This window comes from Diabrotica virgifera, chromosome 4 (genome assembly GCF_917563875.1).
Source record: "Diabrotica virgifera virgifera chromosome 4, PGI_DIABVI_V3a".
Classification (NCBI taxonomy): domain Eukaryota; kingdom Metazoa; phylum Arthropoda; class Insecta; order Coleoptera; family Chrysomelidae; genus Diabrotica; species Diabrotica virgifera.
Window position 1 is genome coordinate 108,993,666 of NC_065446.1, and position 72,089 is coordinate 109,065,754.

Here is a 72,089-nt window from a genome sequence, read left to right on the forward strand (position 1 = left end):
AATTCAAAAAGTGACAAAATCAAGATTGAAATACCTTCTTCAGCGTCCTGAAGAGATTTTTGTCATTATTTTATTACAAAGCTGTTATTTTTAGTTATTAACAATTAGCGTTATAGTCCAACTGTATCGTCGCCCACGTTAGCGGAACTATTCCGATTAGATTTCTTTGCACAAACTTACTCAAAAATAGGTTCTTATAACATATCCACAGAGTGCCGGCCGGTGATCGAGAAATTGTTTAAACAAATTTTAGACCACGGCACCGGCCGGCACCCTGTGGATATGTTATAAGGACCTCTTTTTGAGTAAGTTTGTGCAAAAAAAATCTAATCGAAATAGTTCCGCTAACGGGAGTGACGATACAGTTGGACTATAGCGCTAATTGTTAATAACTAAAAGTAACAGCTTTGTAATAAAATAATGCCAAAAATCTCTTCAAGACTTTGAAGAGGATATTTGAATCTTGATTTTGTCACTTTTTGAATTTCATAATAATAATTTTTAATCGAGTTATGAAGCCTTGAAAATGGCTATTTTCGCATTTTTCGAATTTTTAATCGCGTATAACTCGACAACAGTCAATTTTAGAGAAAAATGACAGGAGACCTTTTTTGCTCGTAATGACCAAATTATCTAAAACAAATTGTTGGAAATAAAAAAATTATTTTTGTGAATTTGTTTTAAAAAAATTGTTTAAAACATTTTTCGACCACGGCACCGCCCGGAACCATGTGGATATGTTATAAGGACCTCTTTTTGAGTAAGTTTGTGCAAAAAAATCTAATCGAAATAGTTCCGCTAACGGGGGCGACGATACAGTTTGACTATACCGCTAATTTTTAATAACTAAAAATAACAGCTTTGTAATAAAATAATGACAAAATTCTCTTCAGAACGCTGAAGAAGGTATTTGGATCTTGATTTTGTCACTTTTTGAATTTCATAATAATCATTTTTAATCGAGTTATTAAGCCTTGAAAATGGCCATTTTCCCATTTTTCAAATTTTTAATCGCGTATAACTCGACAACAGTCAATTTTAGAGAAAAATGACGGGAGACCTTTTTTGCTCAGAATGATCCAAATTTTTTAATGTTGTTCTGAAGCTATTTCCTTGTGGCATTTTTATGATTAATTATTTATATGGGAAATAAGCCACAATTAAAATGAAAAAAATAATTTTATTAACGTTTCGACGCCCAAATCGGGTGCCGTTGTCAAAATACAAAATATTACTAAAATAAACTAAAGTGTTGTTGCTAAGCAAAAAAATTCTTCTAATAATTTATTTAATCTCACTCATTTATATTGGCAATTCAGACATATATTATACATTTTAAAGTAGAAGACTTTAAAATGATATTGTCAATATTTATGAGTTGCGTTCCTGGGACGACTTACTGAAAGATAGTTCATTCGATTACATGAAATTAACCCCAACTCAAGAATATCCGTCATAAAAAATTATAGCATGTGATATGTCTTTAAAAAGACAACCAAATGCAACGACAGTAAAATTCTCGCGTTAGAGACTTCATAGTAAATCACAAGGGAAAACCAGGAAAAACCCTGTGATACTATCCCGACATCGTAAGTATTTGGTCTTACATTAATTCACTCTCAAAAAATAATACCAAATTCTGACTTGTAACATGTTTAAATTATAAATAATATTAATAATATTAGATATATAAGTAATACTAAAATATAAAATATGTACTAGCTCGATATTATTGACTTACTAATCTTGGTATTTTCTTTCTATTGACTTCCTCTTTCAGTATGGGTAACCACATCCTACTGCATTCTACCGAGGAATTTGCGACACAATTGGTTTCATTTAGCATAATTAGAGCCGCTTCTTTGATTTTTCTCTTTTTACTATCTGATTCTTTCAGGACTATACTTGAATCTCTCCACTGAACTCTATGTTCATTATCCCATGCGTGTTGACATATTTGAGATCTCTCAAATTCTCTATTTTTAATATAAGATTGATGTTCACTTATTCTAATGTCTAATGGTCTTGATGTCTCACTTAAATAAAATTGTTCGCATTCACAAGGTATTTTATAAATGCAATTCTTTGTTCTTTCTTGATCATTGTTAGGTTTAGTTTTAGATAGAATAGATCTCAATGTGTTTGTTGTTTTGAATGTTGTTGAAATGTTGAATTTATTTCCTATTGTTTTAAGTTTCTCGGATAGTCCTTTTATATATGGTATTGATATTTTCCTCGTATTATTTCTGGTGAATGTTGTAGGATCCCGTTCTAAGTTGTTCTGTTCCATTCGATCCAGTCTTGACAATTCCTTATTTATAAACGATAAAGGATAATCATTTTTTAATAAAACAGATGTTAACAATTGTTTTTCTGCTAAAAAGGAATTTTTGTTAGAACAAGTAATTTTGGCTCTATCATATAAGGATTTAATGATTCCCTTTTTAACGTTGATGTTGTGATTTGACTTGTAATTGAGATATCTGTTGGTGTGTGTTGGTTTTCTATACACTTGAGTCTCATATCCAATATCCTTCTTTGAGATCAAAACATCGAGGAAAGGTAGGCTGTTAATGTATTCCTTTTCCATTGTAAATTTTATTGTCTCTTCTTGATCGTTTATAATATTCAGGAACGTATCCAACAATTCTGATCTATGAGGCCATATTGAAAACACATCATCTACATATCTCCACCATACTGTGGGTTTTAAATTTTGTTTAGAAATAATATTAGTTTCGAAATCCTCCATAAATATATTAGCCAATAATGGAGATAAAGAAGAGCCCATTGCTAGACCAAAATTTTGTTTATAGAATTCATTGTTTAGTTGAAAATAGGTATTATGGGTACATAATGTCAATAACTCCATTATAGCTGATACATTTAGTCTTGTCCTAGTTGCCAATGTATTATCATTCTCTAATTTCGTTTTGATTATGTTTAAAGTTTTATCTAATGGTACATTTGTAAATAAACTGTTTATGTCAAAACTTACTAAAATATTATTTGGATTAAATTCAATAGTTGACAATTTGTTTAAAAAATGTTTTGTATTTTTTATAAAAGTGTCATCATTATTAGCAAATGGTTTTAGAATGTTTAATAAGAATTTTGATAGTTCACTACAAGGAGAATTGATGGTACTACAAATGGGTCTAAGTGGTATGTTCGCTTTATGAATTTTCGGCACTCCATAAAAATGTGGTGTCTTACTGTAGTGAGGTGTCATTAATTTTCTTTGATAGTATGTTAGATCATTTTTAAATTTGAATAAAGTTCTATATATTTTGTTTTCCAGTGTCTTCGTTGGATCCTTCGTTAATTTGCTATAAGGTCCATTTGTAATTAGATCTGTAATTTTGTCCTCATATTGTATTTTATTCATTATTACAGTTGCATTGCCTTTATCCGCTGGTAGGATTGTTATGGAGTCATCATTTCTTAAAGTTTTTTAAAGCTTTCATTTCCTCTTTGCTGATGTTCTGTTCAATTTGATTAGACTTTTCCAATTCAAGTTTACATAGTACCCTATATTGTTCTTTTTCATGAGTTGGTAGACACTGGGATATTTTCTCCACTGAGCTGATTATGTCTAATTTTGGAATAGATGGATGAGTAACAGCATAGTTTAAACCTTTTGACAATACCAAATTTTCCGTTGCATTTAAATGTCTATTTGATAGATTGACAACTGTCGCTAATATGTCATTATTTCTATTTAGGTTATCAAAAGTATGTAAACTATTTTGTTCTAAAAGATTATTAAATTTATTTAAATGTATATTTCTTTGTTTCTGATATGAATTTTCATAAATTATGTGTAAACTAAAAATAATTCGATCAAAATCAGAATTTGATATCATTCCGAAAAGTAAATCTTCAATACTTACGATGTCTTGTTCGATAAAAAATAAATTTGACCTGTGAAATTGCAACCTTTCCCGGATCATCGACAAACTGGCTCTATGTAGAATATTTTGGAGTCTTCTGCTTGAGTATGCTGGCCGTAACCTCAAGCCCTTTGGTATTATGTTGTTATTTCTACATCTTCTTAAAAATTTGATTGAATTTTGACAATGTGCCAGTTTCTCGTAGAAAGTTTCCAATTTCCTAAAATTTTGACACACGATAGGCCCATACCGGTTTCTTAATGTTGTTCTGAAGCTATTTCCTTGTGGCATTTTTATGATTAATTATTTATATGGGAAATAAGCCACAATTAAAATGAAAAAAATAATTTTATTAACGTTTCGACGCCCAAATCGGGTGCCGTTGTCAAAATACAAAATATTACTAAAATAAACTAAAGTGTTGTTGCTAAGCAAAAAAATTCTTCTAATAATTTATTTAATCTCACTCATTTATATTGGCAATTCAGACATATATTATACATTTTAAAGTAGAAGACTTTAAAATGATATTGTCAATATTTATGAGTTGCGTTCCTGGGACGACTTACTGAAAGATAGTTCATTCGATTACATGAAATTAACCCCAACTCAAGAATATCCGTCATAAAAAATTATAGCATGTGATATGTCTTTAAAAAGACAACCAAATGCAACGACAGTAAAATTCTCGCGTTAGAGACTTCATAGTAAATCACAAGGGAAAACCAGGAAAAACCCTGTGATACTATCCCGACATCGTAAGTATTTGGTCTTACATTAATTCACTCTCAAAAAATAATACCAAATTCTGACTTGTAACATGTTTAAATTATAAATAATATTAATAATATTAGATATATAAGTAATACTAAAATATAAAATATGTACTAGCTCGATATTATTGACTTACTAATCTTGGTATTTTCTTTCTATTGACTTCCTCTTTCAGTATGGGTAACCACATCCTACTGCATTCTACCGAGGAATTTGCGACACAATTGGTTTCATTTAGCATAATTAGAGCCGCTTCTTTGATTTTTCTCTTTTTACTATCTGATTTAGTATATATTTAGCTAGTACATATTTTATATTTTAGTATTACTTATATATCTAATATTATTAATATTATTTATAATTTAAACATGTTACAAGTCAGAATTTGGTATTATTTTTTGAGAGTGAATTAATGTAAGACCAAATACTTACGATGTCGGGATAGTATCACAGGGTTTTTCCTGGTTTTCCCTTGTGATTTACTATGAAGTCTCTAACGCGAGAATTTTACTGTCGTTGCATTTGGTTGTCTTTTTAAAGACATATCACATGCTATAATTTTTTATGACGGATATTCTTGAGTTGGGGTTAATTTCATGTAATCGAATGAACTATCTTTCAGTAAGTCGTCCCAGGAACGCAACTCATAAATATTGACAATATCATTTTAAAGTCTTCTACTTTAAAATGTATAATATATGTCTGAATTGCCAATATAAATGAGTGAGATTAAATAAATTATTAGAAGAATTTTTTTGCTTAGCAACAACACTTTAGTTTATTTTAGTAATATTTTGTATTTTGACAACGGCACCCGATTTGGGCGTCGAAACGTTAATAAAATTATTTTTTTCATTTTAATTGTGGCTTATTTCCCATATAAATAATTAATCATGATCCAAATTATCTAAAAAAAAATTGTTGGAAATAAAAAATTATTTTTGTGCATTTGTTTAAAAAAATTGTTTAAAAAATTTTTCGACCACGGCACCGCCCGGCACCCTGTGGATATGTTATAAGGACCTCTTTTTGAGTAAGTTTGTGCAAAAAAATCTAATCGAAATAGTTCCGCTAATGGTGGCGACGATACAGTTTGACTATACCGCTAATTTTTAATAACTAAAAATAACAGCTTTGTAATAAAATAATGACAAAAATCTCTTCAGACCGCTGAAGAAGGTATTTGGATCTTGATTTTGTCACTTTTTGAATTTCATAATAATCATTTTTAATCGAGTTATTAAGCCTTGAAAATGGCCATTTTCGCATTTTTCAAATTTTTAATCGCGTATAACTCGACAACAGTCAATTTTATAGAAAAATGACGAGAGATCTTTTTGCTCAGAATGATCCAAATTATCTAAAAAAAAATTGTTGGAAATAAAAAAATTATTTTTGTGCATTTGTTTTAAAAAAAATGTTTAAAAAATTTTTCGACCACGGCACCGCCCGGCACCCTGTGGATATGTTATAAGGACCTCTTTTTGAGTAAGTTTGTGCAAAAAAATCGAATCGGAATAATTGCGCTAGCGGGGGCGACGATACTGCCCGGTCTATACGTCGTTTTCCAAATTTAGGACCCAATTTATCTTTAACTTAGTTTCGGTTTGTGGTTCTTTAACTTCTTGAACTGGAATAGAACTGTAGTTACATGTTTTTTCATCTTCTTCAGTTACGGAAGCTATGTTTCCCTCAGTTATTTCTATTTCATGTGCATTTTCATTGGTTGCAGCTTCACTAGCTATGGATTTCCGTGTGCAACTGAGTTTAAATAAGTTTTGAATCTGTTTTAGATATTGCTAAGGTAGGTACTAGTACACTTTAGAAGACCAAAACTAATCATTTTTTTTAAGAATTTTTTTCTCGGAACCTTTGTTAAAATTGAACATAAAACTGTTTACATATTAATATCTAACTCTTAGAGAGTACAAAAAATATATCTTTTTTTCATTTATACACGTATACTAATATTGTAGAGGGCGCAAAAGTCGAGGCCTCGAAAAATGATGTCGGACAGTTAATCTCAGGATTGGGATAACTGAAACAAAAAAATCGTACTGTAGTTCCTTCTACCAAAGGGCATCGCGATTTATGCTCACAACATAGACTTTCTATGTGAACAAAAAAGTATGCATTGTAATGTAGTTTTATATGTCCATCACTTTTATTGAATTGCGCGATATTTGAATTTTCAAACATAATATGATTTATAGTTTTATTTAATTCTAATTATTATTTTTTCAAAAAACTAAGTTTTCAATCTAATAGCACATAAAACAACATCAAAAAATGTCATTCTACATCCTACCAGACTGAAAACAATGGGAACCTTCTCTGGTAACACCTCCGAGGCTTCTACAATTTGCAAGCCATAACTGATGCTAAGACTAAGGAAGATGAGGGAATTTTAAAATTTATAATTCACGTCCCATCTGCTCAGCGCGGTAAAGTTCCAACGAGAATGGTTCCCTTCGTACTCCAATAGGAGTAAACATAAATCAAAAATGAATAACCATTTTCAATTTCGTTGCAACACGAAACTACAGCCGCATCATCATTCCAGTTCAATCAAAGAGGGCTGCAAGCACCTCTACCGGTTTCGAAAGTTATTAGTCTCTCATCAGGAGGCACATATGCTGCTCTCTCTGACCCAACTAGGACAAACCCCGGCGTGCAGTCACGGATTGCAACGAACGAAATGGCATGGATGCCCTAGCGGCAACTGCTATCAAAAAACTAAGTTTTCAATCTAATAGCACATAAAACAACATCAAAAAATGTCATTCTACATCCTACCAGACTGAAAACAATGGGAACCTTCTCTGGTAACACCTCCGAGGCTTCTACAATTTGCAAACGATAACGGATGCTGAGACTATTCATTTTTGATTTTTTTTTATTTTTTTTTTTTTTTCGTTTATGGAACTCCGAGGCCCCCTTTGGGGCCGAGGTCCCCTAGACAACTGCCTACTTTGTCTAATGGTTAATCCGGCACTGCACACTCGAAGGCTTCTAATTTGTTCATCATATTAACCTTCATGATTCTGGTTTCAGACCCATGTAGTAATGCAGGATACACATAACACATAAACTTTAGTTGTAAGTTTAGCTGATAATTGCTCAGTATAGATCTAGGTAAGTTTCATAAATGCTCCTCTTGCAATTTCTATATGAGTTTTAATTTCTTCATCTGGAATTAGTGTCTCGTTTATTCAACAACCTAAATATTTAAAATGGTTAACTTTTGTTATCGGTTCATTGTTGACAACTAGTTGCATAGGGCCGACGTCTTGTTTACTAACCACAGTTAAGTTAGGTGAACGTTATTACACATTTGCTGCTGGTTGGATGGGCTCTTAAGCCCGATTGTCAAAAAATACCACTTCGAAGTTATGATCGTTTATAGTACCGGAAAACGGGGCTACTTGATAAAACTTTTTTGAAACTTTGTTCTGCCACCAAATAAGTTAAAGGATTTTTGAAAGTAAAAATTATTGTAATGGTCGAAATGGTCTATAGATAATTTTTTCTCATTAAAAAAGTGTCTTGGCTTCTCCATTTTTGCAAAAAAAAAGATATTTATTTTTAATTTTCAAGTAGCCCCTCGATGGGGTTACTTTAAAGTAAGCCTTTGAAAACGTGGTATTTCAAATAGCCCCTTTGTAGGTGCTACTTGAAATAGCAAAATGAAATAAAAATCTATTGTGCCTGAGATTCATTAAAATCGATAAAAAAACACGGTTTTTAGAAATTGTCATAATTGACGACAGCTTCGGGAATCACATGTTCTACTTAATACTCTTGACAAATTGTCAAAATATGTATTAATCGTTTTATGGTCGACTTTAACTCGACTTTGTTTAATTTAATCGACTGCGACATTCTCTTCGACAGCTGTTCTTTGTGCCGATTTAGGAACTGCTCTATCCAATCTGCACCAGGTCGATTATTTTTAAAAGTTTTTACTTGCGCACCTTTTCTATTTAAATAGTTTTCAACCAAAATCTATATGTCGGAGGGCTCAAAGGGGAAATCCTATTCTGAAGCCTTACCAATAGCTTTAACAAGGACTTTTTCATCTGCATCTGATAACGCAGTAGGATGACCAGGATTTTGGGGAAGCAAATTGTTAATTTTTCTATATAAAGTTATGGTATATTGTATTCTTGGCTTAGTTGTATTCAATTTCCTTTTTCATACCTTCGCACGACATTGTTCAAGTCCTCTTGACTATAATTACGACAGGATCTACTTCCGACTTTTCTTTTATAGATTCTTACCATTTTCAAATAGCCCCTAAAATGACGTTAATCATAAAGTCGCCGCCACTGGTGTCAAAATTTAAATTAGGTCTAAGGAAAGGTCAGATTCGGGATTAATGCAAGTTAGGCAAACGAAATCTTACCAACACACCGATAGAAATAGCAATTTTGCAAATGGAAGTATTCAGGTCACAAAAAAATGCTTCTTTTTGTGATATTTTTCTTTTCATATAGGTACGCAACACCGGTAAACACAAAGCAACCATAAACAACAATGATAAGTCGTGGGCAGGCATGCCTTTTCAAGTGGCACTGGATAAGATTAAATCGGGCGAATCGTTCAGTGACAGCACTTACTTAAAAAGGTGATTGAGTTTATTTTCAAATTACCCCGCTATTTTCAAGTAGCCCCGTTTTACGGTAACATTTTGCCTTATTCGCCGTCGTTCTTGTTTTTATTTACTTTTAGACCCATTTAATACAGCTTCTCCAAACCTCCTGCTGATACTGCATCTTTGCGATCTGTGAAATCGATCTTTGCTCCCTGAGCATTATATTCCACATTGCAAATAATCGAAATTGAAATTTGCGTAATTTACCTTTTATTCCGTGCGTTTAATTGGCAAGCATACATATTTAAATAAAAACAAAAGAAAAACAAGTTTCCATTCACAAAAAAATACCATTATACTGTTTCCTGGTACTCAAGTAAATTTGGGAAACCCTGTATAAATTTATCTTATTCCGTCCAGTATCGTTAAAAAGAACCGAACAACCGAACGTGTTTTGATCGTATTTATTTGAATATCATCTCGCAAACAAGTTCAACAAATCCGTTGGCCTGATCTCAAGTCCAGTTTGCTTTTGCAGTGTCAACTTGGGCCGTTTTGCTAGGGATACCAACAGTTTCTCTGTGAATACACTGTGTTAATTGCTAAGATAAAAATGGTAAGTGCCAGGCTTTCTTATTATGATTTTCGTTTAAAATTTTAAGGTTTATGAAGAAATGTTAGAAGTAAAACAATAAAAAGATATCATTAAAACCTTTGCATATTTTTGTACAGATAATTCCACATAATGTGGTTTTTATCTATAAATTTTCAGAACATGACCTTGCAATGTTATAAATCATTCAAAAAATCTATTAGTGCAGTCAGTGAAGGTGGATATGAGCTATTACCTCCGATTTCGTTGAACCTCCATCGATTTCCATGAAAATTGGTGAGTGGTTACAGGATATCTCAAGAAACAAAGGTGACATGGTGCCAACTTGCGCTTTTATCCGGTGGATGCCACCCCTTCTCGGTGGTGAAACTTATTTTATTAAAAATGACCCCATAATTCGATAGAGGGACAAATTCGCTTTTTGAGGTATTAAAGATCAAAGATTTTAATTTTTCGTGAGGAAAATGCATGTTTTTAACCGATTTTTCATAGATAACTCAAAAACTATAATTTTTTACAAGAAAGTTATTATCACCAAAATTGAAGCCAATAAAAAATGAAGTAAACTCCTTAAAAACCATTACTAGAAAAACTTTTTAATGTTAACTAAAAGTGAGTTATAAGGTAATTGAATGTATATTTTTTTCGGTGAATACCCAAATCTAAGTACCTATTCCAGATTAAATAACGGGAAAATAATGCATTTTATTTTATAACATACACTTATTATTGTTCTGAAGCTATTTTCTTGTGGCATTTTTGCAATTAACTACATAGTTTTGATGGGCGAAACGTTAATAAAATCATTTTTTTATTAAAATTGTGGCTTATTTCCCATTAAAACTAGTTAATTATAAACTTATTAAACCTTTGTCAAAGGACTTAAAGTATACATGAAATGAGCCCCCAAACAAGTTGATAGCATGAAAATTTCTGATCCAAACATTTTTCAAAATCTACCTTTTAGAAATTTTTCCAAAAAATGTTATTGAAGTTATACTTTTTTAGGCGCGATTTCATTGAGGGTGAAATTTTATTAATCTGCGCGCATGCGCACATCTACAGTATGGTATTAGTCGTTATACGGGCTCTGATTGGGTGTTGAAATGATCTGTCAATAATTGTTCAATATGGAGGTTATCGGTAAACAAAAATATTGTATATATTAGTTTTTATTGTTGTGAGGACAGAAATAAAATCAAATTTATAATTATAGTGACTTTTTAAATAGTTTTGAAAAGCCGCAGGTACATAATTCTAAATGTTTCAGTTGTATTCCAATAAAAAATTATCTTCATACCTATCTATTTGGAAAATGTAAAAAAAATAAAGTTACCTATTAGTAGGCAATGCTTTAATTTACATAATCTGATTACGAACAAACTTTCTACAAATCTTCATCTAATATATCGTTTTCTTACTCTATATTTTGTTGTATTTTAATTCGACAAAAATCTAACTAATAATTTGATTAAATTCGTATAAATAAACAAAATGTCAAAAAGTTTATGATGTAAACGTTTAGTTTGTGTATATTCCCACATGACGTATACGCGAAGGTGGTGCAGTAGGAAATCGCTTCGACTTTCGCACGGCGCGATAGACGTAAAGTGGGTTCAAGCCCCAAGCAAGTTGTTATTTTTTTATTTTTTTATAGATTTTATGATTATAAGTATATTATTATATAATTTTTTTCAGAAAATACGTATTTAATTAAAATTTTTGGCAACAATAATTATTGTTCAGAAATCATTTGTGGCATTTTTGAATGTGTTTGTGTGTGTTTTATTCTTTTATTTTTTTAATTTTTGGTATTGTTTTAATAAAAAATTTTGGAAAGTAGTAGAGAAACTGTTTAAAGTATATTGATTTCGTTGAAATCATATAATAGAAGTATAACTTCTTACGTGCGTACAAAGTACACACATTCTTTTTTTGTTTTTGTTAAATAACTCCGTTAATTTTTACGGTATTAGGTTCAAGAAAAAACCATTTGAAAGATAATTCTAAGAGCTATTAAACCATGTTAAATTTAATCTTTTAAAACCCTTACTTTTTTAAAAAATAAAAGGATAAATGGCCCTGGTTACATGGTTCTCGCAGTAAAATGTATCTGAGTTTTAAACGTTTCTATCTCGGTTATTTTTTACCCTAGAGAAATAGTAAAACAGGTAGAATCTTTTTAGATAAAAAACTAAAATTTGGTTTTTTATCATTTTTTACGTATATTGAATATTTTTGGATTTATTATTATCAAAAGAAAATCAAAATTACGATAATTTTAAAAATTCTGAATTTTTAAATTATATATATATATATATATATATATATATATATATATATATATATATATATATATATATATATATATATATATATATATATATTTAAATATGCATTCTAAACCAGTCAAAATTGTTGAAATCATTACTTATGCTAATCATCATCATGGCATCTACACTCCTAGCGGGTGATTGCCGCCCTCTTTGGGTTCTTCCGATTCGTTTGTCGCGGTGAATCAATCCGCAGTAACATTTTGGTTTTACAATTGGTTGTGTGACTTGGCATCTTCTACAATTTTCCTCCACGTTCCTGTTTTTGCTTCTGGTTACCCATTCTCTGACTCCCATCTTCTTAAGGTCCTCCACTATCTGGTTCTCCCATCTAGCTTTGGGTCTTCCTCGTGGTCTGCCTGATACAGGTCTTCATTTGGAAATTTTCTTGATAACGGCCTCTGGATTCCTCATTTCTATATGTCCCATCCATCTGAGTCTCTGTGCCTTGATAAATCTGACGATGTCTTCTCCTTTCAGAAGTTCTCTTACTTCGTGGTTCATGAGTTTTCTAAATTCATTATTACCTAAGTTTAGTGGTCCTGCTATCCTTCGAATTATTTTCCTTTCTAGGATCCTCAATCTTTCTTCCTCTTGCTGTGTCAGACACATTACTTCAGCACCATATGTGATTACTGGTCTAATTGCTGCTTCGTAAATTTTCAGTTTTGTATTCTGAGGAAGCTTCTTATCTTTGAGGAAGTTACTGTATTTCCAGTAGGTTCTGTTTCCTGCCTGGATTCTTCCATTAATTTCTATACTTCTATCATTAGTTCCATTAACTGAGACTCCAAGATATTTAAGATGTTCTACCTTTTCAAATTCATATTCACCAATATTTAAGCTTATCATATTAACTGGGTTTTTTTCTTGAGCATATTAGGTATTTTGTTTTGTTTTGATTTATTTCTAAACCCCTTTTGGATGCCTCTTTGCATAACTTCGTATATTCTTCCTTTAAACTGTTTAGGTTTCTGCTAATTAATGCTCTGTCGTCAGCATACGCCACAGGTTGCGACGTCGACGTTATAATCGTACCTTTTATTTCTGTAGCTCTTATTGTTCATTCTATAGCGACATTAAATAGTGAAGTTGATAGAGAGTGGCCTTGTCAATTATTGCTGCAGTCGGTCCTTTCATTGTCGTTTTCGTAAGCTTTATAAGTTTCATTGGTATATCTAGGTTTTTCATGTCTTCTACTAGGTCGGGTCTTTTATAAATTGTATCTTTTTTTTGTCAAAAATATGCATTCTAAACCAGTCAAAATTGTTGAAATCATTACTTATGCTAATACAAAGAAAATATTGTAAGGATTACTATAAATATTAATTTTTGTGGAAATGGCGTAGGAAATGGCCTATGTTTTATTTTTCACTTTATCCTAAAAAATTCGAAAGGATTATTTTATTTTCAGCATAACTTGCTTAATTTTGATGCTATTGACTTCTTCTTGATCTCATTTGATAGGTATTCCGCAGTATTGTTTTAGTAGGTATATTTTATAAAATGCATCGTTTTCCCGTTATTTAAGCTTGAATACTTAGATTTGGGTACTCGTCGAACAAAATATACATTCAATTACCCATAACTCACTTTGATTTAACATTAGTTTAGTTCTTTAAGTAAGGAGTGTATTCAGTATTTATTATCTTCAATTTTGGTAATAATATCTTTTTTGTAAAAGCTTATAGTTTTTGAGTTATACGTGGAAAACAGCTTTAAAACATGCATTTTTTGTACGAAAAAATAAAATGTTTGATCTTTAATAACTCAAAAAGTATTGATTTATATTAATAACTTTATATAAAAAATTTTGCTTAAATTTATTTCTCTATCAATTTGTGGTGTTTTTTAACAAAATAATTTCTCGGGGGTGGATGCCACCCCCAGGGTAAAAGCGCAAGGTGGCATCATATCACCTTTGTTCCTTGAGGTATCCTCTAACTACTCACTAATTTTCATGAAAATCGATGGAGGTTCAACCAAATCGGAGGTGCAAACCTTCAGTGACTGCACTATATTAGAAATTGATGCGTGTTTATTATACTGATTTATTTATTCTTACTTCGTTCCTGTTTATGTTAGTATATTTTATTTGTTATTTATTACAGTCAGAAATGTAACATTAAACACACCTACAAAAGAACAAATATAAAAAACTACGAATTCTTCTTATGGTTTCTTTTTATATCGAAGTTTGCCTAATATCTCAGCTATTACACAAACACGCATTTTTTGCGAAAAAGAGTTTTAAGTTTAATAGATATCCAATAGTAAATGGGGTGTGCTAATCACACACTTTGCTTTTTAGTTTCTTGTCTAGCTCTGGCTTCAGTCTGTTCAATATGATCTTATTATCGATTATTATACTCTCGTTCCATTTCTTTGAAAGCTCCTCGTCGGCCTACCTACAGTCCCTGCTCAATTTATTAGACTCATCCTAGAAATATCACTTTTTAATTTCAAGTACCTTAAAAGTATCTTCAAAGTGATACGGAACTGCTGAATGCGTTAAGTTAAATAACCCCTAGAGGGAAACGAATTTTAAAGAATTTGGCTGTAAAACGCAGAAGAGTTACCCATAGGGATATTAGGAATAAAGTGGAAGAAGCTGAGTGTTCAGTACAGTAACGGAGGCAACTGTACGCTGAAATTTGTAAAACATGAAATTCAAATGTCATAGACCTAATAAGGAACCAAAACTATCACCACAAATTCTCAAGAAACGTTTAGTTTGGGCCAATTTGCATAAAGACTGCAAATACTGTTTTCAAAAGAAACAGAACTAAATAGGTACTGAAATGAAGATACGAAAACTACAATACCTTGACAGGAACAAAACACCAACTTCTCCAGAATATGTAAGGAAAGGTTTTAGGAACCCCCTCTGTGGCTCAGTGGTAAGAGCGCCCAACCTTTGGATCGAAAGTTCCGAATGGTAGTGAGTTCGAATCCCACCAAGGTCAGGAATTTTTTCATTTATTATAAATGAAAATAGTTTCTGTCCTTGTGGGATCGGTATTCACCGAGGGACCGCAGATATTCGGATACAATTAGCGTCTCTTTGCAAAGACAATGACGTCGACTTTGCAAAGTAACAAGACACTTACTCAACACACACACACACTTCACATTACACCTGAGTTAGTGATAAGTTATACAATTACGTGGCTAAAGGTTCTAGTTCTAAACCAAGGACAGAATCAGAGAAAAAAAATTAGCGTTGGAAGGCGACCAATGTCATGGCTTCACAATCTCAGGGAGTGGTTAATTGCTCATCTAACCAGCATTTTTAGAGCAGCTGTAAACAGCAGAGAAAGCAGACATTATCTTCGCTAACCGGGGACCAACAACGAATGAAGACGGAGTAAATTTTTAAGAAGAAGAAGTAAATGTCCATGACAATGTCTAGTTCTATTATTTTTCTTTTATATTATATTGTTTATATTTTTTTACAAACATTTGTAAACTTAATTTCTTTATTTTTTTTTTGAAGTGATGTATTATTTGTATAAAATCGCTCCTAATAATATTTTGCGGTATATTCGATAATGTCCAAATGTGATAACCTTTTTAGGGTCACTTGACATTTAATATAAAATAACACAAAATAAAACAATTCAAGGAAAATGTGTTATACGTATACTCGTATATTTAATGAAATCACAGTTATACAGGGTGTTTCATTAATAATTTTCCATGTAGTAACTGGAGAAACCTTAGCACAAAATACAAAGATTTAACCTAAAACACTTAAATAAAATGTGGTTCCTTACTGAGTTACAGGGTGTTTTATCTAAAAATTTAAAAACTATTTTTGCCCAGCATTTTAAAACTATTCGACATATCCTTTTCATACTTGGCAGAATGTGCGACTACTATACACCCACCCTACTCAATTATGATAAACAAACGTTTCTAGCTACTACCAGAGGCGTAAGGCAGGGAATAGTGAATGCTTGACCCTTCTCAAATTCTACGTCACTGGTGGAATTACTATTTTAGTGCCATTTTTAGATTCTCAAATACTTTCTTCGTAAATAATATACTCCTCATTGGTGACGATAAAGTCATTAGTTTTCGAGATATTTGAAGTTAAATATGAAACGGCACAATTATTTTGATTAATTTGTGATATGATTCATATGATTAAAATTTAAAAATTATTTGTACACAGTACTTTAAAACTATTTGGCGTATCCTTATCATACTTGGCAGAAAGTGTAGGTACTGGCTTATTCTTCATGTGCCATCTCCTCTAAGAAGGTTGTCAACCATCACGGCAATTTGCATTTTCGATACCGCTGCTCTAAAGAGATCAGCAGAAGTGCAATTGAACCAAGCTCTCAAATTGTTTAACCAGGAAATGTGTCTTCTTCCGCGACTCCTTCTACCCTGTATTCTTCCTACCTGTAGGTACTGTACACCCTACTAAATTAAGAAAAATAAACGTTTCTAACTACTACCAGAGGCGTACGAGAGGGAATATTGGCTGGTTGGCCCTTCCCAAATTCTACGCCATTGACGAAATTGCTATTTTAGTGTAATTTTTTTATTTTTCAATACTTTTTATGTAAATAATAATAATAATATACTCTTCAGTCGTAATGCTAAATTGATTAGTTTTCGAGATATTTGAAATTAAAAATGAAGCGACACAATTATTTTGATTAATTTGTGATATGATTCATATGATTAAAATTTAAAAATTATTTGTACACAGTACTTTAAAACTATTTGGCGTATCCTTATCATACTTGGCAGAAAGTGTAGGTACTGGCTTCTTCATGTGCCATCTCCTCTAAGAAGGTTGTCAACCATCACGGCAATTTGCACTTTCGATACCGCTGCTCTAAAGAGATCAGCAGAAGTGCAATTGAACCAAGCTCTCAAATTGTTTAACCAGGAAATGTGTCTTCTTCCGCGACTCCTTCTACCCTGTATTCTTCCTACCTGTAGGTACTGTACACCCTACTAAATTAAGAAAAATAAACGTTTCTAACTACTACCAGAGGCGTACGAGAGGGAATATTGGCTGGTTGGCCCTTCCCAAATTCTACGCCATTGACGAAATTGCTATTTTAGTGTAATATTTTTATTTTTCAATACTTTTTATGTAAATAATAATAATAATATACTCTTCAGTCGTAATGCTAAATTGATTAGTTTTCGAGATATTTGAAATTAAAAATGAAGCGACACAATACATTAATCAAAATAACCGTGTCGTTGCATATTTTTAACTTCAAAGATCTCGAAAACTAATGACTTTATCGTTACGAATGAAGAGTATATTATTTTCATAGAAAGTATTTGAGAATCCAACAATTGAACTAAAATAGCGATTCCACCAGTGGCGTAGAATTTGGAAAGGGTCAACTATTCACTTTCCCCCGTCGTACGCCTCTGCTAATAGACAGAAACGTTTGTTTAACATAATTTAGTAGTTTATATAGTACCTATACTTCCTGCCAAGCATGAAAAGGATACGTCGAATAGTTTTAAAATGCTGAGCAAAAATAGTTTTTAAATTTTTAGATAAAACACCTTGTAACTCAGTAAGGAACCACATTTTATATAAGTGTTTTAGGTTAAATCTTCCTATTTTGTGCTAAGGTTTCTCCAGTTACTATATGGACAATTATTAATGAAACACCCTGTATTAGTTTTTGTTATAAATCCATTGAAATTAAGGTATGTTCATTGTTCCGATTCTTTTTGGTACTTTTTTTTGACAATGCTGATTTCAAGAAACTCTCGAGCCTAATATTTTCTTTCTTTTCTTAACCTTTCTTTCCTTCTTCCTTTCTTAAGGCCTTATCTTTCTTAATTGCTTCTTATGGTAAATTTTATGGTTTTGAACTTCTGGGGATTATGTTAAGCCCTACATTTGAAGTCTTTTATGTAAAACAAACTCTAACAAGAAGTAAAACCACTTCTATGTAATAGGTATAATCACTAAAATTTTAAAAATACCAATGGATTGAATAAAATTTGTTCATTCAGAACGTTTTCGGACCTATCAGTTCATCATCAGGGAATTCATATATACTTGCTGACTAGCCCCAGAACCAAACAATGGTTGTAATTATAATTCAATCTACATTACAGTATTGTAAAATTGAAAAGGCTAAACGCCGATGTTAAAAGATAACCTCTGGGAACATCGTGAAACTCTAAACGAGAACCCTAACCAACCATCTTGGGCCAATGAGGTCTGCCAAGACTTGGCAGAACCATGTTCACAGAGGTTATCTTTTAACATCGGCGTTCAGCCTTTTTAATTTTACAATACTATAATGTAGATTGAATTATAATTACAACCATTGTTTGGTTCTGGGCTAGTTAGCAAGTATATATGAATTCACTGATGATGGACTGATAGGTCCGAAAACGTTCTGAATGAACATATTTTATTCAATCCATTGGGATTTTAAAAGTTTAGTAATTATACCTATTACATAGAAGTGGTTTTACTTCATGTTAGAGTTTGTTTAACTATATGGTATACAGCCAACCCAGGGATCCAGGGAACTACCCTTAGTTAGTCTTTTATGTAAGTACGGTCGATCTGCTCTGTGATTGTGCCATGGGCTAAGATAACTAGTTAAAACATAGCCCTGCAAATGATTTCCTCCCTTGCTGAATTTAGCTATCAGCCCATATCTTCAGCAAGCAGTCTATCTATCTACAGTTCGTTTCGATTTCTTTCAACCAAATCATCATTTTGATTGCTATGTAGGAGATTTTATCGAATGCTTCCAACTACTACTACTATCGGTTTACAGCGTTCTCTGACGCCTTCCGACTCCTAACCGTCATTCTCTTCTGTTTAACCATAAACCTCGAGGGATTTCTCTTTCCTCTAGCCCTCTAGTTCTTTTTCAATTCCCCTTCTCCAGCTTCTTCTCGTCCATCTTTTTTTCCTTCTCCCTTGTGGTGCCCACGCCAATGTTTCCTCTATAAAGAAAATACATCAAGTATGACTTCTTAATTTTCCAGAACTAACTCCATCGTATGTGCATTTTGATACAGCTGATGTATCAAACTTTCAACTAATACATCATTCCTCACTTTCCGATAAAGCAGTTTGTCAAAAGTTTTTATTACTTTATTGTTCAGCTAATGGAAATTGCTAATTATCTGATATTTTTTCTATGTACTAAAAATGTTATACGATGAAAGCCATATAAATATCTTTATACCTCTCACGTATACCATCGCATTCCTAACTCCAAACTAGGTTTCATTAGGTCTCTTTCGCAATGATTTCTTATTCTTCCATGAATAATACGAAGACAAATTTTCAGTGTGTGGCTCATCAGACCAATTGACCTTTATTCATCGTATTTTTTTGACCGCTGCTTCTTCGAAATTTTATAAAAAGGGAGACTTCAGCCATTCCTCAGGTATTTCACCAGTGGTACACATGTCATTAAAAAGTTTGACAACTAGAGAACTCATGTACTCTTCTTGTATCATTTTTTAGTGCAGCTGGAATGTTGTCTGGTCCAGTCTAGTTCCTTAGAAGAATTTATTTTGATAGCGGTGGTCTGCTAAGTGGGTTTGTTCCATCATACTCTTGTACGGCATGTGCCATTTCGCTTACCAGGCTATCTAGTCCAGGGTAATAAGGTTTTTTCCATGACACTTGAACAGCCAGCAGGGTACTGAAGCGTTTTTTCGACAGGTAATACCTATAAGAGCAAATTGTAACTATTTCATGCGTAGGATCTGGCGGCCATTTTTATTTATAAACAATTAAGTGTCAAAAAATGGCATTTTTCACTTTTTTTTCAAATCAATGGAAAACAGGGAAACTTATGCATTTTTTAGTACAAATATCTTCGAGATTATAGAAAAAGCTTTAAAATGACGTATTACAAAGTATGATATACTCATTTATTGTTAATATAATTGCGAAAAAAGGTCGGAATTGCAAAAATTATTTTCGCAGTAACTATTGTAAAAATTAGTGTACAGCTTTGAAATTTTTGTCAAATAAGGGTTTTTTGGTGCTTAATATGTGATAAAAATTTCAAAGCGATTCATTCAATTGTTTAAATGTTATTCAAATTGTTTATCTCAGAAACAATTTTTTTTGCAATAACATAAGTCAGAAGAAAATGACGTTAGAACCATTCTACAGGTGTCAAATGAAAGAGCATGAGCTATATTTTCAACGTGGTTTAAAAAAAGTGAATAAAAATGCATTTATTAGAAATAAATAATTAAGCAAAAGTATCGTAAATCTTTCCTTATAAACTTCATATTTACTTGGTAGTTGTGCACTTAAAAGAGGGTAAAAAAGTTAATTTTTTTGGAAAAAGTTATTCAAAAAGTTTATAAAGAAAAATTGACGATACTTTTGCATAATTATTTATTGCTAATAAATGCATTTCTTATTCACTTTTTTAGACCACGTTGAAAATGTAGCTCATTCTCTTTCATTTGACATCTGTGGAATGGTTCTAAGGTCATTTTTTTCTGACTTATGTTATTGCAAAAAAAAATGCTTTCTGGGATAAACAATTTGAATAAATTTTAAACAATTGAATGAATCACTTTGAAATTTTTATCACATATTAAGCACCAAATAACCCTCATTTGACAAAAATTTAAAAGCTGTACACTAATTTTTACAACAGTTATTGAGAAAATATTTTTTTTGCAATTCTGACCTTTTTCGCAATTATATTAACAATAAATGAGTATATCAAACTTTGTAATACCTCATTTTAAAGCTTTTTCCATAATCTCGAAGATATTTGTACTAATAAAATCATAAGTTTCACTGTTTTCCGTTGATTTGAAAAAAAAAAGGGAAAAATGCCATTTTTTGACAGTTAATTGTTTATAAATAAAAATGGCCGCCAGATCCTACGCAGGAAATAGTTATAATTTGTTACTATAGGTATTACCTGTCGAAAAAACGCTTCAGTACCCTGGCTGCTGAAGTGTCACGAACAGGGTATATTTTTGTCTTATTACCCTGGCCTAATCGTGCAACTTATTGTTGTCCCGCTGTGTATTATCACATTGTTTCTTGTATGGCTAGCTTGTAAGGAATCTGCTTATCCATTTCAATAGGGATTTGATCTAAAACTACCTATTATTAGTTACGATACATAGATACTATTCTAAATACTATTAGGTATAACAGTACAAACTATATTATTATTACCAATTTTTATTTGTATTAATTTTGATTTTAGGTGTATTTAATTTCAGTCTTTTATTTTTTAGGTATTTAAAGAACAAATTCAAATTTCTCTGATTTTTTCTCTAAGTATATGCACACTGTGTCAGATAGCATTTCCGGAACTACCTACGCAAAGACTGGATAGCGACCAAACAAAGGTAAATTATATTGTTTAGTAGATGTATATTACCAGTGGTAGGAGAAAATAAGGTAGTATATTCTTAATCTCTTACTCTTCTTCTTTTGGTGCCTATTCGTTTCGAATATTGGCGATCATTCTGGCTATAATTATTTTATTAACTAATGCTTTAAATAGATTAGTTGTTGCGGAGAACCATTGTCTCAGGCTATTGAACCATGATATTCTTCTTCTTCCAATTGCTCGCTTTCCGAATACTTTGCCTTGAAGTAGTACCTTCAGTAATCTGTATTTAGACCAGTTTCTCATTATGTGTCCGAGATATTCTAAATTTCTTCTTTTAATGGTATACATCACCTCTCTTTCTTTTCCCATTCTTCGTAATACGGTCTCGTTGGTAGTCCATTCTTTCACGGTTTTTGCTCTAAATTTTAAAGAACCGCTTGGATTGATATGAAATTTGGCATATTGATAGCTAACATGTCAAAGAAAAAAAGTGATATTGTGCCGATGTGTGCTTTTGCCCTAGGGGTGACTTTCACCCCCTATTGGGGGTGAAAAAATATATGTCCAAAATAAGTCCGGAAATGGGTAAACTGACTAATTTAAAGTAACTTTTGTTCTATAGAGCTTTTTCGCCAAGTCAACACTTTTCGAGTTATTTGCGAGTGAATATGTTCATTTTTCAACAAAATAACCACATTTTTAGACGGTTTTTCGCAAATAACTCAAAAACTAAGTATTTTGTCAAAAAACGCTTTAGCAAAAATATAGCCTATAAAAATGTAAAAAAAAAATGGTATACGCGTTAGGTCTCTGGATCTCGTAGAACCAGAGGTATAGCCAATGAAACATAAATTCATATTCACCAAATTTCAAATAGAATATTTCGACGTGAAATATCCAAAAAATTAAGAACTTTTTGGGGAAAACTCATTATAACTTTTTTAAAGTGTTTAAAAAAATATTTTATTTCTCTTTTTACAAAAAGTTCGTAGCATTAAATTTAAGCAAGTTACGCTCAAAATAAAGTTGGTCCCTTTTGTTTTTGCAAAAAAAATCGGGAAGACCACCCCCTAATTAGCAACTTAAATGAAATTAATCGTTATGTTGTGTTTATATGATCTGTAAGTTTCATCGATTCAAAGTGCTTATTTTTGAAAAAAATTGGTTTCAAAGTAAAATTTTTAAAAATTTAAATTTTGAAAAATATGCTTTTTTTTCAAAATAATTTAAAAATTGTTAGAGATACCAAAAATCTCGAAACACAAAAAAAGTCAGATTTGCTTTTCTGAATATCATATATTTTTTTGTTTTTCTCTAAGACAACAATTGATTAAGATTTGGTGTTCCTAAATTTGCATACATTCGTGATCAGTGACTCGTTCAACCCCTTTTAACTACAGCCCTTTTAAAAATAAGGACTTTGAACCGATGAAACTTACAGATCATATAAACAATATATACACGAGTCAAGAAACTTGTGAAGTCGTAACGATTATGTTCATTTAAGATGCTAAATAGGAGTTGAATTTCTCGATTTTTTTACCAAAACCAAAAGGGACTAACTTTATTTTGAGCGTAACTTGTTTAATTTGGATGCTAGAATTTTTTTTATGAAACAAAAATGAAGCTTTTTTTAAACACTTTAAATAAGTTGAAATGAGTTTTCCCCGAAATGTGCTTAATTTTTGGTTATTTCACGTTAAAGTATTTCATTTGGAATTTAACGAATATGAACCTATTTTTCATTAGCTATAACGCTGCTTCTACTATGTGTAGAGACGTGTTGTATACACCATTTTTTAAAATTTTTTACAGGCTATATTTTTGATAAGACTGTTTTTTCGACAAAATACTTACTGTTTGAGTTATTTGCGAAAAACCGTCTAAAAGCGTGGTTATTTTGTTGAAAAAATGAACATATTCACTGCCAAATAACTCGAAAAGTATTGACTTAGTGAAAAAACTCTATAGAACAAAAGTAACTTAAAATTAGCCAGTTTATCCATTTCCTGACTTTCTTTGGACAAATATTTTTTCACCCCCAAGAGGGGGTGAAAACCACCCCCAGGGCAAAAGCACATATCAGCACAATATCACTTTTTTTCTTTGACTTGTTAGCTATGTGTATGCCAAATTTTATGTCAATCCAAGCGGTTCTTTAAAATTTAGAGGTTTTGCAATATTTTACCGTTAAAGAACGGACTATGGTTATCTTGTCCGTCCATGATATCCTTGGGATTTGCCTGTATAGTCACATCTCGAAAGCTTCAAGTTTTTTCTCCATCGCTTCAGTGAGTGCCCAGTATTCAATTCTGTAGTATAATATTGAGAAGATATAACATCGTAGGAGCCTTACTTTTATCTCCAGATTAAGGTTGTGGCTTTTAAAGAGTTTGGCCATGTTATTAAATGCACTCTTAACCTTCTCTATTATACATTGTGGTGGTATATTAAACAGAAGAAATTATTCTAACAATAATCATCTTAAAATATACCTTCATAGTAAATCGCATGTAGTAAAGAGAGAGAAAAACGTACTAAATATACTGAAATATTTTAATAAATTTATTTACTTTTAGGGAAGGGTACCCCTTTATGCACCAAATAGATGTCCAGAAAATCAACTATATTATCCTGGATACCAACAACATGACTGGATCTGTGATTGTGGCCCAAGTAAGTAGAATTGCTATTCTGTTTGCCGTTTACCACTTCTTAATCGCCATTTTTTCTTGACATAGGTATACATATTTTTTTTTTTTTTTCAGAGAGATTTCTCTTTTCCAGTGCTGTTTTTATTGGTCCGTTCCACTGTAATCTAGAACGTCCTCTTTTTCTCCTTCTATTTTCTTTCCATTTCCAAGTTTCGTAGCTATATTCTTGTCTCGTCCATCCTTTGCATATGTTCATGCCAGAGTAGGTAACTTTCGTTTTTCTATTTTGTCATTTACTGTCTCCTTCACATTCATTAGTTGTCTAATTCGGTCATTTCTCACATTGTCCATTAGTGTTAATCTGCAGCTTCTTCTGCAAAACATTTTTTTATTTGTCACCCACATCTCTAAGCCATACAGTCAACTGCTTTCCAGTGCCGGATTTACCACTAGGCCGAGTAGGCCGTGGCCTAGGGCCGCAAGCAAAGGGGGCCGCAGCGTTTTGTAAAAAGTAGCAAAACGTTGACAAGAGTAGAAAAACATTGCAAAAGACTGCACAGACTTGAATGTGACTAGCAACATACATATACAAATCTATAAAGGAGTACGTATTGAGTCTGACAGACAACTTTAATTCCTATGAAAAAAAAAAAAGAAAAAGAGTTGTCTAAAAATGAAACCTATATTCTTTATTTATTTATTCAGGGGCAAGTCCTATTCAGATATAAATGTTACAGTGTTCTAAATTATCATAATATAACATAATAAAGTGGTTTGAGAAAAAATAATTCTATGAGTAGTACAGTTACAAAAAAGAAAAAAAGAATAAGATTACATATAGGTCAGTACAATTACAAACAAAAGATAACACATAAATCAATTCAGAAATGTTCCAAGGTATAACGGTTTTGAGTTATCTAATACATACAGGTCATGTAACACCAATCAGAATACAAAAGCTCTGGCCGAAAGTATTAAAAAGTTAAAAAGTTATAAAAGAAATATGATTTTTAAAGCGGGAAGCTGATAGGTATTAAAAATTTCGAGGTTATTTAATGAGTTAGCTAATCAAAGAGTTCTAGGAATAAATGTGTTGTCAGAATAATTGAATCTATGAAAAGAAACATAAAAGGTTTGCACCTGCCTAGTCGAACGACTGGGGACAAATAGAGATATTTTGGAGAGAAGCTCGGGGCAGTTACACAGAGCCCGTTGATAATTTTAAATAAAAGTCTCTTTGTTTTCTGCGTACGTCAAGTTAGGTAAGTTCAGTATGCGCTCTAATGCAGAATAGTCGTAGTATACATGCATCTTAGTGGCAGTATATCTCAGAAAATTGTGTTGGACAGCCTCAAGTTTCAGTTTATGAGTAAAGTAATAGGGGGACCAAATTGTGGAACAGTAATCAAAATGAGATCTAACCAGGGAGAAATAAAGGGATTTAATAGCTAAGATGTTAGTAAAGTCTCTGGTGGTTCTCTTTATAAAGCCAAGCATCTTCATAGATCTCTGTATTGTACTGGAAATGTGTGATTTATAGTATAGCTAAGGGCGGAGTCAAGGATCACACCTAGATCCTTAGTTTCAGAGGCAGAATGTAAGGTCAGACTATTTATACTATATTCGAAGATGATTGGATGATGAGTTCGATGAATTCTTGAAATAAAAAGACGCCCGAAAAGGAAAGTTCTTCCTTTTCACTTAATGACAAAGAAGACTTAAAGATTAATACATTCAATGTCGTAATTGACAGCCTTTATTAAGAATTCAATGAAAGGTCCGAAGTTTATTTCAGTCTTAATGAACAATTTGGATTTTTAAACAACTTATCGTCAATTTCCAATGAAGAAATCAGGGGAAAAGCTTCGATTTTGGCAAAAAAGTATGGAATCGACATAGATGGTGACTTTGGAGGGGAGTGTATACAGTTCAAAGGCTTTGCGCATTCTACTATGCATGATGACCTCTAATGCATCTGCAGAAAGATCATTCAGCGTGTTGAAAATAATCAAAAACTACTTGAGGAACTCAACGTCTGATGAAGATTCTAGATTGTCTAGTTTGGCTAGTTTTGTTTCAAAATCTGAGCTTTTTCAAGTCTTACAATTTTACGATATGTGTTTAGAGTGTTTAGAGTTTAGATATGAGATTTATTATGAGTATGGAGTGGAGTCAGTGTCAATGTTAATCACTAATCCAACTTTATCCAAATTAAGGACATGCAATTGAAGTTTGTCAGTATAAGAGAATAATGTGAGAATTGAACGATCTAGAAGTTTTTTTTTTGTTGTATTTTTAAGTATTCTTAATATTTTTATTGTTCAGTACCGTATCCTATAACTATTACAGTTCATATTATTTAGCTTGTTCTTTTACTTATAATGTCTTTTCAAATCGGCTTTCAATAATAATAATTTTAACAATATTAATAATTTTACAAATAACTGCTGTTTGATAAATTTTTGAATTATATATTTTCTATAAATCTAGAAATTGTTGTTAGATCTGTTTTGGGATTTTAGCCAAATTTGTAAACAAAGATTATTTAATTAGTGAATACAACATTTCAACCTATTTATGTGCCGTATTCAAGTAAAACATTAGTTGCATTTTTATTCATTTTTGTTAAGCTTTGTATGTAGTACCAATTTTAAAAAGTAAAATTAAAATAACGGTTGTGTATTAATATAAAATATGCTTTATACTTTAAATACATAATAGTGAAGTTTTCAGGGGCCTCTCGGGGTAATTTGGTCTAGGGCCGCAAGTACCCTAAATCCGGCACTGCTGCTTTCCATTATTGACTTAAAGATTTGGTGGTTAGTTTTGCTTGTAATGTACTCGCTCATTATAAACGAGTGTCATTTTTCGTGTTATTGTCGTCCCTTTAGGTACGTATTTTATTGATTGTATATGTTACAGTTTAAGTTGATTATCCAGTTGAAGTTGACTATTCCTAAGCTCGAGTCAACTCAAACGGCTGGTTTTAGTTAAAGTTTATTTAAATTATAACGGAAGATTTTTATTCAACAAACAAACAAAATCCTTTATAAAAGGTATATTTATTAAAATTCCCCAAAAGGGGCTACATCACAAGCAGAACTAGTTTTCGATCTGATTAAAGATCATAATCAGTGCTGACAAGATGCTGACATGCTAACCACCAAAATGAAAATATTTGGGTTAAAATCCTTTAAACTTAATCAGTCATGAAAATTGATTCCATTGATTCCACAGGTTTAAAGGGTTTTTACCCAAATATTTTCATTTTGGTGGTTAGCATGTCAGCATCTTGTCAGCACTGATTATGATCTTTAATCAGATCGAAAACTAGTTCTGCTTGTGATGTAGCCCCTTTTGGGGAATTTTAATAAATATACCTTTTATAAAGGATTTTACTTGTTTATTGAATAAAAATCTTCAGTTCTCGTATTAACATCGATAACAGATGTCTTTATGTCCTTCAAAACCTTATAAAATCGAAACAATTAACAAGACGTACGTAGATATAACTGTATAAAACAATCAGACGTTGTGATGTATGGAAGCGAAACGTGGACGATAACAAAGGCAAACGAAGAGAAACTACGTGTTTGGAAAAGAAAAATCTTAAGGAAGATCTTTGGGCCTGTGCTGGATGAAGCATCAGGATAATATAGGATAAAAACTAACAAAGAGCTCGAAGAACTTTACCCAGACACCAACATCATAAAAGAAATAAAGTCCAGAATACTCCAATGGGCAGGACACCTCAGAAGACATTCCGACCAAAGAACAGTAAGACTGGCGTGGAAGGAAGTCCCAACTGGAAGAAGACCACGCGGACGCCCTCGACTCCGGTGGCGAAATAATAAAGCTGGAGACCTGAAAATTTATGGGCATGGAGAATTGGATAGAGGTTACTCAAGACAGACAACAGTGAAGGCATGTTGTCGAGTCGGTTAAAACCCACGTAGGGTTGTAACGCCACGGAGTAAGTATGTATAATAATAATAATATCGTATGGCATTTTTGCCGGGGAGATCCTTTCGGACAGTTCCGGCGCCATTTACATCTTTAACCCTGTTTTAAGTAACTAGTGCCGATGTACACTAGCCCAGGGGGACCGACGGCTTTACGTGCTCTCCGAGGCACGATGAGACGGCTCGTGTCATTATTGGAAATGAAAAAGGTTTGTCTTTGGCAGGGCTCGAACCCACGTGCACTGGCGTATGAGGCCAGCGATTATGCCGTTACTCCAGGGCTCTCACAGTAAAGACTAATTTACACTTTGGGAAGTTGTCACTGCAAGTGAAAAGTGCGAGTGACAAATGCGAAGTGAATAGTAGCGTGTGAACAGAATAGCTGTGAAGTGACAAGTGTGAGTGACAAGCACGAGTGCGAAGTAAAGTGAATAGAATTGATTCTATTTTTTCTGACAAGTAGCCTTCCCCCTCTCTTCGCAACAACTGAGAACAGTGACAACTTCGCAGTGTGAAAACAGTTTTGCTGTGACAAGTGCATAGTACGAACGCAGAAAATGGAGTGGACCGAGGAGGAAACTATGCGTTTCGTTAAGGAATTTATACAGTACGAATGTCTTTACGATATACATAGCAAACAGTACAGAAACAAACCATTACGCGATGCATCTCTTTTAAAAATCAGTACAAGTATGAACATGACAGACTTCGGCCCGAAAGATGCATATCTTAAAATAAGAAGCATAAAATCAACCTATTACCAAGAGCTGAAGAAAGTAAAAAATTCTAACAAGTCTGGTGCTGGGACGAGCGACATTTATATACCAAATATAAAATGGTTTTGTATATTAGGTACATGATGTCTTGCCGGCTGTGAGCTATCACTTCAATTATCTCTCTTATAATGTTCCGTATTTGTAAACGTTGTTCTTCCTCTATTATGCACTGACGCGGTTACTTTTAACTTGTCAGAAAGAACTTTGCACTGTGTGAACCTTTACTTGTTACTTCTCACTTAACACCTTCTTGTCAGTTGTCACTTGTCATTTCTTACTTGTACTTTTTACTTTTCAAAGTGTAAATTAGCCTTAAGTAAGTAAGAATAAGATATCTGCGGAAATAAATTGAAACATATAATTAGGTTAGCCAACCCCGCAAAGATATAAAAGCAAGCAAAACTAAATAAATATATCAAAAATATTGATAGTGTCTACTATAGAGTTGTGAATATATTATTGATGTGATTTTAGCCTACATCTATTACCCTCCAAAAGATTTCTGTTATCCTGCATATCGGCAAGGACCATGTAAAGATGGCGAACATTTAGTCGTTCTACGAGGAGAGGTCATACCAAGCTGTAACAAAAATCCATGTGAAGAAGGATTTGCCAGGTAACAATAATATGATTTCATATAGCTATTACTTCTTCATATATGGATGACCTAGTTTATTTTCTTTTTATTACAATCATAACCGATAACTTTCCTGCAAATGAGTGAAATGAGTGTCGACAACGAATCACGTCATTTCATCAACACCCATTTCATCGTTCCCCGTTGAGGTTGTTCTAACCATACTCTGGTCTAAATATTTCATTATTTATACTGAGCAGAACGGGCGTTTTAATTCAGATCGGTTTTCTTGCAAAGCCTCATTGATAACGGGTAAACCTAGAAACACGGGGGATGGCAAGGGACCCGATTTGAATCAAAACGAAACCGTTTATTTTCATTTTGTTTCCTGCAAATGTTACAAAACTACTCAAAAAAGCTTTAGATTAATTATTATTATAAGCTCAAAACTACTTTAAAGCTTTATTTAGGAGACTATTGGGAACTTGTAATTAGACTCCACGCATATGAAATTATTAATCGATATCAGGTCCTATAGGCGTAGGCGTAGGTATCCTATAGGATATAGGTCCACTAATAAATGGTTATTAGCTGTGTATCTACTTAAGGTACCAGCGAGACTGCTTCTTAAAAGGCTTAAATCTAGCCCAATAAATATAACAGAGAAGTGATTTAACTCATTTATTCTAACTTAAAACTTATAAAAGGATACATAAAGATATATCAAGGTGAAATAATAATAAGAAATGCTCTGAAACTAAAACTACGATATTCTATCTGTATAATGTTTCGCGTACTAATAGGTACAGCTGATCTTTTCTCTCTTCAGGCCTTTACCGGGAAATATTATCCGAGCTCATAAGATCATAAGACTTACCTTATCTGCTTACTATATGGGTATCACTTGCCTAGATATACCGCAGCCTTATGACTCGACCTTACTGCTTTTACTAATTTTGTGAGGAGTCACAATTCAAACATGTATATATGTAGTACTTAGTTCCTTAGTTCTATTGATTCTCTGTTTTGCCTATTACTTTAATAAAGTACTTTAATTTGCTTATTTGTTTCAGATACAAAGGAACCTGCTACGAAATGGGAAAACCTAATGGACCATGCCTCCCAATTCAGCAAGGCGGTGGTATTTTTGACGTAAACGCTACAACACTTGTCGTGGAATGTCTTAAAGGCACTGATAGACTGTCATTATTCAATTTGCCCAAATTCTGCATGCCTGGAAGTAAAAGAGACAGTAACGGCAATTGCAGAGTCATTTACAACTAATAGAAACACATGTTTTTTGGTTTACCGGAGTATTTTTAGTTGTATTGATAGATCCACAGAATTGCACCAGTTTGGTCTCTCTTTTAAAATTAACAATAATATTTAAGCTACGTACTGAAGTTACATAACAACATATTTTCTGTTTTGGGTATTGGTATGGTAATGCTAATCTTCCACTGGTTTGGTACATGATTGCTATTTAAATTTTCCTGAAAAAGTATATTTATGTTTTCAATTAGAATTGGATCAGATTGGACAAGGTTTAAACAAATCTTTAAACCGCTTTAAACTCTTTAAACCATAGTCAAGAATGTATCAAAATTTTTAATTTGGTTAAAAACAAAAAAAACAGCGGGGTTCGTACGGTCTCCTCCGCATCTCACATTTCGCTCGCCATCGTTTTCTATCCACCCACTCGTTCTCTTCTATAGCTCTATCTTTCATAGACTGTTCTATAACTTTCTTCCATGTTTCTGTAGGCCGTCCTCTTCTTCTATTTATAGGCGTGTAACTTAATGCTCTTTTTGGCCATCTTCTCTCTGGCATTCTCATAACATGACCATACCATAGCAATTTCTTTTGTTTTTATTCGGTCAACAGTGGAATATACACTCTTTGTTCGTCGTCTTATTTCCTCATTTGGTACGTGTTCAAATCTAGATACCCTGCATGCTCTACGTAAGTAATCCATTTCCGCTACTTTTATATTTTTTCATTCCTTTCCTGTGACTTACCAACACTCTGCCCCATAAGTTAGAATAGGTTCCACAATTGTTCTGTAGATTGTTAATTTTGTATTCAGCTTCACCTTGTTAGACCATAGTAAACCATTTAAAATACGAGTTGCTTTCCTTCCTTGCTGTATCCTATGATGCATGTCTCTTTTTGTAGTCTCTTCTTATGATATTATGCTTCCTAAATATCTATATTCCTTACATTTTATTATACTTCTTAACTCGTAACTCCGGATCTTCGGTTTCCTCTCTTATTCTCAAATATTCCGTTTTCTCCATGTTCATACATAGGTCCCATTTTTCATATTCGACCTGTAACTTTCTTAGCGTATAGTCCATATCATGTTCATCGTTGGCAATAATTACTTGGTCATCAGCAAACAGGAAAGTTGTTACGCAGTTACAACATTGCTACAGTGCGCAACATTTCTCAAATGCTGTAGGTACTTCATTGTATTTAATAAGTATCTTCTTCTTTCTTTTATACCTACACTTATATGTTTTGGATGACCAGGAAGACAATTGTTCATCATTCCATTCATGGAAATGGAAGACCATTCAAAGTAACATATTTCTGCTTAGAAACATATAGTAATTATTTTATATTTATTTACTCATGTAGAAGACAATGATGCTAGATTCAAAATGCCTATTGTATCTTGTTTAAAGACCTACAGTGCTTAGTATAAAAGACGATTAACTGAAAACTGACGGTTTAACAAATCAAGTAAAGAGTTCTGACAAAACTGTGCAAAAAATGAACAATTCAAAATGAACAGTAAATTGCAAGGTATATAAGTATTCTATCTTTATCGAAAGTATCTAAGAAAATATGACTTTTTTATATTTAAAATATCTGTAAATATTTATTTTTATACAATAAAACATTATCTAATTTTCATTGGCGTTTATTTATTTGTAAGGTATCCACGTATCTCTTTCTAATTGGGAGTAAAGCACAATATTTATTATTAACACTTCCAAACTCTTTATGGTTATATAGTGAAGAAATGATCGCCTTTAGTTTATGAGTTGAGCAATCTAGATGATGTCAACATAAATAAATTGCACATAAAGGACCTGAAGAAATTCTACTCCCCTGACGGTGTATGGACACATCGGATACCGAAGTAGATGAGTCAACTCCTATATATGCTTCGACCAGGTCTACCCCAAAATCCCGACAGCCAAAATCCCGACAGCCACAATCCCGACGGCCAAAATCCCGACACGCCAGAATCCCGACAGGCCAAAATCCCGACAGGCCAGAATCCCGACAGGTTTCATAAGTTACTGTTTAAGATATAATTACATTTATTTCTTGTTTTTTGTTCTTGGTCATCTGTTTTTTATTTTTTGTTACTAAACAAAAGTATTTTGTATTAAAAGTATTAAACAAAAGTCGGAATTTTTACTTATGCGAGGATTGTTGCATGTCGGGATTTTGGCCTGTCGGGATTCTGGCGTGTTGGGATTCTGGCGTGTCGGTGTTTTGGCTGTCGGGATTTTGGGCGACACCGGCTTCGACCATACTAGTGGAACCCACGTCAAGTAAGAAGCTGCACGAGGATAGGTTAGGATAGTACTGGAATCCCATTTGCCGAGGGTCCTTAGCTTCAAACGCAATAATAAGGTATACACACCACAGGTGGTCAATTATCCGCATTATTCACTGTACACAATTCATTTTGTTTTATGCCGTAGTGGTAGCATTTGATAATTTATAAGTAGAAACCTGACAGAAGCTGAAAAGTTATATCAGATGCCCTGTCACGGATAGAAAGCACAGCAGAAGAGCTCGAAAAAATAAATAAAGATACAGAAAAAAGCATATTTGGTGTCGTCGAGAGCACAGACTAAGATACAGGAAGGAAGAGACAATTCGTAGGACAGAAGGACTGATCAACCAAATCTTATTGAACATATTGAAGATGTTATATTATTAGCACCCCCTGACCAACAAAGTTCTGTAGTCACTGGGGGCCGTCGTGTTGGTCTTCTCTTTAACTGTTTGTTCTAGAGAGAGAAAGAGCGGTAGCTTCTCCTTACTTTCTACACCGCTGTACAAATGCAGGTTTTATAGTTATCATTGTTGAGCTGTTTGGTGTACATTTACTAACCATTCTGACCTCTTTGATCTGGACTGCCGGTATTCTGAACTGAACAAGGTAGCATACATATATAATAGAAAATAGAACAGGTAGGTAACTTCCATCAAATATTTGGGAGCAAATATCAACAACCAGTGTACCCAAAAAAAGAAATCCTATTAAGAATTGAACAAGTGAGGAAAACACTTATGAACATGTAAAAATTTTTACAAGATCAGACCTTAGTTGAGAGCTCAGAATCCGAATGATCAGATGTTACGTTTTTTCTGTTTTGCTGTATGGCTGTGATATTTGGACAATAGACTCTGAAACAGAGAAAAAATAGATGCCTTTGACGCCTTTGAGATGTACAGTGGGTGATCATATTATTAGAGCCACCTTGTAAAATTCAATATTTTAGAGGAGGGTATATAATTGAGCTCTATCATATATTAATGGATTTAAAAGATGAAGTTTGTTTTCAATCCTAATAGTAAAATTAATAATATTGAAAATATTAAAAATATTACTAAAAGATTTTTAAATTGAAAACTTATTGGTACACTTTCCTGGTGACAACATCCAAGGCTTCTACAATTTGCTAGCACATGGATGCTGCAGTGAAGACAAAGGGAAGAAATTCTACACTATGCAATTCACATCCCCCGTCTGCAGCTTGGTAAAGTTCCAACGGAAAATGCACCTGGTTACTCTACGAAGTAATACGACTATAAAATAAAAATGTATACATACCATTTTTATTCAGTTGCAATGCGAAGGCAAAACAATCTTACTTTTCAATTAGAATACGGAGCGCAGTCCAGTCCCCTGAATCGCGATTTTCGGCTCTTATTGAAGCCTCACCCAGCTAGCAAGATAACGTTACATTAACGTTAAATTTAGGTTTTTTGGTATTGTTACGTAACATCTATCAAAAAATGATGTTACTGATACGAAATTTTAATACGTATATTATACGTATGAATTTATTAGTTTCTGAAACGTGGCTCTTTGGTAGGTTTTAATACGTATGAATTTATTCGTCTCTAACACGTGGCTTTTTGGTAGGTATAGACACGTACACATCTCATTTGAGATTGCAGCGCCATCGCGTATTTATTTCGAACCTTTCATTAATACCTAACCTTACATTTCCGTGATAAAAATCGTGTTTGTTTTTATGGAGTTATGTCAAAAAAATCGAATTATTATTGTTGTGTGCCTCAATGTGATTCTTGGATAAAGCGTACCTAATAGTAATTTATCGTTACATTCTTTCCCTAAATAGGATAAACAAAATAGAATTCGATTCAATGACAGTTTAGTTGAAAAACGAAATGTATGGAAATATCTTCTAAAAATGGGGAAGCAACCTAGTCCTTATACTATTTTTACTACAAAAGCGATATTACGTGGGTCAAAATTTTTGACGTAAGAGAACTGTCAAAACATTAGAATGTGACTTTTCATTATTAAAGTTATTATGAAAAGTCACATTGTAATGTTTTGACAGTCCTACGTCAAAAATTTTGACCTACGTAATATCGCTTTTGTAGTAAAAATACTATATATGAAAGTGTGCAGTTTACACTTTACGAAATAAAGATTACTTCAAGGGTATGTTTATGTATTGTAATATAGAGTAGCTATTAATAATTTTGTCTCTTTCTCTCACATAAAAGTCAAATATATAATAAATGTTTATTTCAAATATTTAATAAATGTGTCAGCATCATGTATGTTGTTTTATTTACACAATAATTTTAAGTCCTATTTATAAATATTATTTATACCGAAAATTCTCCTAAGAAGTGACGTTAAAAGGTTACGTAGAAATAACGTAAAATTGTTACGTAACATCGCTGTGACTTTTATACGTATATTTTAGGTAAAATTTGATGTAACTTTTGACGTAACTTCTCCCAAAATGTTGACGTTTGTTTGACGTTATATATACGAACATTGTTAGCTGGGCATCGGAGAGAACGTAGGCACTGTTCTCCATACCCCAATTGACCAGCATCGAGAGCTATTCCCACCCATTGCAACTGAAGTGAAGGTACTAGGTGACTAGCGTCATTTGGCAGTTGAAAGATGAAGTTTGTTTTCAATCCTAATAGTAAAATTAATAATATTGAAAATATTAAAAATATTACTAAAAGATTTTTAAATTGAAAACTTTTGGTACACTTTCCTGGTGACAACCTCCAAGGCTTCTACAATTTGCAAGCACATGGATGCTGCAGTGAAGACAAAGGGCAGGAATTCTACACTATCCAATTCACATCCCCCGTCTGCAGCTTGGTAAAGTTCCAACGGAAAATGCACCTGGTTACTCTACGGAGTGCCTACGTTCATGCAACCAGGTGCATTTTCCGTTGGAACTTTACCCAACTGCAGACGGGGGATGTGAATTGCATAGTGTAGAATTCCTTCCCTTTGTCTTCACTGCAGCATCCATGTGCTTGCAAATTGTACAAGCCTTGGAGGTTGTCACCATGAAAGTGTACCAATAAGTTTTCAATTTAAAAATCTTTTAGTAATATTTTTAATATTTTTAATATTATTAATTTTACTATTAGGATTGAAAACAAACTTCATCTTTCAACTGCCAGATGACGCTAGTCACCTAGTACCTTCACTTCAGTTGCAATGGGTGGGAATAGCTCTCGATGCTGGTCAATTGGGGTATGGAGAACAGTGCCTACGTTCTCTCCGATGAGGCTCCAATAAGAGCCGAAAATCGCGATTCAGGGGACTGGACTGCGCTCCGTATTCTAATTGAAAAGTAAGATTGTTTTGCCTTCGCATTGAAACTGAATAAAAATGGTATACATTTTTATTTTATAGTCGTATTACTCCGTAGAGTAACGAGGTGCATTTTCCGTTGGAACTTTACCAAGCTGCAGACGGGGGATGTGAATTGCATAGTGTAGAATTCCTTCCCTTTGTCTTCACTGCAGCATCCATGTGCTTGCAAATTGTAGAAGCCTTGGAGCTTGTCACCAGGAAAGTGTACCAATAAGTTTTCAATTTAAAAATCTTTTAGTAGTATTTTTAATATTTTCAATATTATTAATTTTACTATTAGGATTGAAAACAAACTTCATCTTTCAACTGCCAGATGACGCTAGTCACCTAGTACCTTCACTTCAGTTGCAATGGGTGGGAATAGCTCTCGATGCTGGTCAATTGGGGTATGGAGAACAGTGCCGACGTTCTCTCCGATGAGGCTCCAATAAGAGCCGAAAATCGCGATTCAGGGGACTGGACTGCGCTCCGTATTCTAATTGAAAAGTAAGATTGTTTTGCCTTCGCATTGCAACTGAATAAAAATGGTATACATTTTTATTTTATTAATGGATTTATTTCAATTTGGCTGTCTTGTTACACTTTATGAAAGTGCAATAAATAGTATGACAATAGTGGCAACACGCATGTGGCAATGCGTGACTCAGATGCCATTGTTTGTCAGTGCTGCCCAGCCTAGCTTGCAACTCGTGTGCCTATTATTTTGTATTCTTTAAAATGAAAATAGCAGAAATAAAAACTTTAATATTCAATACTAATCACTCCAACAGAAACATAGCACCCATTTCTAAAGTTTCAAAGGCAACGTGGACCGTATAAAGAAAAAACTTACATACCATTATTAAACAAAAGTAAAATTTCCTGAGGTGGCTCTAATAATATGATCACCCACTGTATATGCTGAGAATTCCATGGGTACAAAAAGTTACCAATTAAACAAAAAGAATTACTAACCATGATCAAAGAGTGGAAAATACAATACTTGGGTCATGTTTATGAATTACGTCGAATCATTGGAAGGTAATGTACAGGCATAGGGTAAAGATCAGTAGGAAGACACCAGAACTCGTGGTTGAAAGACCTGAGAAGATGGTTTGACCGCTCATCTGCAGAAATCTTTCGTGCAGCCTTTTTCCAAAGCTACAATAATTGCCATTTGGATCTCCAACCTTCGAAAGGAAACGACACGGTAAGAAGAAGATTTCTTCTCAATCTTAAGATTGGTGTCGCTTTTCTTTCAAAAGCTGTATATAATAATGTTTCCCGTTTGGCTTTTTTTACCATTTCAAGATTATATAATTTGTTGTCTTCAGGCAGCTTCAGCACGGACCACACCAGTTCGCTCTTGTGGTCAAAAAACCATTATAATTATATTGGAGATGTTAAGTCACAATGACGACCTCTCGTGGATTTCGGCGGAACTAAAATTGACGCCTTTTTCTTTTTATTGCCCTGCTATAATGGGGGTTTTTAATGTCAAATCGTTGTTAAAATCGTTGTCAGTATTTTGGAAAATCAATAAAGTGAAAAATTTAGTAGTCCAATCGATTAATCTACCAGCATCAGTAGAATCAAAAACAACGTGTTCCTCCTAAATTTACTCCAAATATTCTGCAACACAACATACAAATAAGAACACTTTTTATAAAAGGTTTGTAAGCTTTTAACTAAATATCTTTTGCATCAAAATTTATTAATTATATTGATTTTCGAAAATACTAACAACGATTTGACATTAAAACCCCCATTATAAGAGGGCAATAAAAAGAAAAAAGGCCTCAATTTTAGTTCCGCCGAAATCCACGAGAGGTCGTCATTGTGACTTAACCTCGCCAATACTAGTTCGCTCCCATGGTTAATTTGATTAAGTATTTATCTACTAAGTTCTAGGAGAATTAATATCGGCAAAATTGGTACTGTGATCTTTGTATTTTATATAGAAATTATATAAAATATTAGTGGTTACGTATTTATATACGAGATAGTTGAATTAGATTATTTAGATTATATTCACTTCATTTTGGTTCCTATTTTGTAAAATGTTAGTGATTGACGCAGAAATTTTATTAGAACCCAGCTAACAGTGTTCATATATATAACGTCAAACAAACGTCAACATTTTGGGAGAAGTAACGACAAAAGTTACATCAAATTTTACCTAAAATATACGTAAAAAAGTCACAGCGATGTTACGTAACAATTTTACGTTATTTCTACGTAACCATTTTAACGTCACAAAAACGTCACTTTTTAGGAGAATTTTCGGTAGAAATGATATTTATAAATATGACTTAAAATTATTGTGTAAATAAAACCACATACATAATGCTGACACATTTATTAAATATGTATTTGAAATAAACATTTATTATATATTTGACTTTTATGTGAGAGAAAGAGACAAAATTATTAATAGCTACTTTATATTACAATACATAAACATACCCTTGAAGTAATCTTCATTCGTAAACTGCACACTTTCATATAAGGACTAGGCTGCTTCCCCATTTTTAGAAGATATTTCCATACATTTCGTTTTTCAACTAAACTGTCATTGAATAGAATTCTATTTTGTTTATCCTATTTAGGGAAAGAATGAAACGATAAATTACTATTAGGTACGCGCTTTCTCCAAGAATCACATTGAGATACACAACAATAATAATTCGATTTTTTTTACATAACTCCATAAAAACAAACACGATTTTAATCACGGAAATGTAAGGTTAGGTTTAATGAAAGGTTCAAAATAAATACGCGATGGCACTGCAATCTCAAACGAGATCTTATACGTGTCTATTCGCGGTATGCAAGTACTTGGAAGGGAAACGAGAAACGACCGTGCGCGAGTCGCGGAGAAATATTGCAATTATCTTAAATAATTCATATTATCAATTGAAATTGTCAAATTGACGTATATTTCATACCTTCTCTCATTGAACCAGAAAAATTATATATGTCTTGCTCCACAATATTGATATGATATGCAATTATTATATAAAGGTAAATTTAATTAATTGTATTTTGCTTGCAGTACTGCATTTTAATAACTAATTTTATTTACTACATACAATTGTTTACGTTTTGATAACATAACCTGAATCTTATTTTTTCTTCTTATTATTTTTTGGGCTATGGTCTTGACAATTATCCAGTAACCAGGACTAATATAATTGGACAATATAATTAAAAGTGCGAATAAAGTTGCAGAGCGTAGAAATAGGGGTCGCTTTGCCGAACTTGCACGGTCCCAATACCTACCAAAAATCCACGTGTTAGAGACGAATAAATTCATTCGCATTAAAACCTACCAAAGAGCCACGTTTCAGAAACGAATAAATTCATACGTATAATATACGTATTAAAATTTCGTATCAGTAACGTCATTTTTTGATAGATGTTACGTAACAATACAAAAAAACCTAAATTTAACGTTAATGTAACGTTATCTTGCTAGCTGGGAAATTTTGATTTCTAATGGCCGGAGCAAATTTACCTGTGGCCCTTTTCTGTGGGGTATTAAAATATGACCGCCGGAGCGAACTAGTATATGCCCGCTTCAGCAAGGGGAGATTTTATTCTTAATTCAAAATACCCAATCATCGATAAAACATTTGCTATCTTACAATTTTTCACAGACACAGTCTTCTAATAAATTGCAGCTTGATTTTAGCGAATCCGATCCTGAAAATCCAGCTTCTAATCGCAATGAATCTCATAATGGCATTAGACAAAAATTAATTAGTTGCACAACATCCAACAAGTATTGTTTTCGTAGATATAAATAGTACCTAGCGTTGATTGCTCCCTAAATATATTCAGTATCTTTTTAAGACACCTACAGTAAGTCATTGATTGGAAATTTCGCTCATCTATCGTTCGGTGACGAGCAAAGCTGCTGTACCAAGAAAAATATGAATATCGCCGATCCGTTCGTATCTGTGGAGTTTGAAGTTTTTGGAAAAGTTCAAGGTGAGTTTTCAAGGACAAAGTTTTCAAATTATCGAAGTGTTCTTACATATGTTACTAATTTTCAGTGTATTCTTTCACTCAACAATTCTCTCCACACTCTCCAGGTCTTTCTACTTTGCCAGTCCCTGATTTATTTTTTCCATTGCTTAGCCTACTTCATATCTGAGAGATCTTCGGGGTCTGCCCCTCTTCCTTTATACTATCGGATTATTATTTTGTTTTTATTATTCTTATTTATTATCCAATTTTCACACCTTTTAAGTCAGAATACTTCTTGTTATGATGTTATATTCTTCTTTTTGTTTTTATACTGATCTTCTTAACCCACAATAACTGGTTCAATTTTCGTATACAGTCTCTTGTTTGTTCTAGTCTATTTTTTACATATTCGTCAGTTATTCCTTTGTTTGATATTATGAAACCTAAATACTTACTTGAACTTGTTTGTTCCGTTGATGTGTTTACCTTCATCAATTTCCAGTTGTTTTATTTCTGTATTATTCTCTTTTGTTAGATATTCAGTTTTCTTTAGGTTTATTTCCATTCCATTCTTTGTATATTCCTGTTCCAGTTTTCTCATCATCATCAACGTTAAAGTCATCTTCGTCTTGTGATATCACTATTTGGTCGTCAGCACAACTTAGGGTATATAGATATTTGTTTCTTACTGGTACACCCATTCATTCACACTTTCTTGTCCATAGTTTCAGGATTATGCATAAGTCTTCTTCTCTTCCTTCTTGTATGTAGGCTTTAAAGCCTGTTTGTTTTTCAATATTAGCCTCCTAAATTGTTTAAGTTATCGCACCATCTTTTTCTTGATCTGCCAATACTTCTTCGTCCATTTGGTGACTTATCTCGTGCTATTCGAACTATCCTATCCTCTGCCATTCCACTAATGCGTTCGTTCCACTCCTGTTTCCGATTTGTCACCCATTCATTTATGTCTTCTATATTGCATGATCTTCTTATGTTTCCGTCTCTCTCCCTATCCAACAGACTTTTCCCTGATATTCGTCGGAGTATTTTCATCTATGTTGTTTCTAGTAGTCGTCTCGTTTTAGATGTGTCCGGTCTTGTCTCCGCCCTGTATGTTAATATAGGTCTAATTGCTGCTTTATAGATTCTTGCTTTTGTGTCTCGTCTTACGTGTTTGTTCTTCCAGATTGTGTCATTAAGAGATCCCGCCGCTTTACTTGCTTTTAAGCTTTGTTGTCGTACTTCCTCTTCAACATTTCCGTAACTGGTTATATCTATTACCAGATATCTAAACCTTGCTTCCTGCTTTATTATTTTCCCATCAATTTCGATTTTACATTGTAGTGGGTATTAAGATGTTGTCATACATTTGGTTTTTTCTGCTGATATTATCATATTGTAATTCTTGGCTGTTGTGTTGCAGATGTGTGTTAATCTTTGGAGATCGTCTTCTGTCTCGGCGATTAATGCGGCATCGTCTGCATAACATAATACTTGGATTTCTTTGTTCCCCATTCTGTAACCATGACCTTTACATACTGCTTCTATTATTTCGTCCATTACTATATTATAGAGCAGTGGGCTTAATGAGTCACCTTGTCTGACTCCGCTCTGTACTGGAATAAACTGCGTTAGTTTTCCATTTATCTTTGCCTGTATTCGATTATGAAAGTAGATGTTTTCGATGGTTTGTATAATATTGATTGGTATGTTTCTTCTATACAGTAAATGTAAGACGTCTTCGACTTGGATGCGATCGAGAGCCTTTTTCAGGTCTATAAAACATAGATAGGGGAAGTATGCCTGAGACGGCATACTAGCTGAGATGGCATATCACGCGTTTTTCGTAAACTATTCCAAATTTGGTGCCTAGTGTGACAGTTTTCAGTTCCTCAAGTTAAAATGTGTCAACATTGTTGAACTTATGCATGTTAGTTTTATTTTGACAGCAGTAGCCTTTGGAATGTTAATTAAGTAGGACAAAATATTTATTGACTTTTTTTGTATCACATTATAATTCGCGAGTCTTTACACCTGAGTTAAGTTTTTAAATTTTGTGATGTTCTTTTACCTTATGCCTATCACGCCAGTATCGATTTATATCTTAAAAATGTGCTTAAGAAAAATTAGGTTAAAAAAACTGTATGAATGCAATGTTGCCTGAGATGGCATAGTAAGCAGGTGGATTAGATGGCATAGGTATGCCATCTCACCCTTATGCGTTTTTATACTGCATTAATTTTTTTATATGATTGAAGTTTGTCGTTACAGCTATGGGTCGTTTTAAGAGGAATTCGAACCGACAAAATCGATTCCGTCGATGTTGAGACAAGTGACGAGGAAGATGCTGCTTGCATTTTTTGTAATGGCCTCTTTTCATTATCTCGTTCTCGAAAAACCTGACTAAGATGTGCCAAATGACTAACCTTGCCAAATTTGTGGTAAGTGGTCATATTCCGAATGTGCCGGTGTACCCAAGACTACAAAAAAAAATTATTTGTGACTTATGAGTCGAGATTAGTGCCTTTATTTCAAGGGTATGCCATCTCACCCACATGTATGTGGGTGAGATGGCACATGTAATACTTTACAATTTATTTTTTCAGAAAAAAACTATAATATGTACCTTGTTAAAAAATAATGTTAAATTTATGTAAATGTTCCTAGCACTGACTTTGATTTTTATTACATGTCTAACTCTATCGATTATCGATTACAAAACATTTAAAAAAAAGTATGCCGTCTCAGGCATATCTCCCCTATGCTTGTTTATTGTACTCAATGGCCTTTTCTGTGATTTGTCTCAGTACAAATACGGCGTCTACGCAGGATCTTCCGGATCTGAATCCTTGTTGTTCATCTCATCAAGTTGTTAGTTTATTGATTTTGTTGGTTAGGACTTTTGTGGTTAGCTTAAGTGCGGTGTTCAGTAGATTTATACCTCTATTCTTGTTGGGGTCTTCTTTGTCTCCTTTCTTAAACATTGGTATCATTATGCTGTTTCTCGATGCGTCTGGTATCTTGCAGTGCAATATTAGATGTAATGCATAAATGCATAAGTCAAGGCACTATTTTGGTGAATGTACCTTCTCCCGTAGTTTTTCAATCTTCGACTTTAGCCCTTTATCCTGACGTGTAAATTAAAGAGTGTGTCTAAGGTTAGTCTAAAGTCCCACAATTTTATTTGCAGGTGTATCATTCCCTAAATACTGCAAGGATATGTGCGAGCAACTTAGTATAAGTGGTTGGGTAAAAAACACCAAGAAAGGAACCATTCAAGGAAAACTGCAGGGACAAAAATCTAAAATTGATCACATGTAAGTAGATCTCTCCTTATCGCCTTTAACTGTATTTGTGTCTTTCTCTTTTTTCCTATTGTTATAGTTTACTCAGTTTACTGTATTGTCTATTAGGCCTGGATCCCGCGTACCAAAAAAAGTTTATTAATAGCAAGAAACTTGTTAATAGCTTAATGGTGTCTAGTCGGACAAACTTTGAAGTACGGAAACACTGGAACAGGGGAAGTTTTAATTGTGGAACAGGTTACAGGTTGCGAACGTCAGACTACGAAAACGTCACATGTATTTTGCGGACAGAACTTCCAATTGATTTGTTACCCTTTCTTTAAACTCTTATGCAAAAATCAGACTGCTATTTACCACCAACATAATTCCTGTCATTTGACATATTCTAACATGTCGTACTTATTAAAATGCCCAACATATTTGTCGGTCAAACATTTTTTCATATATTATATAAAGTTTGTTATTGAATAAAGTTAAAAACAACCTGCTTGTTTTCACAATCATAAACTTATCAGGATGACACCTTCCACAATTAAAATCACGTTACACAATTAAAACTTCCCCCGTTCCAAGGGCGGATCCAGGGAGGGGGCCATGGGGGCCATGGCCCCTCCCGAGAATTTAAGAAAATAGAAATATAAATATTTGCAGTTCAAATGTTTTTAGTTTTAAAAACATATATATGTACAAAACAGGGAATAAATATGTCCTCTGGACTAGAATTGAACAAAATCAGTAACGGAAGATTCAAGAATGACATAGGATGTTTTTTAAATCAAAATGTTGATAATTTTACGGAGTGCCAATTGTTAGAACGACCTTGGCAGCCATCAAAATCGTGCCAATTTCCATGTTCTGTACACATAAAGAATAAAAAAGGAATGAAGCGTTACTTGGGTCTCCAGCACTTAAATCAAAGAAGTTGATTGGTACTTTCGCACATTCAAAAGGGATTGTTTTGCAAGTATTGCGTTTTATTTTTCCAATGAAAAATATGGTTATAATAAAGGTATGACAGCCTAGGCCCTTGTCACGAAACCTTTAACATTTTTCATCAAACTCATGGGCAAAGACAGAGCCATACAAACTAATGAAAAAACTTTATACCACAAAAAATGCGTTCAGGTCGGGCTGCATTTTCTACAACGTTATGGCAACCCGCAAAAGTCAGTCATTAACCAGATAGACTCTAAGAGGTCTAAACAGATACAAGAAAATAGAGAAACACTACGACCAATAGTAAAGTCTATAGCCTTCTTAGGTCGGCAAAATATTCCTCTGAGGCCATCGTGCTGATGGCCTTCTACTTCTGGACGAATATGCTGGACCTAAGAATAAGGGGAATTGTTAAGGTTTAAAATCGCATCAGGAGATAAGACTCTTAAACAACACCTATCCACAACATCTTCCTGTGCAATATACATTAGTAGTACTAGTCAATATCAATTGATAATATGTTGTAGTGAAGAAATAATTCAACAAATAATGAATCAGGTTCAAAGTACAAATTATTAATCTGCCATATTTGACGAATCGACCGACGTATTCCACGTGGAACAGCTTCCTCTAAATTTGAGATACATAAATTATTAGAAATAAAAAGATTTAGTGAAAATCAAGAAAGAGGGGAAGAACAAGGCCGGTCAAGAGAAGCATTGGGAAAAATAGTATTAAATAGTATTGCACGTGAATCTTAAGAAATGTGTAGGAATCGGTATTGACTTTGGTAATACTTTAATAACGATAAATTATTTTGAATGTCTTTATGACACTCAAAAGTGCGTGAAAAATAGCTTGAAACTCACCATTATAACCCTAAATTTTAAAAATTACCCCAATCCCCCTGGTACCACTCATCAAAATAAGTTCATGGCCTCTCCCGAAAATCGGTCCTGGATCCGCCCTTGCCCCCTTCCAGTGTTTCCATACATCAAAGTTTGTCCGACTACACACCGTTAAGCTATTAACAAATATTCAGCTTGCTATTAATAACCTTTCTTTTGGTACGCGGGATCTAGGCCTATATTCAAATTTTGATGTTTTACCATTTTGTAATAATGTCGATCATTGTTAGTTAGAACGCGTGATAGAAGTTGATTTAAGAGCGTAGGCGCAAATATTTTAAGGCCACCCCTACTTTTTCTTTCTTTACACGGCAAATTACGTGTAGCAAAATTCTCACTCGTATGGAGATGTAGGTAAACATTAGTTGACAATGACATTGTCATCATTAACTTAGAGATGACTTTTGAATGTTCTTGAATAACCATTACTTGTATAATCGCTTAAATTATTAATTCAGGTAATTCATTCAGTGATTAGAGTAATTTATATGCTATATAATAAAAACTAATAATCTGGAAAAGAGAAAAAGTGATAAAGTGATTTTTTTAATTAATAATATATTGTTACTATGGGATGCTTAGATAAATTTTGAACATATTTAACAACAAAATACTTGGATCACAGAATATATCCTGGTGTATTCTCTGCTTGGGATCTTCTATAAACAATAAACAATAAATAAGTTTTTATTAATTTCACGTCTTAAACCAATTATTTATCAAATACACTATCAATATTACTTAATAAACAACTAAAACTATTCCTGAAGCTGTGTCAAATATTTAGTAACCTTGTTTGTCACTGTCTTGTCACCACATTCTGTTCGACTGAATGCGTTGTATGACAAAGATAGCGAATGTTCGATTTGGAAAATATCGCCACAGACATGGTGTTCATTTTTTTCGAATCCTGAAAAAACTAATAAATATTTTTGAAAATTTTAAACGTGGAATGAAAGACTATATTATTATTACCAAGGGCCGAAAGTCCCTTAAAATAAATAAAAAGGTTTTTTTAATGAGATGTTTGAAATTAAAAATCACACTAACTATTCTCTTTATTTTTCACTTCTGTAACTTATTAAAATAAAAATTAAAGTTTTCCGGGACTTTCGGCCCTCGGCAATAACGTATCTTCTTTCTGCGTTTAAAATTTTTAAACATACTTATTAGTTTTCTCTCAGGATTCCAAACAAAATGAACATTATGTCTGTGGCGAATGCATTGAAATAGCATTGGAGCTTGGAGCCGAAATTTTACGCCTATCCCCTTAAGCTATTTTTAATCAATAAAATTAACGACATTGACATTGTCAAGTAAGAAAGGAGATGAACGAATTAATAAAAGCGAAACATATTTAGAAGGAAACATGGGCAGACTACTTCCGATCTCTATTTGCTAAAGGCGACGATAATGAGCCACCAACACCTGAAGTTACGACAAACGAAGTAAAGGAAGCATTAAGAAAATTTAAAAAATAGAAAATCTCCAGGAGAGGACAGAATATCGAACGAACTTCTAAAGTACGGAGGACAAGACCTAACTAAACAACTATTAAAACTAATACAAAAAATAATAGAATAAAACAAAATACCACAAGAATGGAGATCAAGCATCCTAATACATCTCTTCAAAAAAGGAGATAAATCAGACCCGGAGAATTACAGAGGGATTAACTTATTAAACACAACATTAAAATTAACAACAAAAGTGATAACAAACAAATTGAATGAAATTATAACATTAGCAGAAGAACAACAAGGTTTTAGGTCGAGAAGGTCATGCACTGACGCTATATTTATAATGAGGCAAGTTCAAGAGAAATCGTTGGAATACAACAAACCGGCATATTTATGTTTCATAGACCCTAAGAAAGCATTTGACAGGGTCACATTAAAGGACGTTATCCACTTGTTATACTCGAGAGAGGTACCTCTGGGAATAATTAAAACGATAGAAAACATATACCAGAACAACACAATAAAAGTAAAAGTGGAAGATGAACTAACTGACCCAATTGAAGCCGGCAATGGGATAAGACAGGGGGATTCCTTGAGTCCTTTATTGTTCAACCTGATCATGGACGAAATAATAAAAAAAGTAAGAACTAAAAAAGGATACCTAATGGGAGAAAAACAACATAAAATAATCTGCTATGCGGACGATGCAATACTAATCTCTCAAAGTGAAGATGATTTACAACCTATGCTGCACCAATTCGCCATAATAACCAGAAAATTTAACATGTTAATTTCCTCAAAAAAGACAAAATGCATGGTTGTAACAGCAGATCCAATAAGATGTAAATTGGAGCTGGAAGGTCAGATAATAAAACAAGTGATAGAGTTTAAATACCTAGGCATCACACTATCTAGCTACGGAAGGTTCGAAATAGAAGTGGAAGATCAAGTGAATAGAGCAAACAGAGCCGCAGGTTGCCTGAATGACACAATATGGAGAAATAAGAATATCGGAAAAGAAATGAAAGGCAGAATTTACAAAACAGTCATCAGACCAATAATGACATACGCGGCAGAAACAAGACCGACACAGAGAAGACAAAAAGATTGCTCGAAACAGCGGAGATGAAAACTCTTCGAAAAATCGATGGTAAGACTCTATGGGACAGAGCTAGAAGTACAGATATACGACGGAGATGCAAGTTAGATAACATTAGGTTTGTTCTAGCATCAGTTTCAAACGGTTTGCAACCATCAGCGAATAGCGGACCAGCGCGAGTAGAGGGGATAGCACTGGTGACTGTATTATGTTCTCTCACGGACCAACTGTTTGCTGACGGTTTCTGACTGTTTGCTAGAACAAACCTATTAATAACTGGGTAAGAAACAGAAGAATAGAATGGAATGACCACATAAGCCGAATGACAACAAATAGGGTAGTCAGTACAGCGAGAGATGGTTCCCCAATAGGAAGACGATCAGTGGGAAGACCACGAAAACGATAGAATGACAACTTACTAGAGGCACATTGAAAAAACAGACAGAGTCATGTCTATACAAAAAGAAGAAGAAGAAGAAGAAGAAGAAGAAGAAGACATTGTCAAGTCATCCCTGACTTGATAATGGCAAGTGCAACCTTGCCGAAACGTCAAAAAAATGTTTTTTTTTTCAAAGCCAAAATTATTCAACGCGGAGTCAAACCCGGAAAACCTTAGCAATACGAATACGAGGTATACGAATATTATTATACACGATTATACTATTAAATAAATAGTATCGAATACTGTTTTAATTAATTTTTTCTAATATTCACTAGAAAGACAAAATATAAACAGATATTGAAGGCGCGTTTACAGGCATCATGCCAACATAAAATATTTACTTCTAATCCATTAATAGATTAAAAGTTCTGCTGCACTTGACATCAGAGACGGACTTTGAATCTTCTATTTAAAATAAGTATTAATTTTCCCTTTGTAAGGACTGAAAACATATTCTGCAGTTCTTCCTTTTACTTGCTACAAAGTTAATCGTTAATCATCATTGTAGTCAAGTAGCCTATATTCGTCCACTACTGAACGTATGCCTCCCGTAAGATTTTCCACCGATCTCTGCCTTGAGATTCTTGCGTCCAATTTGTGATGGTGCGCTTTATATTATCCGTCCATGTAGCCAGTGGTCGTCCTCTATATCGATATGCGTCTTGTCTTGGTCGCCATTCCAGATGAATCTTTCTGGTCCATATGTATCATCCGTCAATCCGGCTACATCTGCGGCCTATGCCCATTTAACCATGGGTATTCTTTCATTCTTTCAACTGCATCCGTGACTCTTATTCTTCTTCTTATTTCTAGGTTTAGTACTTTATCTCTGATCGTAACACTTAATATTGATCTTTTGTATTGTACCCTCGGAGATCCGTGGAAAAAATTTACACCCAAAATAACAAAATAAAGTTTGGCAACACTGTCTAAATGTTGATAGTAACAAGATAAACATAACTGTAATTTAGTCCAGACAAATTAATATATTTTTGTGCCAACAAAAATGAGACTTTTCAACCAAATAATGTTTCACATATGATGTGCAAAATAATTTTGAATTGGTTTCTGCTAATGAGCTTGCTTTTTTGCCATTAAAGTAGAAAAAACTTTAAAATTTATTCTTTATAATAATTATCGTCCAGTTCTTCTCTTATTATTTTCACTGTACTAATATCCCTTGACTCATTTACAATGATTAATGCGATAATTAAAACATTTTATCGTTAGCGGCTTCTGGAGTGTCTGAGACATATCTTATTTCATTGATAAAATGCAAAGTCCCACCGATTTCCACTTGAACCATACATGGTTTTATGTTTTATGTTTTATTGTTTGTTGATATTTTAGTGTAGGAAACAAAGGTTGAACCTTGCAAAATGGACACAAGTCCGGTTTTATTTTTTTTCTGGTATATCAAGGGGTGCTTATTATAAGGCTAACTTTTTCTGAAAAAATTTCGCCCCGGAACCCCCCTTTTCACCCCTTTAAAGGGGGTAATTTGTGGTTTTTGCGGAACGTAGCCCTTCCTGTACCTTTTACAAAAAATTTCTTTTATAGAAATATGAAGAAGACTATATTTTCTACGATTTATTTCCAACAGCATATGTCTATCATCCACCGTTTAGCAAGGGTAGCGCCCCAAAGATTAAAATTCCTACCGCAATTATTCACAAATAATTGATTGATTTCACTTAAGGGTAATTGCTGATTTTTTAATTACAGGGTGTTACATTTTAAAAAACCCCTCTTTATACCATCTGAACTGTTTATGCTAGAGTAAAAAGATTTTCAGCGATTACCCATGTACTGGTGCTATTTACAAATTTGTATAATGCACCCCCATTTTTTCCCCGGAACCACCCAAAAAAAAAAAAGAAAAATTAATAAATAAAGTGATTTTCTTGGAATCCTTCACATACAATGCCCTTTATTAATATGCTTCATACACCATTTTGTGCATGTTATTATTACCCATACATGGACACCAAAAGCGATTTCCTAGTGCAACCCCTGTAGCCAAAAAAAAATTAATAAAGTGGGGGGTTGAAAATTTTTTTTTGTTTTTTGCCTTTTGATCCATATGGCCATATGCTTCATCAATAGTTCTTTTCAAAAATATATATGGTTATTGCAACCTCCCTGCGGAAACCACCCCTATCCTTGAAAATATACTGCAGAAACTACCCCTATCCCTTGGCGAGCATGTTTTTACGATTTTCTCATTACCTATGCATTATTTTTAAGCAAAACTTATACAAGGTTAAAGACCACTATTTACTCTAAAAATTAGGTCCTATTCATTTTTTTCGTATAAGCAACCGTTACGGCACAGTGGCGCCGTAAACCTCATATATGCTTTGGCGGGCTCCAGTTTTTGTTTTTTTTTTTCGTCATCTGTTCGTTTTATTGATAAAGTACTTATGTAAAATAAAACAACACAGTGTAACCTACAAATTATGACTTATCCACATTTTACAATCTTTGCGCCCCAAAGCCACAGTGGTGGCCCAAAATCAATTTTTGCATATTTTCGCAACCTACACGCATTTTATTGCATTAATGCTACCTTAATAGCACAATATTCACCCCTAAGTGGTCGCTAAGCAGTGGCGGATCCAGGGAGGGAAGCTGGGGGTGATCACCCCACCCTCTCAAACCAAGTGATATTATATTTAAAGTTTATAAAAATATTCATTTATTTTTATAGAAATTTAACCAATTGGCACCCCCCTCTTAACGATGCTAGATCCGCCACTGTCGCTAAAGAATAAAAAGTACGCCATTTTTATAAAAATAATAATATAAGTATTTCTATAAAAATAAATGAATATTTTTATAATCTTTAAATATAATATCACTTGGTTTGAGAGGGGGGAGGGTGATCACCCCATATCACCCCTTCCTGGATACTCCAGTACTTAGCGACCACTTAAGGGTGAATATTGTGCTATTAAGGTAGCATTAATGCAATAAAATACGTGTAGGTGGCGAAAATATGCAAAAATTGATTTTGAGCCACCACTGTGGCTTTGGGGCGCAAATACCGTAAAATGTGCATAGGTCATAATTTGTAGGTTACACTGTGTTGTTTTATTTTACATAAGTACTTTATCAATAAAACAAACAGATGACGAAAAAGAAAACAAAAACTGGAGCCTGCCAAAGCATATATGAGGTTTACGGCGCCACTGTGCCGTAACGGTTGCTTATACGAAAAAAATGAATAGGACCTAATTTTTAGAGTAAATAGTGGTCTTTATTATTGTAAAACTTTTGTTTAAAAGAAATGCATAGGTAATGAGAAAATCGTAAAAACATACTCGCCAAGGGATAGGGGTAGTTTTTGCAGTATATTTTCAAGGATAGGGGTGGTTTCCGCAGGGATGTTGCAATTACCATATATATTTTTGAAAAGCACTATTGATGAAGCATATGCCCATATGGATCAAAAAGCAAAAAACAAAAAAAAATTCAACCTCCCATTTTATTTATTTTTTTTTTTGGCTGCAGGGGTTGCAGTAGCAAATCGCTTTTGGTGTCCATGCATGGGTAATAATAACGTGCACAAAATGATATATGAAGCATATTAATAAAGGGCATTGTGTGCGAAGCATTCCAAGAAAATCACTTTATTTATTAATTCTTCTTTTTTTTGGGGTGGTTCCGGGGAAAAAATGGGGGTGCATTATACAAATTTGTAAATAGCACCAGTACATGGGTAATCGTTGAAAGTCTTTAAACTCTAGCATAAACGGTTCAGATGGTATAAAAAGGGGTTTTTTAAAATATAACACCCTGTAATTAAAAAAAGGGTAATTACCATTAAGTGAAACCTATACCAAAAAATCAATCAATTATTTGCGAATAATTGCGGTTAGATTTCTTCTTAATTTCCGTTACAGTTAGGGAAAAATATATTTTTTTTTAAAATATCTTTTTTAAAAACTTGTCAAATTTGGGGCGCTACCCCCGCTAAACGGTGGATGATAGACATATGCTGTTGAAAACAAATCGTAGAAAATATAGTCCTCTTTATATTTCTATAAAAGAAATTTTTTGTAAAAGGTACAGGAAGGGCTACGTTCCGCAAAAACCACAAATTACCCCCTTTAAAGGGGTGAAAAGGGGGATTCCGGGGCGAAATTTTTTCAGAAAAAGTTAGTCCTATAATAAGCACCCCTTAATACACCAGAAAAAAAATTAAACCGGACTTGTGTCCATTTTGCAAGGTTCAACCTTTGTTTCCTACACTATTTCTCTTCATACTTTGTTGTTATCCGCCGATACACATATGTATTCCGTTTTGTCGATGTTTACCTCTAAGCCTCACTTTTTGTGTTGTTCTATTAATTTTCGCATGATATATTTAGAATCCTCATATTCCTGTGCAAGTAGGCACTGTTTGGTCATCTGCAAAGCACAACGTGTCTTCTACTTCTTATACTTGTTGTAGATCTGTCGATCTGTTAATTCCAACGGTGACGTAGGTATTTCTTGAGAGGTAGACTGCCAGCTATCTATCCATCTTTGTGGTGGTCTCCCCGGTGGATGCTTGCCTGCTGGTTTTCCTTCTAGCGCAATTCTTGATAGTCTGTGCTTCTCCATTCCTTTTACATGACTGATTTGACTGATTTTACATGACCATTCTCTTCGTCTTTGCCCACTCCATATTTACTACATCTTGCACGCCACATTGTTCCCTGATGATGTTGTTTCGTATTCTATCCCTTCTTGTCTTTCCTGCAATTGCTCTTAGTGTCTTCATTTCGGCTGTTCGTAGCATGCTTTTGGTTTTATTTGTGTATTCTCTTGATTCAATACCATAAGTCATAACAGGTCTGATGCAAGTTTTATAAATTCTAACTTTGCTGTCCATTATCAGTCATGTCACATATCTCAAACATGCGGACATCACTGCGGCCTTGTTTATTTGTCCTCTTAGGTCTCTGGCTGGGTCATGATAACTTGATAAGTCTAAACGTAGATATTTGAACTGGTTTAGCTGTTCTATGGGTTTCCCCTCTACCACGAGCTTGCATCTAATTGGATCTTTCGCAATTGTAATGCATTTTGATTTATGTGTGGATATGTTTATGTTCAGTCGTCCGTTATATGTAAACCGTTAAATTGTTGAGAGTTATATGATGGATTTTTTGTCATACCTACCCATATTTTTACAGTTTCATTTACAAATTTCTAAAGCTTTTTCTAGGTAGATTTTGAATAGTGTCGGTGACAAACAGATCCTTGCTTTAGTCCTTTGCTGATCTTGAAACCGTTAGACATTATTGATAGGGGAGTGCATATAATTGATAGGAAAAGCCTATTTATCTGAAAGACCATATTATTCAATAGGAGAGTTTCTTAACCAATAACTAAGAAATTACAGTATTCTTATGTATAAGTAGAATCTTAATCTATATTTGAGTGTCATATGCAGCAGCATAACTTATTAAATCACTTATTAAATTTCTTAAGGTAGATTACGCAATTTGCAATTTTTTTTAAATTTTCCAATAAATTGTTACTGATTTTTATTTGACTTTATTATGTTTTATTTATATTGACGATTTGTATAATTTTAGTAAATGGTATTTGTTATTGTTTTTATTTATGATTCTTGTAAGCTTTGTCTATAAAATTGTTAAATTTTTCATGACAATAAAGCATATTTCTATTCTATTCTATAGATTTTCACTTCGGAAAAAATCAAACAGGATAGAACTTTTTGTAATTTCATTAAGAAATGTTTAATAAACAACATATCAAAAAGTTCTACTCGAGAAGTGGGTGCTTCATTTTTTATTAAACAAATGAACTACGAAGTTTGATGTTTTTTTAAATATCCGAAAATATAAAACTCCGAAAATATAAATTTTAGAACAAAACTGACTTGACCATTGAAAAATTCAAAAAATGTTACAAAAAAAACCTTATATAAAGAATTTTCTAAAACTAAATTTGTATCTTCTATAATTTTTTATTTATAACGCTAAAGTCACCCTTCTCACAAACATTGGCGCACTGTAAACTAGCGTACGGCGAAGTGCACGGTTGAGTTATTTTAAAGTAATTCTTTAACTAATGGATCAAATGAAATTTTACAAATTGAACCTAAAAGAACAATAATTAAGCTATCTTATGGTTATAATGAAAAGAAATAAAATGTATGGGCATAAGTACGGCGGGGTCGGAAAATGAGCCTTACATGAATTTTGTTTAAAGATGATTTAAAAATGTGTAACTAATACAATTTTTCTTATAAAACCCTCAATTATGCACAACTTATCTTTCAAGCATCGCACTAAATGACGTTTCATTCAAAAAAATCTCAAAAATTTAATTCAAATGATATGACGTCTTAAAAAATGTAATTTTTGAAATCTTCGTAGTTTTATAGAATTACCACCAATTTAAGACGGTATTACTCAAGTTTGAACAGATCTATTACATTTTTATAAGTGCTTTCTTAAAGCTTAGGATGTAATCTTTAAAATGCACTAAATTATTTTACTTTAGAAATGAAATAGACTATTTATTTTTGAGAAAATTAAGAAAGATAACAAAAATGTAATACAAAAACCGAAAATTACCAGCTAAAAAAATGTTTATATAAAGTGATCAAAACTTTTTTCTGTAAAACTTACCTAAAATACATTTAATAATAAACTTCAACAATAGTAAATGTTCAGCAAAAAAACTTTTTTTAGCTCTTATACAGTATCTCTGCGTAACTTGGATCCTATTGATAACTGTTTTATTATCAGTTTTACGAAAAAAAGTTATTCTTTATAAAATACTCTGCATCGTATATAATCTAAGATGCAATCATCAAATATTAAATTTAATGAATTTTATACGAGGTATGTCAAAAAATATGAATTTCACTCAAGAGTAAAGTATCGTTAAATTTCACAATATCGAAAATTTTTATTAAGAAAAGTTGTTTGGAATTAAAAAATTTGTTTTAGTGTTCAATTACATCCTTCTAATTAAAATATTGTGAATAATAAAGGCACTTAACTCTTAAGAAAAATTCATATTTTTTACATACCTCGTATAAAATTAAAAAAGTTTAATATCTGATGGTTGTATCTTAGATTTTAGACCAGGGAGAGCATTTTATGAAGAATAACTTTTTTTCGTAAAAGTGATAATAAAATAGTTATCATTAGGGAGCGGATTTTATGCTAAATGCATATTGCATGCATATTTCGCATATTTGAGAACTTTACTAAATTTTGCATATTTTTTAAAAAAACATGCATATTTTGGGCCTATTTAAAAATATTTAAATCAAAAAAAAAAAATTTTATTTTTTAATTCGACACAAAATAATATTTCCCCGCACATGCTGTTCTATTAATTCGAGAACTACCTGAAGGGAGACGGCTCATTCACTGCCTTCTCATTTTTTTTTTAGAAAATATCCGATCTTTACACAAAGTACTTATAGTGCTTATAGTACGCCGTTATAAAATGATTGTAGGATGTTAAAATGATGAATGATGATTTACCGGGAAATCCGAATTTTATTTACTTTTATTATATTGAGTGCAATTTTTATCCCAATTTAGTAGGTACCTATAATTCTGGTGATTCTTAAATCCCCTATTGTTAAGAGAATTTACACCTTTAACCATAGTTTTACGATTTTCCAACGGAAATTGAAATATTCATGCTTTAGATCAGATCCCGTCTTTAAAACTTTGGAGGACATAATATGCGAAATTTTTAATGGCAATTTTAAAATTGATTTTGGTGCAGAATTTTCGGCTTTAACAAGTTATTTTAAATACGCCCCAATTACTTCTGTTGATGGTTAAAGGATTTGTTCAAGTTATAAAAATATTTTATCTGATCAAAGAAAATGTTTCCTCGTAAAAAATTTGGAAAAACACATTGTAGTGAATTATAATCGAAGATATAATAGTGATATTGTTGTTTTATTGTAAATAGGTAACTATTAATATCAGTTTTTGTAAAAAATGTGAATAAATTCCATATATAAAAAAGAGTGATTTAATTTGAAAGGTAATAAATAATATTGCCGCCCTTTAAAAGTACCACCTAGAATAGAATAGAACAGAAAATTTGTGGTTTCTCGAAATGCGCATTTTTTGAATTTTTCTGCATATCTTGCGCATATTTCGTAATTTTTTACTGCATATATATGAAAATATAAAAAATTGAAAAAAAAATTTCGATTACAATAATGTAATTGTATATTTAAACATAGTTTTTAATTTCAAACAACTTTTCATAATAGCATTTTTTGATATTCTGAAATATAAAGGTAGGTCCTTTACTCTTTAACAAAACTCATATTTCTGACATAATTCGTATAAAATTGATAAAATTTGATATCTGATGGTTGAGTTTTAGATTTTTGACTATCCAGAGCATTTATGGAAGAATAACTTTTTTTCGTAAAATTAATAATAAAAAAGTTTTCTATGTTGTTCGTAGCTACGCAGACATACTGTATAAGAGCTTCTGTATAAGAATTTTCAAATTGTAATGCCATATTCGGATTCAGTATGATCAAAAACAAAATAGAAACATTCTTGATCAAAGTAAAATGGTGAATTTAACGATATTTTTAAAATTATTAATACAAAACAATTATTGTTATTGTTTAAACAATTAATAAACAATTAGCGGCCAAATCCGCGAGTAGAACTTTTTACTTTAATATGTATATAAACTAACAAAAAAGTTTTAGAAAAATATAAGCTTGTTTGAATTTTTCCGAAACAATGCATGTTTTCGTTCTAATTGCACTCCCCTATGATTTTTTTCTGGTGGTATTGTTTTGGTACTGTTTGTAAATCAGAAGATTGATATTATCGAATTATTAGACAAAATAACCAAAATGACTATCCAGAGAACATTGATTATACCCGTAGTAATAACCTATGGTTGTAAAACCTGGGTAATGACTAAAAAAGATGAAAGACATTCGAGAGAAAGATACTGAGGAAAGTATACCTATATGGCCCGGTACAAGAGGAAGACGGCACATGGATAATCAGGAAAAACGATGAGGTTAATAAATTGAATGGAGGTGGGTAGTTTTCCGCAACTTTAAATCCTTGAATTTGCTTCCGGTCCTTTTGCACGTCCTTAGTCGTGAGAAAGTTTGTTCCAAGAAGACAAAATGGATACCCGTGCGCTTAAAAAATATTCTTCTACATCTTGCATCCCTAAATTCCTGTCTGATCCGAACTGCTCAGTCTGATGAGAGTCGGTTAGTTTCAAAACACGAAATGGACATGCTAAAATCTTCTAATTTTCATTTCGTACCCTTTTCCTTGACATTATAGTGTGTTTTATTGTTTATATTGTCTTTAATTAACTTTGCTTCTAATATATCTAAAAAATAATCAGTTATCTCATTACTTCATCATCATAAAACATTAAAAATCATATAAATTTATACTAAAATTCGACCGATATTAAAAAATTTAAATCAAAAATCTTATTGTCGGTATCAAAAATTCAGCATTCAATTATGAAAAAAAAATCGAAAGAAAGTGTTAATAAAAATAGACTATATTCTGTTAAAAAAATATCATGAAAATCTCCTAAGCCATACAGAAAATCTTAATCCTAACACTAAATCTGACCCTGGCAGGGTTGTCATATCTTGGTACTGGGTTGTTATTGTTACCCCCGATGATGGGGTTGATTAAGTTGAAACACTATTTCCCAGAATATATTTATTCAGAACACTAAATAAGACAGTAACTAGTTGGTGGACAACGTATCTGATCTAACCACGTCGCTGTCTGAATAATGAATAATCTCTTCTTTACTTTCTCCGTATCTATACATAAATCGTAATTGTTTTGTTATGATTGACTACACCTGAATGTGACCGTGCAAATACTAATAGTAACATAATTGCTGACTCCGTTGTTTCAAAACGAGTGGCCTACATTGCAGAAGCAATGTCACCCATTTACGTAATGTAAACAGTACATGTAAATAATATTTGTTTGAGACCTTAAAAATTAAATCGATATGAATTACTCTTATTTTTGGATTCTAATATAAATCCTGTACAGTATGATAGTGTAAGATATGTTAAAAGTCAAAGACTGCCATGACAAGGAAATGTCCAGAGACAAGAAGATGCAAAAATAGCAAAGAAAATATTACAATGGAAGCCGATAGGAAGCCGAAAAAAAGGAAGGACCATAACGAGATGGTTGGATTACATGGAAGATGACCTGAAAACTATGAATGTAAGACAATGGAGGAGAAGGGCACATTAGAAATCTGAATGGAAGGACATAATCAGACAAAGAAAGACCCATCCAGGGTTATTATGCCAAAAGAAACAGAATTGACATAAGTTATGTATATCGTGGTACAACATTCACTGATGAACGTATTATGATCTACACGTTTCATATTCACTTGATCGGTTAGGTCTTAGATTATAAGGCCAGAGAATCGATAATTTACAGCGCCGTAAGAGCAGTAAAATGAAGCGCAAAAATGGGTCCCACGGTGAGTATAGTGGATGGACAGATTGGGCTGTAATAAAATCGCGCAGCAACATCGAATGGGCCCATCTTTGGCGTTGTGTCGCAAACGAATGGACCTGGGTCCAAATTTGTAGCTCATCTAGCCACAACAATGACCAAATCACTGTATTTACATCTCGCGACATGCCGTAACTTACATCTCCGTCTGGCCATGATTTTTACGGCGGCTGCTGCCGCTTCATTTTACAGCGCTTACTGCTCTGACGGCGCCGTAAATTATCGCCTGTCTGGCCTTAGCCTTATTATTTAAAAATCACTGTTGAACTGTTCTAATTTAGCTGAATTTCTTTTTGTAGGGTCATGTGGCTATCGAGCGCAGGTTCCCCTGGAAGTCAGATCGAAAAGTGTGATCTCACCAACTGGCAAAATCTGGCACGACCAGACTACAAAGGTTTTCAAATTAGATTTTAAGTATTTTAGTATTTAATTCCTCAACTAAATAATTATTTTATATTACATTGTCGTTGTAATAAGCATGCGTTCTTATGTTTTCAAGTTTATGTGTAGTATTAGAAAAACATTTTTTTAAGTAATAAATAAAATATAAACCTTTGGTTCTATATTTTTTTTATCAAACATTAGACATTATGATTTCCAAAATCCAATTTCTCGCTACTTCTCTTACATTTATCCCGTTTCTCAAATTTTTGTTGGCCAAAATCATTTGATACATAGGTACCTCAGTCTCCTGAGCTCCCATATCTCTTTCTTCACTGATCACTGCACTAGATACTGCTGTTAGGAACGGAGGATGATTCATTTATACCGTCGATGATGACGTGTGGTTGCTGACGTGGCGTCTGGGTGGGAGTTGAAAGTTGAACTGGACCATATTTTCTTTGGGAGAGGTCTCCATGTCCAAGGTTAATACAATTTGGTCGTTTTTCAATCTCTATGCTTCTCTTGGTATTTAGAAAAGAATGAGAGCTATGGTTCTAGATTGTGACCTGTGTGAAGATGATTTTGACCTAGAGCTGAAATTTAATCTGAATTGCAAACAGAAATTAGAAGATGCATTGAAATAGCAAGGTCTGGCTTCATGAACATACCAAAAATGCTCTGTAACACCAAGCTATTAGTCACAATAAGATTGAGAACACTAAAGTGTCATGTGTGGTCTCTATATTACTATATGGCTGTGAGACCTGGAATTAAAACAGTCAACAAACTGAATTCATTCAAAATAGGCCTGGATCCCGCGTACCAAAAAAAAGTTGATTAATAGCAAGCTGAAAATTTGTTAATAGCTTAACGGTATAGTCGAATAAACTTTGATGTACGGAACACTTTAACAGGGGAAGTTTTAATTGTGGAACAGGTTAAAAATTTGGAACGACAGACTACGAAAACGTCCCATGTATTTTGTCGGAGAGAACTTCCAACTGATTTGTTGCCCTTTCATTAAACTCTCATGCAGTGGCGGCTCGTCAGAGGAGGCAACGGAGGCTTAGCCTCCCCATAATTTTTTACACATTTTATGTCATATCTGGGACATAATATTTCTAGAATTATTGATGAAATGTCACTGTTTTGTTTATTTTGAATCACGAGAAACAACAAGCGCTCGTACTAATAGAAAGTGTAAATTATTGCACACTTTTGTAATATAAACGCATCTGGAATGCATCAATATGCCCACCTGTATGCTGTGAGCAGCTCCTCATATCTCTACCAAGGTAGGTAGAAGACAGACTCGACTCCGTTGTGTTCTAAGTTACGACAAACGTCTCGAAACCAGCGATATGCGTACAATAATACTTGATAGAGAAACGTAATATTATATCGCTTCACGACAAACTACCCAGAAATATATGCCAAGGCAGGCAAAACCAGAATTAGGCTCACTTGTGGTTTTACTTATATTCTATAAGGAAGTTAATAGTCAGGGTATTTCTTGGTGTGATTTTATCATTTTATTTCTTTTAATTAGTGTTTGGTGAATTTTTGTATTTCATATATTTTTATTTGTGTTATTAATGGCTTGGTAAGGTTATTTTTACAATTTACGTACCGTTGTTTGTTTATATAAAATGTATATAAATGAATAATTTTAATACTTTAAGTATATTATAATAAAGCTTATATTATTAAAACCTTAGAAAGACCACAGCCAAATTTAACTATTATTAAATCCTCAGGTAATCGTCAAAATCGTGCATTTAATATTAACTGGTATAATAAATGGGACTGGTTAACCGGGTCTATTAAGAGGAAAAAAGTTTTTTGTGTAAATTAAAACTTTTTGCTAAACAAAATATAGTAACTGCTTTAGATACAGCTCAAAAAGAGGCCATAATTACTTACAATAATCAGGTTTTGGAGAATAGGATGTATTTAAAAAGGCTTATCGATATAACACTATATTTGGCTTCGCAAGAATTATCTTTTCGCAGACACGATGAAAGTGATGATTATTCCATTAATCGCGGCAATTACAAGGAACTTCTATCGTTGTGGGGTAATTATGACTCAAAATTCGAAAAATTTCGTTAATTTTAGATTTAATCCTGTTTTTATAACGTTCTTTTAGTAACAATAATATTATTATTAGTTACAAAAGCTATCCTACATCTCAGTTATCAATGCAAGCATGCGGTAAAAGAGGGAGGGTCCCCGTAAGGTGAAATGTAAATAAAAATGGTCAAAAACAAATGGAGCCTTAAATAACTTTTTTTGGTGCATTTTTTGCTAGTGCAAATTTGTCTAGATTTTTTATAGTTAGAGCCTCCCCTATTGTAAAACTCACGAGCCGCCACTGCTCTCATGCAAAAATCAGACCGCTATTTAGCACTTGTCATAATTCCTGTCATTCGACATGTTCTACATGTCGGAATTATTAAAATGCCCAGTTGGTGATGACTACCAGTCTGATTTTTGCATAAGAGTTTAATGAAAGGGTAACAAAACAATTGCAAGTTCTGTCCGACAAAATACATGGGACGTTTCCATAGTCTGACGTTCCAAATTTTTAACCTGTTCCACAATTAAAACTTCCCCTGTTCCAGTGTTCCCATACATCAAAGTTTGTCCGACAAGACACCGTTAAGCTATTAACAAATTTTCAGCTTGCTATTAATCAACTTTTTTTTTGGTACGCGGGATCCAGGCCTAAAATGTGGATGTACCGCCGAATGCTAAGAATAAGCTGGACCAGCAGAACTACGAGTGAAGGAATATTAAAAATAGTGAACACACGTCCTCATCTAGTCAATATAATCAAAATTAGAAAGACGTCATATCTAGGACACATAATGCGCCATAGGGAATTTGAGCAGCTCCAGATAATCTGTCTCCGAAACATCAGAGATTGGACCCACACAACAGGGAATGAATTAATTCATCAAGCCCAAAACAGAGAGAAATTTGCCATATTGATCACCAACCTCAATAGAAAAGGCACTTATGAGGAGGGGGGCAAACAGAAATTAAATATTTATAAATCCTATTTTAAATTCTACGATTGGTTTGGCCTATGTAAGATCAGGGACAGTAGTCCGCACAAGAAATTTCATAAACCCCTTTTTCATAATTCTCTTTGCCTTATCCCTATGCGGGGTCGGCTTCTCTAATTGCATTTCTCCACACAATTCTATCTTGGGTCATATCAATGTTAATCCCCTTTACCAACATGTCCTGCCTTATCGTCTCCCCCCAGGTCTTCATTGGTCTTCCTCTCCTACTCCTTCCAGGAATATGCACTTCAGCTATTCTTCGTATTGGGTGATTAACGTCTCGACGTTGAACATGACCAAACCATCTTAACCTATGCTCTCTCATTTTGTCATCAATTGGTGCCACACCTAGACTTCCCCTTATATACTCATTTCTAATTTTATCCTTCTTTGTCACTCCACTCATCCATCTAAGCATTCTCATTTCCGCCACATGCATTCGTTGTTCCTCTTTCTTTTTCACTGCCCAACATTTAGTTCCGTACATCATAGCTGGTCTTATGGCTGTTTTATAGAATTTTCCCTTCAGCTCCATTTAAATTTTTCTGTCACACAACACATCACTCGCTTCTTTCCACTTCATCCATCCAGCCCTAATTCTACTGCATGCATCTCCATCTATTTCTCCATTGCTCTGTAATACCCAGTGCCGGCGCTAGGGTATAAGGTGCCCGCCTGCAAAACTAGCACAGGCGCCCCTCCCCCCAAATACACACATATACTCGTTCAACCCCAGCCTCGGGGACATTATGTGGGTTCTAATGGAACAGTGAGACCCACATGTCCGAAGATCAAACAGGTCACACTGCATAACATGGAGTTGTACCTATCTGACGGCCCATAACCTGGAGTGATATCTCTCTGACCACCAAGCTATACCACCATCCCTCCCCATCGCAGTACATAACAAATGAGGAGGCTTGGTAGGTACTAAACGTTACCTTGGATACCCTGGGTAATCCTCTATATTACTTTATATGGTTAAACCACCTGATTTTAGGGGTAGCTAGAAGAGCTTTTCTCCCTATTAATGACTTGATTTTGGACTTGTGTTTTAAAAATGTGTGTTCCGGGCACCGACTAAGTCGGTGTCCCGCTATCCGTAAATATCCCCGGTAAATAAAGTTCGGTACAGTTTTATTGGACCCATCATCTGACAAAACAACTTCACTTTAATTTTTTTAAGAAATTGGCTAAGAGAACTAAGATTGTTTTCGTGTCATTTCTTCTTTTTCGGCTTTTCTTTTTCGATTTGTGCCCCAGATCATTTTTTTGAATCCATTTTTATTTACCTACATAAAATTAATAACTTTAACATCTCAAGATTATGCTTCTTCAGTAATGTTAAACTGTAATTTAATAATAGTACTGAGTACATAACAAATATAATTTTACATTAATTGAACGCAACACTAGTTCTTTAACTGCAGATGCAGAGTATACACCTGACAAACTATTATATATGTATTATAATCATGATACTATGACAGGAGTCTTGTCATAGTATCATGTATTATAATCACATGAAATAATACTAAATCTAAAGAGCTCTAAACTAAATTTTATGATACTTAATTAGACAAGTGGCAAGAAAATCTTGTTTATTTTACTAGAAATCATTCACTCCCTCTCATAACTGCTGATACAAAAATACCAACTTGCAAGAAACTTGAAGAAAATAAACAAAGCATTCTCATTAAGACCAAAGTTGTTTGGTTGAAATATGATATCTTTGACCAATAAATTATATTACTACATGGTATAACAATTCTATGCGGCATTGCATATTTTTGTATACTTTACATGTGTGATATGCAAAATTTACAAACACAGGTTAGGGTATTATGACGAGTTTAAACCACATTTAAAAAATGAATTTTTTATTGTAGTATTTTGCTTTTGCGTAACACCAGCAGAAAAAAAGCTCATTTTGGCGCCCCCCAAACAGGGGCGCCCGCCTGCAGTGCATCCCTTGCAGGCCCGTTATCGCCGGCCCTGGATCCTAGGTACTTAGAACTATTGCTTTTCACAATCATTTCATCATCCAAAGATACCATTTTATTTGTAGTAACTCCATCTTTAAATGAACATTCCAAATACTCTGTTTTTGTCCTACTAAGTTTTAAACCTTTTTTCTCCAGAGATTGTCTCCACTGTTCCAGTTTTTGTTCTAAGTCTCTTTCACTATTTTCTATTAACACTACATCATCAGCATACATTAGGCACCATGGAATACTACCCTGTAGTTTCGCTGTTATCTGGTCCAAAATTAATGAGAATAAATAAGGACTAAGCACCGAGTCTTGGTGCAATCTTACTTTCCTAACACTAGTCGTTACTCCCTCATACATACCTCTCACAATCTTTACATATTCGCCAGGAACTCCTTTCTTATTGAGTGCCCACCACAGAATCTCTTGACAGATGCTATCATATGCTTTCTCAAGATCAATGAATAACATATGAGCGTTGGTCTCCTTATTCCTGTATTTTTCCATCAGTTGCCTTACAATGAAAATTACATCTGTTGTTGATCTGCCCTCCATAAATCCAAATTTATTATCGGATATTTCGGTTACTCCACGTATTCGTCTATCAATTACTCTCTCCCATATTTTCATGGTGTTGCTAAATAGTTTCATAGCCCTGTAGTTTGTACATTGTTGTATGTCTACCTTGTTTTTGTAGACAGGTACTAATATACTGCTTCTCCATTCGTCTGGCATTTGTCCAACTTCCATAATTCTATTAAATAGACCTGCTAGCCAACTTATTCCTATCTCTCCCAATGCTCTCCATACTTCCCCAGGAATATCATCTGGTCTGACTGATTTTCCTTTCTTTATTTTTTGAAGCGCTTGAGCCACTTCCTCGTTTGTTATTCTGGTATCCATTGATGTTACTGTCTCCGTTAACTCCTCAGGCTGTCTGTCAAATTCTTCATTTAATAAACTGTCAAAATACTTTCTCCATCTCTTTTTGACATCCTTTTCGTGAATTAGTATTTTATTATTTTCATTACGGATACATCTAATCTGATTAAAATCTCTTGCTTTCTTTGCTCTCTGTTTGGCTATTTTATATATCTTTGCTTCGCCTTCCCTGGTATCAAGTTGATCGTATAGGTTTAAATACGCTTCTGCTTTAGCTTTTGCTACTTTCGCTTCCTTTTTGACGACCATATAGTTTTGAAGATCTATGTCCGATCTGGTTTCTTGCCACTTTTTATATAATTTTTCCTTCTCTTTTATTTTTCCTTGTACTTCATTTGACCACCACCAAGTCCCTTTATCTTCAAACTTCTTTCCTGACGTTTTCCCAAGTATTTCAATAGCCGTCTCTCTAATAATATTGGCCATTTTTCTCCAAATTGTGTTAGGGCTTCCTTTCATGTTCCAACATATTTTTTCTACTATTATTTTCCTGAACAGACCTTCTTTCTTATCTTTTAGTATCCACCACTTGATTTTTTGTGGTCCTCTCTGATATTTTTGTTTAGTTTCGCTTTTTACTTCGATGTCCAGAACAAGCAGCTTATGTTGTTGGCTTACTGTCTCACTAACTATTACCTTGCATTCACGTATATGTCTTCTTTCCTCATCATGAAATAGTCTATTTAGGATTGATGTTGTCCACTTTTGTAGGTAATAAGTTGAGTTTCTCTCTTTTTAAAAAATGTGTTAACAATCGCCATATCCAGTGCTGTTGCTAATTCAAGCATGTCATCTCCAGCTTCATTTCTAGTTCCAAAGCCTTATCTAATCCCCCATGTATTGTTTCATATCCTGTCAGTCAGTACGTCTCCTAATTGGTCATAGAAAGCTCTTCTTTCGTTCTCACCCAGACCTGTTTGAGGAGCATACACAAACACAACATTCAATACCTCTTTATAAATTACAAATTTCACTGACATCATTCTATCGCTCGTTTTTACAACATCTACTACGTTATCTTTCTTTTCACTTTCTTATCAGCAATTAAACCAACTCCATTTCTAGTGTTACTACTCCCTACTAATCATTTGAAAAGTTATCTTTGGCTGATCGGACAAGAGATGAAAGTTTTTGTTGGGGGTAAATATTGTCTTTATTCTTCTTGATTTGAAGATTTTGTCAGTGACACCTTTGGTGTTTTTTTTTTATTTATTTATTTCAGCAAATTTACAATCCACTCAGTAGTACAGGAGTATTTAGTAAATATGTTGACTGGTATGTGGCTTGTAGCAGGTACCGTTCATTAACAGTTCTCAAAGTCTTCACCTAATCCCCATAAGGTCTTCGGGCCAGGTTCTATTTAGACGTCTAGTAGGTAGTCGTGGTTGGTACAATTCTCTGATGATTTGGCAATCATTTGTGAAATTTCTTTCTTTGGCTCTGTTTGCCTGAAGGTCAATGACTTCTTTTATGAATGGAATAACAAGATCATTGTGTATTGTATGGTTTGAAACGTACCATGGAGCAATGGCTATTGTTCGAAGGGTTTTCGACCGGAAAGTTTGTAGGATCTTGGTATTGGAAGGTTTACTGCAACACGTAATTCAATAGTTCAATTCCGTAAGACCAAATAGGTTTGAGGATGATCTTGTAGATCAGTATTTTATTCTCGAGTGATAGTTTCGACTTATTTCCAAGTAGCCAGTACGTTTTTGTCTAACTTTTATATTTAGTTGTGTCCGTTTGGCTTTGATATGGGTTTTCCATGTAAGCTTCTGATCTAGATGCAGCCCTAAATATTTCACTTCAGATCTTTGTGAAATTGGTATATTATTGATGTGTACTTGGGGACCTGTTTGCCTTCTTGTTGTGAAAGTAACTGCTGTCGATTTTTCGGCGTTAACTTTAGTTTTACATTGTTCAAGCCAGGTTTGTAGCACTTGTAGGTAGTCCTGAAATTTTTTGGCAGCATTTTCAGGACCTGCGTCTGAAGTTAGAATCATCAGCAAAAGTAGCCATTAGGATATCATATTGGTAGGTATGTCTGCTGTATAGAGGAGGTATAGGAATGGGCCAAGGACACTACCCTGGTGGACTCCAGAATGGATAGAATGAAGGTTTGATGTTGAAGCATTAACTTTGAAATGATGAAAGGGTTGCCAATGCGAGTCCATTATACAATTGGATATAGTAATTGAGTCAATACTCGCAATCTTTAGTTTGTATTTTTATTAGTTGTTATATAATCATGAGGCAACCGGTTTCGAGTCTTACAATATATGACTCATCATCAGGCCCAGTACAAAAAGTCTTCTCAATACAAACTACAAGCTAAAAACACAAAACGAGAGACATGTACACATATATATAAAACATAAAAAACAACTTTGTCTTTGGGAGCAACCAATCTGATGAAAAGTGCTTAGTGTATAATTTGATATATATACTACCATCAATCCTTAACTAGTCAAGGGTTGATGGAGTCCTCATTAGATCGTATGCGATTAAAAGACATAATACAAAGTTTTTAGTGATCGGTATGTACTTACATAACAGCCATAGAAATGTTCCACAGCCAAAGATGTACCTGGAAGTCACCAGCCCCATAAGAAGAGTTGACCAATCAAACAGTCCTTAGTCTCTTAAATTGTTAGTTATGTTCAATTTGGAACCTGGCAGAAATTTTTTTTTGTGTTTTTTATGTGTTGTTTTGTTGTTTTCCAAAAAAAAAATTTTTCTGCCAGGTTCCAAATTAAACATAACTAACAATTTAAGAGACTAAGGACTGTTTGATTGGTCAACTCTTCTTATGGGGCTGGTGACTTCCAGGTACATCTTTGGCTGTGGAACAGTTTCTATGGCTGTTATGTAAGTACATACCGATCACTAAAAATTTTGTATTATGTCATTTAATCGCATACGATCTAATCAGGACTCCATCAACCCTTGACTAGTTAAGGATTGATGGTAGTATATATGTTACAGTTCAAGTTGATTATCCAGTTGGAGTTGACTCCAACTAGTTGGAGTCAACTCTAACGGCTGGTTTCAGTAAAAGTTGATTATAAATATAAAATGAAGATTTATATTCAACATTTAATAGTAAAAGTAGACTCCAACTAGGAAAAGTATACTCTTCCCAATGCCATTTAGTAAAAGTTGGTTCTGATTCACACAAACAGCCGATTCTAGAAATTAAATGTTACTGAATATGTTCAAATTAGTATAGGCTGTATCGTCGCCCCCGTTAGGTAAATTACTCCGATTCGAATTTTTTGCACAACTTACTCAAAAAGAGGTCCTTATAACAAATCTACTGGGTGCCAGGCAGTACCTTGATCGATAAATTGTTTAAACAATTTTTTTAGACAAATTCACAAAAATAATTTTTTCACTTCGAACAATTTTTTTTAGATCATTTGGGTTATTCTGAGCAAAAAAGGTATTTTGTGATTTTTCTCTAAAATTGATGGTTGTCGAGTTATACGCGATTTAAAATATGAAAAATGCGAAAATAGCCATTTTCAAGGCTTAATAACTCGATTAAAATCCATTATTATGAAAGTCAGAAAGTAACCAAATCAAAGTTTATAGCCCCCTCTATAAGATCCGGCAGAAATTTTTGTCACTATTTTATTACTAAGCTTTATCTTTAATTATTAAGAATGAGCGCTAAGTGCGTATTAGGCGGCCGTCAATGGTGAGTGCTAAAGAGATGCACCATTCCAGCCGTCCATTGGTGCATCTCACTCGCACTCACATTGACGGCCGCCTCAATACACGGTTAGCGCTCATTGTTGATAATTAAAAATAATATCTTATTAATGAAATAATGACAAAAATTTCTTCAGGATCTTATAGAGGTAGTTTTAATCTTTGATTTTTTTTAGTTTCTGACTTTCATAATATATAATATCGTATGGCATTTTTGCCTTTCGGACAGTTCCGGCGCCAATTACATCTTTAACCCTGTTTCAAGTAACTAGTGTCGATGTACACTAGCCCAGGGGGACCGACTGCTTAACGTGCTCTCCGAGGCACGGTTAGACGGCTCGTGTCATTATTGAAAATGAAAATGGTTTGTCTTTAGCAGGGCTCGAACCGACGTGCACTGGCGTATGAGGCCAGCGATTATGCCGTTACTGCACGGCCGCTCGCTCGACTTTCACAATAATTATCTTTAACCGAGTTATTAAACCTTGAAAATGGTTATTTTGGCGTTTTTCAAATTTTAAGTCGCTAGTAACTCGACAACAGTCAATTTTAGAGAAAAAAAAAAAGGCCCAACGGATCTAAAAAAAAAATTGTACAAAGTGAAAAATTATGTATTTTTGCGAATTTGTTTAAAATCATTGTTTATCGCCAAACTTCACTAAAATCAGTCATTATTGTACTCATTTGAGTCATTTGCCCTCATTTTCGGCAGTAAAGTAACACTTTGTTGTATTGAAAGAAGAATGTTACTTTACCTGCCGCGATAATTAATCAAATTAACCGAGATTGAATGTAAGTGGTCAATGGCAGCAATCTATTATTTATTTGAGTGAAATTCAAATTTATTTACTTTAATTATTAAAAATATTGTACAAAATGTATCTTATTATTAATAAAATTTATGTCAAAAGGTAAAATTCTATAGTGTTTCGCCATTATATTCATACAAAATAAATCAAAACTTTACAGATTTAGTAATTAGGTAGGTATACAATATTGATAACTATCGATTAAACATCAAAACCGGCCATCATGCAAAAGTCATCTGTCATTACTGTCATACGAATTTTTTATTTCGTCTAAAATTAAAAAAATTTCCTCAAAGTTGTAAGTAAGTGTTAATGTTTTTTATAATTGACGATACAATTTTACCACCTCAATACTCTTTATCGAACGCGTCTGTTCCTCTGCTCGTAATATCAGACTCGTTCGATAAAGAGTCACTTTACTGACTGACTTTACTGAAATTGGTTAAACAATTTTTCGACCGCGGTACCGCGTGACACCCTGTGTATTTGTTATAAGGATTGTTATACGGATATAATTCTTTGAGTAAGTTTGTGCAAAAAATCGAATCAGAATAATTTACCTAACGGGGGCGACGTTACAGACTATACTAATAAGTAGTTGAAACGGTCAAAACAAAGAAGCGCGCACTCATCAAAAATGCACTTGAGATTCTCGTATAATCAACATTTACTGAATCGATCCAGGAAGAGTCAACTCCAACTAGTAAAAGTTGATTTAAATTTTTAAAATCAACTTTTACTGCTCGTTTCAGTTGGAGTTGACTCCAACTAGTTGGAGTCAACTCTGACTGAAAATCAACTTGAACTGTAACATATATATATCAAATTACACACCAAGCACTTGTCATCAGATTGGTTGCTCCCAATGACTAAGTGTCTCATTTTTACATGCTATAGACTGTTGAGTTCAATACTATACAGTTGCTTGGCTTTATTGTGTGTGATTGAAACCAAGACAAAGTTGTTTTTTATGTTTTATATACAGGGTGAGTCATGAGGAACTGTACATGCTCCTACCTCGTATAGAGGCTCCTATGGGAAATAACAAATGACCATTAAAAAGTGTCTGCTCCCATTGTTTAATAATATACAGGGCGAGTTTCGCATTTTGACAGAAATTTGTATTCGTCATAATTTTTGAACGGTCAGATCGATGTGTCTCTTATTTTGGTCAATCGTTACACTATTGCCACCTAATCAACTGATTTATTCAAACTAGAAAAAAATCAGGTCCGGCTTTAAAAAAATTAGTTCGTTTGGGTCTTAGAAAAAATTTCACCCTGTATAAGCTTTTTGAAAACTCTAATATGAATTTTACAAATTAGACAAATAGGCAATTAAAATAAAATATTTATTTTTTTCCGCACACGATTGCTTAATTTTTTATAAAAAAATCAAATTTGATTATGAATTAAAAGTTTGCTAAAGTGAACCATAGATTTAACAAAATTAACGTTTATTAACAAAATTAATTTTTTTTTAACAAATATTTAATTTATGTTACCACCAATCAACTGATTTATTCAAACAAGAAAAAAATCAGGCCCGGATTTAAAAAATAAGTTCGTTTTGGTCTTAGAAAAAATTTCACCCTGTATACGCTTTTTGAAAACTCTAATATGATTTTTACAAATTAGACAAATAGGCAATTAAAATGGCGTATTTATTTTTTCCCCACACGATTACTTAATTTTTTATAAAAAAAATAAAATTTGACTATGAATAATTAAAAGTTTGGTAAAGTGAACCATAGATTTAAAAAAATAACTTTTATTACAAAAATGAATTTATTTTTGAACAAATATTTAATTTATATTATCACCCAATCAACTGACTTATTCAAACTAGAAAAAAATCAGGCCCGGATTTAAAAAATTAGTTTGTTTGGGTCTTAGAAAAAATTTCACTTTGTATACGTTTTTTGAAAACTCTAATATGAATTTTACAAATAAGACAAATAGGCAATTAAAATGGCATATTTATTTTTTCCCCACACGATTACTTATTTTTGAAGTTATACTTTTTTAGGCACGATTGAGAGTAAAATTTCATAATACTGCGCGCATGCGCACACAGACA

General features: G+C 33.3%; 2 protein-coding genes across 2 annotated transcripts; both read left to right on the top strand.

The window, feature by feature from the left end:
- The first annotated feature begins 9,672 nt into the window (after positions 1 to 9,672).
- On the top strand, positions 9,673 to 32,442 carry LOC114331844 (uncharacterized). The gene is made up of 5 exons (XM_028281520.2): positions 9,673 to 9,877; positions 21,454 to 21,567; positions 24,134 to 24,230; positions 29,421 to 29,562; positions 30,597 to 32,442. Exons 1-5 carry the CDS (start codon positions 9,875 to 9,877, stop codon positions 30,805 to 30,807), a joined length of 567 nt encoding a protein of 188 aa, XP_028137321.2. The 5' UTR covers positions 9,673 to 9,874; the 3' UTR covers positions 30,808 to 32,442.
- Positions 32,443 to 40,173: 7,731 nt separating this feature from the next.
- Positions 40,174 to 59,656, top strand: LOC114331835 (acylphosphatase-2-like). The gene is made up of 3 exons (XM_028281504.1): positions 40,174 to 40,414; positions 43,584 to 43,710; positions 59,399 to 59,656. Exons 1-3 carry the CDS (start codon positions 40,357 to 40,359, stop codon positions 59,511 to 59,513), a joined length of 300 nt encoding a protein of 99 aa, XP_028137305.1. The 5' UTR covers positions 40,174 to 40,356; the 3' UTR covers positions 59,514 to 59,656.
- Positions 59,657 to 72,089: the final 12,433 nt, after the last annotated feature.

Bases quoted from the DNA above. Each gene is read 5' to 3' on its own strand.
- LOC114331844 (XM_028281520.2), top strand. The intron at 21,568-24,133 runs GTAAATTATATT...ATTTACTTTTAG, and splicing joins TGGATAGCGACCAAACAAAG to GGAAGGGTACCCCTTTATGC. The intron at 29,563-30,596 runs GTAACAATAATA...TATTTGTTTCAG, and splicing joins TGTGAAGAAGGATTTGCCAG to ATACAAAGGAACCTGCTACG.
- LOC114331835 (XM_028281504.1), top strand. From the start codon at position 40,357: ATGAATATCGCCGATCCGTTCGTATCTGTGGAGTTTGAAGTTTTTGGA. The intron at 40,415-43,583 runs GTGAGTTTTCAA...TTTTATTTGCAG, and splicing joins AGTTTTTGGAAAAGTTCAAG to GTGTATCATTCCCTAAATAC. The intron at 43,711-59,398 runs GTAAGTAGATCT...TTCTTTTTGTAG, and splicing joins AAATCTAAAATTGATCACAT to GGTCATGTGGCTATCGAGCG.